The sequence below is a fragment of the Larus michahellis genome, chromosome 10, assembly GCF_964199755.1.
Source record: "Larus michahellis chromosome 10, bLarMic1.1, whole genome shotgun sequence".
NCBI lineage: Eukaryota > Metazoa > Chordata > Aves > Charadriiformes > Laridae > Larus > Larus michahellis.
In genome coordinates, this window is record NC_133905.1 from 16765943 (window position 1) to 16817686 (window position 51744).

General features: G+C 59.0%; 2 protein-coding genes and 2 long non-coding RNA genes across 6 annotated transcripts; 3 read left to right on the top strand and 1 right to left on the bottom strand.

Moving 5' to 3' along the window:
• The first annotated feature begins 15796 nt into the window (after nucleotides 1-15796).
• Nucleotides 15797-18641, top strand: LOC141749369 (uncharacterized). The gene is made up of 3 exons (XR_012589342.1): nucleotides 15797-15969; nucleotides 16638-16696; nucleotides 17549-18641. It is a non-coding gene; the product is annotated as an uncharacterized LOC141749369 (long non-coding RNA).
• Nucleotides 18642-19655: 1014 nt separating this feature from the next.
• On the top strand, nucleotides 19656-24087 carry LOC141749348 (uncharacterized). 2 transcript variants are annotated; one of them, XR_012589335.1, is made up of 4 exons: nucleotides 19667-19827; nucleotides 20535-20593; nucleotides 21668-21884; nucleotides 22946-24087. It is a non-coding gene; the product is annotated as an uncharacterized LOC141749348 (long non-coding RNA). The 2 variants fall into 2 exon arrangements; XR_012589336.1 differs by lacking the exon at nucleotides 22946-24087 and having other exon boundaries at nucleotides 19656-19827; nucleotides 21668-22115.
• A 3712-nt stretch (nucleotides 24088-27799) lies between these two features.
• LOC141749402 (2'-5'-oligoadenylate synthase 1-like) lies at nucleotides 27800-30914 on the top strand. Its single transcript, XM_074602820.1, has 6 exons — nucleotides 27800-28111; nucleotides 28286-28580; nucleotides 28660-28847; nucleotides 28933-29174; nucleotides 29262-29394; nucleotides 29486-30914. Exons 1-6 carry the CDS (start codon nucleotides 27926-27928, stop codon nucleotides 29978-29980), a joined length of 1539 nt encoding a protein of 512 aa, XP_074458921.1. The 5' UTR covers nucleotides 27800-27925; the 3' UTR covers nucleotides 29981-30914.
• SEMA3B (semaphorin 3B) lies at nucleotides 30816-43133 on the bottom strand. Of its 2 annotated transcripts, none has more exons than XM_074602818.1 (18): nucleotides 38061-38155; nucleotides 36101-36237; nucleotides 35112-35269; nucleotides 34966-35028; nucleotides 34755-34874; nucleotides 34581-34674; nucleotides 34364-34483; nucleotides 33916-34061; nucleotides 33706-33820; nucleotides 33542-33611; nucleotides 33311-33455; nucleotides 32980-33199; nucleotides 32799-32890; nucleotides 32591-32632; nucleotides 32316-32473; nucleotides 32146-32201; nucleotides 31922-32061; nucleotides 30816-31840 (listed from the first exon to the last, which is right to left on the bottom strand). In XM_074602818.1, the coding sequence occupies exons 2-18, from the start codon at nucleotides 36207-36209 to the stop codon at nucleotides 31400-31402; spliced, it is 2289 nt and encodes a 762-aa protein (XP_074458919.1). In that variant the 5' UTR covers nucleotides 36210-36237; nucleotides 38061-38155; the 3' UTR covers nucleotides 30816-31399. The 2 variants fall into 2 exon arrangements, with proteins under 2 accessions (XP_074458919.1, XP_074458918.1); XM_074602817.1 differs by lacking the exon at nucleotides 38061-38155 and adding an exon at nucleotides 43013-43133 and having other exon boundaries at nucleotides 31270-31840.
• Nucleotides 43134-51744: the final 8611 nt, after the last annotated feature.

The following is a 51744-nucleotide window of genomic DNA, read 5'->3' on the forward strand; positions in this document are numbered from 1 at the left end:
ATTAGGTTCCATTATGGGAATGTGTTCCTGACTCCCAAATTGTCAGTATCTCTGTTACGGAGAGGCGGTGAAGGGTATCTTCATCGCAGCTGCTGTGTCCATTTCCTCAGTGTAGCAGCCCGTGATGGGCCTGAGAAACCCCTTGTTTGGGTCCGTGTGATGCAGGATACTATTAGCAGCTTCTACAGAGGCAGGGGTGGCTCTTCTCAAGAGGAGAGCTGATTCTACAGAACACCACTGTTATTGCAAAAACTGCTTTTAGTTCAGTTCTTGTGCTTGGAAGCAAGTCCAGTCCCAGCTGTATTGTCCTGCAGCTAGAGAAGAATGAAGATGGCAAGCCAAAAGACGGCGGATTATGAGGCAATGGCCTGTTTACTGAGCGCTTTCCCGTGCCCTCCAGTGCCTTAGAGGACACCTTGCCCTCCATAACTGGGCCAGCAGTGGCGGGTTGTTGGGGCAGCTGAGAGGCACAAAATGTCTGTAGCCTCTGTCTGGCCAGATGTCCCCATGGTGAAGGACCATGCTGGTTATTGTTGCCTGTGGCCTTGAAGGACAGCACTGCTTGGTGTATGCCAGTCTTCTGCAGTCTCTCAGGACTTTCATCCACTGCCTAAGGAGGTAAGTGTGACCATGCAGGTCAGACCAAAAGCCTAGTCAGCCCAGCATCCTGTGTCCCAAAGTAGCAAATACTTAAGAGTGTAGGTAGATAATGATCATCCCCCAGGCTACTTTCCTATTCTCCAGAGATCTGTGGCTACAGGATTTCCTAGAGTCAGAGGAGTTTTCTTTCTATTCAGATTTCTATTCCCATTTGAGATCTGCTTAAAGTATTGGCATCCACCTGCCCTGTGACAAGGAGTTCCACGTGAGCTGCAGAGAACCACCTCCTTTTGGCTGCTTGGACTTTGCAAAGAGAACTGGTGTATTTAACTCGAAGGACACTAAATCTTTGACAAATATTTGTGCTATTGTGTTCACGTCTGAGGCAGAGTCCTTTTCTTCCACCATCGCAGAACTGCGCTCTGTCACAGGAATCGTATCTATTTGCTCCTTCACACGTGATGTCTGGATTCAGGCCTATTAACGTTACAGTCAGTGCTTTAATAAGGTTAGATCTTAGGGCGGTATAACAGAAATCCAACATTTTGCATGCAATGAGGGGAGACAGGGAGATGCCTTTCTGTGGCCCACCACAACTGCAGTGCCTGGCTCCCACGGGGAGGGAGATGTTCTTAGCAAATGAAAATGGATTGTCCTCTCCTGATCTTAGAAGTCCATGAAGATTTTTTACTGTTTTCTTCCTCTCTCCCCCCCCGCCCTGCAGATTTATATTGTTGAGTAAAATCATGCAGCATCACTTAGATAATGAGAATGAGTCTGCATGGGGAATAGATAGACATCCACACCAATAAAATGTTGTTTTAATGATGGCAATTTTCTGGCCCATATTAATTTATCACACTCTCCAGAGAGCACTTTGTTATGAAGATACCCTGTCAAACGCTTTGCCAGCTTTATTGAAAGGTAAAGAGCAAAAAAGCTCCCAGATCTGGCAAAAAAATGTTATAATTGTTCTCAAATGTGGGTGATTTGCTGTCTTTATAGAACATGTATATTATACATAATATAATTTCCTTTTATATAGTGCGTTCTCTCTGAGAATCTCTGTGTCCCCAGAACTTTTGGTATTTAATACAATAAATATTCTATATGAACAATCATTAAAGATCACCCTTAGAAGCATCAAGAGGATGAAGTTAGCCCATGGAAAAAGGCTTGAAAAATCATTTATTCTGCGACCTTTAACTTCACAAAAGGGCTCAGGAGCTAAGCAGGCTGATGAAGAGAACTTTGCTCATTGTCATTCTCTCCGTTTGTAAACTTGGACCTCACTGATGTCATTCTTCTCCCTGAAAGCATGTCCCTGTTCCTGTCCCTGCCATGTCTACCTCCCCTGCTGTGGCTGCAGGAGCTTCATGATGTGTTTCTCGGTGCGTGTTGGAACCAAGGTCCGACGTGCACCAGACTGAGAGAAATGGGAATGAAACCCTTGTGGAAATAAGAGTGATGAAGGTCCACAGCCCTTGAGTATCTTCCTGTGCAGGTAACACAGCCTTGTAATGATGGTGCGAGAGGCCCAGTGCAGAAGCTAATCCTTGCCAGCATCCTTACCACCCATAAAGTGAAAGACTGGCACCGCTACTCACCTTGGTCTGCTGGTCTCCTTTCCAACGGACGCAAGCTCTAAGTGTGATGAACTGCATAACTATGGCCCAAAGCCATTTAAGGCACACTGCTATGGACAAAAAATGTGTATTTTTTTAAGATCTAGTTAAAGTCGATTAAGATAGGCACTTACAATGCATATACACGCAGTGTTTCCCTGGACAACCACCTTCTCCTTGAGCAATGTGGTTGTCAGTCCCCTGGCAGAGCTGCTTGCCCGCAGCCTGCTCTCCAGTTCTTGCTACAGTGCGAGGCATTCTCAGGTAAAGGGGAGGCACATTTAATTAGTCGCAAGTGACTCCAAAACCTATACATGTCTTAGCTGGAGCAGGCAAGTGTCCCATGCAGAGATGAGAAAAGGTAAGACAAACTGACCACAGCACGTCCTGACCTACAACAAACCATGAGCCTTGCCTACTGACTGCCTTTGCTTGTGGCCAGCAAATTCTTTACAAGTTCCTCTGCCATCCTCTACATGGCTCACAAGACCGTGCAGTGCAACAGTGACACTGCTCTGGAAGATTTCTCTTTGTCATGTCTGGGAGACTGTCTGAGGAGCTGTGGAAAAAACCACCAGCTGCTTGCACTGCTGCAATCACTCAGGCCTGAGGTGACAACCCAACCATGAAAGGGAGGGAAAAGGACATGGAGGAGGAAGTCATCACACTAGCATCACCACTGAGCACAAGTCAGGTTTTGAGACTGCACTTTGACCTGGGTGATGCCTTAACCAATGTTTTATTTATTTCCTCTAGCTGTGAAATGGGGTTAATAATTTTTCTCGACTGCGCTAGAGTACTGCAAAATAATATGTACTAAAAAATAAGTTTTTGAAATCAGGCAGGCCTGACAGCCCTGCTACTCATCATGCAGTGCTGATGACAAATCATCATTTAAAAGGTCAGCACTTTAAATCCACAATTTCTAGCACTACAGTTTGTGCTCCACTGCGCTGTTTCAATGAACATGTTTCTGATGGCAGGTTTTTATTGGTGTGTCCTTCATTCTATCAGAATTCCTGCTTTACTCCTTGAGGATTAAGATTCCTGTTTTACTCCTTGAGGACCAAAAAGAAATAAAAAAGGTAGAGGTAGGAAAAAAAATAATAAAGGGATACAAGTCACACCCTATTTTAGACAATTGTTTACTACATTGCACTCCCTTGACCATCTGCGTTGTCAGTCCCCACAGGCTATATGTAGCAGCTGGATAATAATTGAGAATTATGGCTTGAAAGGCAACTTATAATCTGATGGATAGTTTATGGCACCGATTTTCTTCTCTGCCGATACTAACAGAACATGACAGGGAAAATAATCAGATGAAGCCAAGAAAAGAATCAGCACAACAAGCTGCCAGCAGGAGCCTCTCGTCAGGCCTGTGCCCTCCTTCAGTTACTAAAACATAGAGGTGTTCCCTATAAACACTAGGACATGGCTCATGCTGAGAACTGCTGAGCATTTCCAAGGAAGTACGGAGCATTCAAAGTCTCCCTTGGGCTACTGCAGGCGCTCAGCACCTTTTTGGAGGACCTGAGTATCCCCAAGCATGGGACTCTTGCACATTTGCCATTTACTCTCTGCACAACATACATAAAATGCACTTACACCCGCTCCCAGTCATTCACTGTCAGTGCAGAAATAACAACATGATGGGGTGTACTACGGGACAAATTCCAAACCTATGGATTGAACTGAAAATCTGGGCAGAGTTTAAAACAAATCCTGTAAACAGAGCAAAAAGAAAAACGGAACAAAACCAAACCCCAAAAAACTTGGTACCTTTCCTTCCTTTTCCTTCCCTTTCGACTTCATGTCATTTGGAACCGGAAACAAAAGAGATCACTTTAATTTCCCATTTACAGTTAGTTTCAGTGTCCTGTATCCCAAATGTCCTAAGACAATGTTGCTTTCCCTTGACTGACAGCATCATTAGGGAATGAAACAGGATCCTTGTGGCAGCAGTTCGGCAGTGAAGGCTTGGAGGGGGAAAGTCTATCAGCTTGTGCTGACACCCTCACTGTCCCCCAGTATATATGGGCTCCCATGAAGCTCTGTTTAGGAGTTTCCACTTGTATTCCTTTTAAAACACTCTTTCTACAGCTTCACTCTCTAAAACAGTCCTGAGACCAGCCACTGATACAGAACTGAATCTGCTGTTATACTCTCTGGTACGGAATTATCCACACAGGCTGTTATCCTCACTTTTCCTTTGCTTCTTTCACCTTTTTTGAAAGCCTGTTCTAAGGTCCAGCCTCACTCAGACCCTGCACACTTCACAGCTGTATTCTTTCCTTCAAGGATGCCCAAGAACAGCAGTGCCCACTGGCAAAACACTCCAGGTGAATCTTTGCTTGTTTGTTTCCTCTCATTCTTCTCTGCAGCTTGTATTCTTTAGGACTCACCACCCAGTAAAAAAACAAACAAACAAACAAACAAAAGAAATCAAATGATGCAACTCATATTTGCTAATCACCTTATGTTCAGATTTGGAAAGTGCAAAAGCAACAAAATTTATCAAACTGAACACTGAAAAGCACATGCTGGCAGAATTGAGGGATGTGCATGCCTGCCTTGCAAGCATGCACGGCAAATGCTTTGCAGTTCAGCTAAGTCACTTCTCAGGCATCTTTTTCAGTGCTCTAAGAGATACTCGGTTTCTTTTCTTCTGCTTTTACATCAGTAACAGGTTCTTTACAGACATTGGGTTCTAATAGGGAAAACTCAGGTAATAAAGGTGGCTGTGTCACTGTTTTTGTGGGATGAACAAATTGTTGCAAATGTGCCTTAATCAGAGTCAAAATATTTCTTGTATGAAAATCAGGTCTGGTAGTGTCATGGCTTAACCCCAGCTGGCAACTAGGACAACACAGCTCTGGCTGGAAAATGAAAGTTCAGGAGCACAACCTGAGATATCCACCCAAAGGAAGACCTGGAGAGAGAGAAGCGTATCCATTTAAACATCAATAATACTAATTTATGCTAATTACCCTTTGGAGGTAATTACCCTTTGAGGGGTAATTACCTTCGCTTTGGAAGGATGAAGCAATTTTCCCACAAAGCAAAGCAAAGAAGTTACACTGGAGGCATACCTAGTTTTAGTGGGCTAACTTCTGTCATGTCAGTAAATATTCTGCAAATTTATGCCAATTTAAGGTCTCCACTCTCTCACTTTAGGCTCTGGGGGACAAGTTCTTCCCTCAGGCATTCTAATACTTGTTCTAGCTGGGAGATTCATGTGTTCAAGCCAAGATGGAATTGGCTCACAGAAATTTAAAGTTGGGATATTTCTATTGTCAGTTTAAACTGTGTTTTTCTTGTTGCCTTGTCCCAACCCTTCAGATCTTACAGAGTTTTTGTGTATGGAATGGAGTTCTGTGCAGTGATTCCAGCTTTTCAAACCATGCCCCTGTCCCTCTGCACTCCTGATATCCAGCAAGAAGATTCAGCTCTTCTGGAAAGTTTACCTGCACAGCACTTACTCTCCTGTCAGAAATTTGATCAATGGTCTGTTTCCCTTCCTCGTTACACAGACTTTGAAAAAAAAAATACTATCTAATTATGGTGTTCTTTATTAGAAAGTAGCAAAATTAAAAGTATCACTTCAGGGTTTTCCAAACAATGACATTTTTCTTCCTTTAGAAATCCCTGAAGCTAAATTCCCATGGGAACAGGTGTCTGATCTGCTTACTGGCAGCTACATTTTAAAACTGCCATCCACGCCATCAAGATCCAGTTGGCACTGATCCTGCAGGGCTGAAGCACCTGCCAGCTGATCTACCAAGATAAAGGCCTCCTCTGCTCACTCTGTAGATCAACCAGGCAGTGTCCCCTAAACACACCATAATCTTGCAGCACAGAGAGATCCACATTCCTGCCTGCCAGTCCCCTACACAGCTTTGCCAGGGCTTCATATCCCTGACCTGTCTCATCTCCTGTAAAGTTTCCTGCTGAGAGGATGTTATTCGTGCTGGAGCAGACAAGGGATGGACACATGGGGAAATGATGACAAAAAAAAAGCAAAGATAAACCAACCCCCAAAGCTTCAGCTCTTGCATCAATTTCAAATGCAGTTGTAACAGCCAGTGAAGGAGCAGGTCTCTCAGGCATGCTATGGATTTTGCACCTATCCAAACTACTGGGGATAACTCCACAGCAGCCTCTTCCATCTCTCACTAGGTCACAAGGAGCCTCCTGTGTCACCTGCAGCAGTTCTTTGCCAGCAGAGGCAACCATGGTTTACAGTCTCTGACCTCAAACTCCCTTAGCTCCAGTTTAGCAGCGGTTAGGCTAGCTCTTCTCTTCATCCCTTCCAGTTCCTCCTTCCTGACCACTATGCACACACCACTGCAGATCAGGTTTCCCCAGCACAACGTACAGTGGCTGCTTTTCTGTCTCTGCTGAAAGTACCTCTCCTGCTATGTTCTAATAACTCAGGCACTGTTGTGACAGACTCAGCATAGCGGTGACTTGGACATCCTACAGTTGTTGCAATATTAAGGTTTGACTAATTCATCAGGAGCAGCTGGCCTCTTTTCTATGGGATTTCTGTGTGCATCAATCCTCTCGGTGTTTCTTACAGAAGACAGGACTACTCAGAGTCACATTTTCCTCTAACTCACCTACGGACTGGAAGAATAATTTTATTTTAATCCAAAGAGACAGCAGTGAGTTCTGTTGCTCCTCTCTAAAACAAACTGGATAAGAAGTAGGTTATAACCTGGCATAACAAAGATTTAGAAAAAAAATCACATTTCTAAGAGAAACTGCAAAGTAACATTCTCCTAAGGCTTGTCCATTGTTAAAGCCCCAAGATCTAGTTTGAGAAAGACCTTTTTTTCTTTTCTTTTTTTAACCGATGGCAGCTAATGGGCTCATTCTATGGTAGCAAAGGGGCAGACTTCCCACGGCAAACGCTCAGACCTGTGTCTTTTTTTATTCCTTTGTCAAAGGATCTTCCCTAGATTTCTTCTGTGTCTCTTGGAAAGGGTCTTCCATAGGGAGAGAACTGAGGAAGCAGACAGAAAAGCATTCACTGGTGCTTCATGAGTAGAAGTTCCAGAAAGCAAAGAGACAGAGTTTTTACTATGACAATATTCTCTGGCCCCTGAGGAACACGAAGCGGCAGCCCTTCTTACCTGTCTTAGAACACCAAGCCCGCAAGTGAGCTCCAAGCACAGCACGTGAGCACATGGTCACTGGTTTGATGCACAAGGCCCCAGGTCCTTGTTCTAAGTTTTGCCATCAGTTCTTAAGCATCTGATCACCGTTTCCTGGTCTGTTTAGATGCAGAAGGACCTATGGCTTGACCCCACAATGTGGTGCTGATCTCACGTGAGCTCCTGTCACCCTGTACTGCAGCTACTAATGATTCAGAGCCAATGTCACTGGGCAGCAACTCTTTATAACAGTTTTGAGTCTTGTACACAGCTTCTTGCAACAAGCAAGCAAGCATCTATCTCTGCACTCCAAGAAGTGACATCAAGTGTCACTATAAAGAAAAAAGAGAAAAGCTTTTGCTGAGTAGAAACCATAAGCCAAAAAACCCCAAAACCCTAAATCCCCAAAACAAAAAAACCCCAACTTTTCTTGAAGTCTTATCTTGTTCCCACTGAAAGCCCATATTTGCTTTGAAATTGAATGGCACTTGCCGTGCAAGTCTATAGTTATGTCACATTTCTGAGCAACAGCTATGCTCTCTGAAGAGGACACTTGCATAATTTAAAACAAAGCCAGGCCTTTGTTGCCTCGACCTCTAGGCAGGAACTGCAATCTGTTCCTCTTCCCAGATGAGGCAATATCCTGCCAGGAGTTCTCAGGAGCCTGCGATGATGGAGGCAGAGTTCAGCGATGAGAACACAGCACGGATGCTATTCACGCTGTGCCAATGACTCATGACAGTATCTTAAGTGATCCCTTCTCCTTGTAAAATGGATAAAATGGTGTTTATCTATTCGTGTAATGCCCCGTGAGATCTACATTGATAAACAATTAAAAGGAACTCGTAGTTTATTATTGTTGGACAACTAAACAATGGCTAGGACTTCAGTGAGACAGGCTACTGGTCATGGTGCATGGCTTTAGGGCTCTGTCTGAGCGGTGCTTATGGAGAAGAAAACAAGATGTGGAGGACAACACACAAGAACTAATGAGAACAATGCAGGGGATGAGAGGGGAGAGAGAACCAACACAAACTGGGGTTTGCCGGGCATAGTAATTTCCTTTTTCAGATGTACTCTTCATGAATACATTTACACCCTTACTTGCCTCAAGACACAGTTATACAATCAGCCTCATTTCCAAGGGTTCTCTAAAGGGAGAAGTTAGGAGTAAAACTTCATAAAACTAATACAGGCTGATAGCTTTGCGTAATTAAGTGATAAACAGAGTCCGATACAGAGGTACTACTGGTACTACTTTGCTGGTAGACAAGGAACACATAGCTGTAAATTTTCTAGCAGTGGATGCGTTTTTTTCTTCTTCTCTCGAGCCTTTCTCAACTTTCACTCCTTGCTAAAATCTTGTTATTTTCACATTTCCAGCAGACACCCACTGTACTAATGTTAAGACATTCTTGAAAGAGGCCACCAGGATCAACTATGGGCCTGGCCTGATTTCTTTAAGTGTTTGCTGATTACAACTGCCTTTGTTTTTAGCGCATAGTGAAGCCTCTGCTAACTAGATGCCTTCTGGGCTATATTGCATCTTGACCCAGTAAGTGGAACATTATCAACTGGGCCCTGTGGCATTAGTGGATATGACACCTTTTTCTCGCATTGCTTTGTAGGACAGTTTGTGGAGGTTCAAGGCTTGCTTAGAGATATCTGCTAAGAGATATCTGCTAAGGCAGAAAGGCCTTAGGTTTTATCTGTCATTGTTTTGTTTTACTTGTGATTGTCCTGATAAAACAAAATGAAATTTCTCTTGCAACGAGCCAGAAAGGGAATTGTAGCTTTAGCAATAGAGATTTCTGCTATCAGGGGAGATCTGGACATCCAACTGGTGATGCAGTGCAACGAAGCTGCTGCTTTTTCCATCTGAGAGCTAATGGCTTCAATTTCCCGCAATCCAGCTGTCCCTGTGGATACTGATTATATCTTGGCTGTAATGTAATGAGATGCTTAGCTATAGCAATTCTTGTCACCACAACTAAACTCATCCTTAGGTTAGCAGCTGGAAATGAAATTTCAAAGCTACACTCAGGATCTGTGAGGGTTTTGCCGTCTTCCTGTAAAGCATGGGTATACATTGGGCATATTGCCATCACAAGGGAAAAGTTTAATTTCCCAGGAGCAGTATAAGCAACTGGTGGTTGTATTATTGTTTGACAGAAATTTTATTGACGCTAAGAGCAGGTGTTTCTTGCTAACAGCAAAATGTAAGCAATCACTCTCTGAATTGGGGTGACTCAACAGGATTGTACTGATAATCAAAAAGCAGCCAATTTATCAGTCATGTGCATTATACATCAGAAAGTTAGTTATATCACTGCTCTTTAAGTACAGGATAGGAACTACCAAACAGAGTCAGAGAGATGCATTTTAGACACTTTTTCCCACAGGAACAAGGAATGATCTTTGCCCACTTTATTTTTCTATGGGATTCAAGTGATGGCCATCGTATTAGATATTGGAGGTTGGAAAGGACAAAGACAGGGGATCTTCGTTCTCAGTGTTACCACTAACTTGCCATCTGGCCTTGGGAAAATCAGTAGATTTGACTGGATGGAAAAATATAACCTCGAGAAAAAGGGAAACACAAAACTGAAATATTGCTGCTGAATCCAAACCAGCGTTTGGGGATGCCATCGCTGTACATTCTGGGAGTTGTGATTTTTGATCGCATCCTTGTCAAGAGGGCAGGCTCATGCTGCAGTGCAGTTCTCATATCGAACTGCAACCTGCTCTCGACTAACGCCGGGCAGAGCTTCGTAGAGGGGCCATGGAAGATGAAATCCCTGCTTGATGCCTAGAGGAGACGGGGACCATCTACTTTTGCAACATGTTGTTTTTCAGCCAAATGTCTTCCAGATTTTCTTTTAAGGAAAAGTTTCCCATAAAGAACCACATTTTCTGTCAAAATCTGCTTTAGTAGAAAAATGTTCACCAGTCCTATGTAATAACCTTCCTATGCCTCCATTTTCCCTGTAAAGAGGATGACTGCTCTGACGATTGCCCCGAAGAGCAAAGTAATTGGCACAGACAGGCTCCTCCTCCCTCCATTACTTGCTTTAATTCAAAAGCATTTTAACTATTAGCAAAGTTCCAGCCTCTGTCACTACGCTCAATTATTCACAGCAATGGACGGAGACATTGACAGACTGCACAGCCATGAATGCAGTTTCGGGCTGGGGCTCCTGGCACTCCGGTAATTTATTAGAGCCGATTATGCAGACTAGCAGAAACTCGGGGACTTTACTTACAACAAATGTGCAATGCATAATCTATCACTACCTGAAACATAAACTGGATAACCCAGTTCCTTAGTCCCAGCGGAACTGAAGGGAGGTTGTTCGTTGCATGAGACACGTAGGGTAATGCCATTTTCTTTAGTTTCTTCAGTGGTAATGCATTCATTGCAGAAATACTGTTGCAGCACATGTACAGTGAAACCAACAAATGAGATCACGAGTGCTCATCCAGAACTAGGATACAGCCTGAACCTAAGGCTCTCAGAAAAAAATCCCTACATGCTGCACTGCTGTATGTTGAATCTTCCCTCAACAAGAATACTGAACTTACCGATCACTGGGAAAGATCTGATATGAACAAATAGGACAAGTAATTTAATGCATCAAAAGTTTTTGGCCACATTCAACTTTTCCTGAAAATTCAGTACTGACTTTTATCTCACTTCTGTGTAAGTGTAGCGCTTTGGTTTAAACATCTTCCAAGAACCTGAAATACTTGAGGAAAAAGTATTTCACCAGATCTAATTTTTGCATGTGTTTGATTTCCCCTGTTTTTCCACTCACACTGTTTATTAACTGAAGAAGCTGGTTATGACTTCATCAACGCAGCCCCTTGCCTTATCCTGGTCACATCCATCTCCGCCCACCCCGATTCCTCTCAGTTAGCCCAGAACCTTTTGCAGACAGTCCTCGAAGTGACATGGGCTTCCCTCCCCCATCTTTCCTCCTTTACCTGACTTCGAAACCGTCCCTCGGGAAGTGACCCATCGCACAGCCCAGGCAAGTCCTGCCAGCGTGCCTCAGCGGGGCCTTCTCACTGCACTCGCACCCGCTGATAACACGGCCCCTGCGGACCAGCCTCCTCTCCAGCGAACTCCTGCTGGTAAACAGCCAGGAAGAAGAAAGAGAGGGGAAAAAACCCAACCCAACCCCCCCAGCCACCTTCCTTTGCCATAGAGAAAAATACACAGGCAAAGGCTTGGACTAAACGTCTTCCCTTTCCTGCTTTGCTCGGGGCTCTTAGATCTGTTTTCTCTCGGTATCTGGTGCTCTGGTCCCCGCTGTCCCCCCGCAGCGCGGGACCGCCCCGGCCGAGGCTGGAGACGAGGCGCGGGGCCGAGCGAGTCCGACAGCGCCCGCGCGTCCGCCTTCCCGTAGCTACGGATCCCTCCCGCGCCCCCGCCTCCCCCGGCAGCCAGCCCCTGCGCCGGCCCGGCCCGCGCCCCTGCTCGCCGCCGCCTCCGGCGCTCACACACGGCCTCCGGCCAGCCGGCCCCGCTCGCCGCTCCCCGCCGCTGCCGCCCGTGAGCGCCGGGGAGACACCGCGGGGCGGCGGCCACGTCTCCCTTCGCTGGCGGCAGCGAGGCCGGGAACGCCCGGCGCCGGGGGCCCGGCAAGACGAGAGCCACCCCTCCGCTGGCTGCGGACCCCAAGGCGACCCCGCCACCCGGGCGCGGAGGGCTGGGGAAGGCGGAGCGGGCGCGGCGCCGGGGCGGGCAGGGGCTGAGACCCCGCCCCGGCCCCGACTGGCCACTCTCCGGCCGCCGTCTGCGCTCGCCCCGGGGTCGCGGGGCACCGCGGGGTCTTGGGGCGGCGCGGCGGGAGGAGACCCTGCCCCGCGGGGCTGCGGCGGGAGAGCGGCGAGCGCTGCGCGGGGCCGGCGGCCGCCGCCGAACCGCAGGGTTTGGGGCGGCGTGGTCTGGGCGCTCCGCCGGGTGCGGCCTCTCCCGAGGGGAAGGGAGGCAGCGGCTGCGAGGGTCCGTCGCCCGGTGGTCCGGTAGAGCATCGCGAGCGGTGCGCTTCGTGCTGCCTTAACTGCAGGGGGGGTGTGGAGGCGAGCTCCGGGCTGCCCTGAGGCGCTCCGTGCCACCTCGTTTTCTGTCCTGAGCTGAATTCCGTGAGCAAACTGATAAAACTAAGCTCCCATCTCTTGCGTCAGAGAAGCTGGAGACCTTGGTAAATACTGCAAATGGATTGTATAAATTGCTTTAAAGAAAGTCGGTCTCTGCATATCACCACACAGATCTTTTGGGGATGGGTTGAAGACTCCCCGGTGAAAGAAACAGAGCAGCTGTAAGTGTAAAAAAAAATAATATTTGTCTAAGGAAATTACCTGTTGTTATGGATCACTGGCTAGCATAAGATAGAACAGGAGATAGAAAAGGAGGAGATTTGGTAAGTGAAGTAATTCAAGACAGGGAATTAAAGGCTGCATATATCCTGCCACCCACAGTACTCTGGAATGGTAGAAAGAAAGAAGCAGACTATTAAACTCAATAAAATTATATAGCAATATCCAAAGCAATGGATTGAAAAATTACTGGTGATACTAGCAGCTTTAAGAAATAGCAACAGCTCATGCACCAGCTTACATTCATGTTCTGTTTGAACAGCCCGTGCCCCACACATGAGACCCTAAGCATCCTGAAGGTGATCAGTGGGAACAGGAAAAGCATTACAAGAGAATAAAGAAGAAATTTAGGCTCTGGTGGAAGAAGCAGTAAAAGAAGCAAGAAAAAAAATGGGGAAAATGAGATAAAATTCATATATATATATATATATATAGTGATACTGAGGCCAAATAATGGTTTTGAGCTGGGGTAAAAAGAAACATGCCTTAGAACCAAAATGGAAGAGGCCCTAATTTGTTATCATATGAGTCCAGTAACACATGAACGGGATGAGGGCAATGGTACATATGAATGGCTTTGTGTTTCTCAATTTTCTGCCTATAGGGATGGGTAAGTATGGACTCAGTTGTGCATTGTCCAAGAAGGTGGACAGTTCCTGCAACGTCAGTTTGAGAAGGTGGATATTTAGGGTGATTCCCCTCCAGCTCGCAACAAGCCCAATAGAAATCCCATCTCTGAAAATCAAAGGAGGAAGCTATGGCTTGACCTGGTCCAGGTGTCACAAACGGGAGCGAGCAGGGCTGTGAGTTGTTTTTCACTTATATTCTATTCTGTATAGTAACATTTTTGGCAGCTGTATTGTTCTATAATTGTTGTATTATAAAATTATAGACATCTAGTATTAATAATAGCAGCTGAATTAATAATGAGCATAGGCAGACGGACTATGTCTTTGAATGAACAATTGTTATGTGCCTCCCCTGACTCTAGCCCTGAGCAGGCAAAAGCGAATTTGCAGATGGGTGAGTGCAGAAAGGCTGAACGCTGCTCAGTAGGAGGCCGCAGTTGCCAGCTTTATCCTTTCACTCCAGCACCTGCCTCTGGAGGATGAACGTCATGATCAACAGAACATCTTCATCCTGTCCAGGCACTGGGGAAGGGGCTAGGGGAAGAGGGTTGGGGAACCCGAGCGGTTCAGAAGACCCTCCAGTGGTCTATCTGGACGTGTGTGACTGAGATGCATCTATACGGGTAATCCTTCCCACGTGGGTCATTCATTCGTAACTGCTGAGTCGAGCACTGCGTGGGAGGCTGTACCCAACTGTTGGTTGGTGTAGCTGACACTACAGTTGGCATTCAAAAAGCTTCCAACTTCTGAATGAAACAAAGAGCTTGGGAAACGGAAAACACAGGGCTTCTAATTTCATCTTGGTTTTATACAGTTCTGAGGCTTATGTTTACAGCTTCGTGCCTGTTTAACAGGTGCCATTTATTATTAGACCCTCCAAAATACAAGTGATCACAGAACTACACGTATTTGGAAATGTGCATTTCAAAAGCTGGTTGGGGGGGCAGGAAATTCACCACCACTGTAAGATGGATCTCAGGTTTGCTTAATTTAATTTTCATGGAATCACAGAATGGTTTGCGTTGGAAGGGACCTTCAAAGACCACCCAGTCCAACTCCCTGCCGTGATCAGGGACATCTTCAACTAGACCAGGCTGCTCCAAGCCCCGTCCAGCCTGGCCTTGAACACCTCCTCCATGTAGCTTGCTTTGAAGTAAAGGCAATTTTGTGGAGTCACTAAAACCTTTCTAAAAGTCAGCATCTGCCCTCTATAAAAGGCTAGGTGCTTTCAGTAATTGTAACTGTAGTAATCAGGCAAAGTAAACGATTGAGAGCGAGCGAGAGAGGGGAGGGAGGGAGGGAGGGATGGGAGGATGATGAAGCCGTTCCTCATTAACAGCCTTCAGGCACTGGTCACACCTAGAGAAGTCGCGGGATGTCACAGCCTGAACGAGCCTCTTTAGCCCGTTTCTGGTGGAGCGGGCGACCCCGGCCCTGCTCCCGCAGCCCGCTCCCGCCCATGCGCGGTGGCGCGCGCGCCGCGTCGCTGCGGACGCACGGCACCCGCCAGGCGGCGCTGCGGTTCGGCGCCGCGCATGCGCCCAGGCGCCGCCGTGTCGCGCGCCGCCGCCGGCCGGTAGCGGGGGTGCGGAGCCGACGCGCGCGCGGCTGCCGCCCGGTGAGGAAACGCGCAGAGCTGCAGCGCCGACCCCTCGGGGCAGAGCCAGGACCACCGGGGAGGCGAGAGAGCCTTTTCGGCCGGGGCGGGGGTGTCTCCTGCCCGCTGGCCGCCCGGGGCTGGCGGGGCGGGAAGCTTCAAACGGCAGGCCATCCCCGCGGAGTTACCCGAGAGCGGACGGGCGGCAAGGGGGGAAGAAGGCGGACACCCCCCGGGCGCAGATGCCGGGCGCCTCCCCAAACTCGCCAGAGCTCCCCCGGAGTCTCCCCGTCACCGTCACCGCCGTGTCCTCCCCGCAGGTGCTGGCCCACACGCAGCGGCAGCGGCCAGTGCCGCCCCCGAGCTGCTGGAGCTCCGCCCGCCCTCAAAGTGTCGGACCCCAAGGAGCGCTGCGGCGGGTTCGGGCCGCGCAACGGGTTTATTTTGTGCTGTCGCACACAACTCTATAAAGTTTTTAAGGAGAAAAAGCCGGATTTGGGTGAATTTATCGCCGGCGGGGCGGCCGCACGGTCCCGTTGCCACGGCGACGGCGCCCCGCCCCCGCCGAGGCGTCTTCACCATAGCAATCGCTCCCGGGCGGATGGGCGGGAGGGTGGGCCAATCAGAGCGCGGGTTCCGCGCTCCCATTGGTCGGATCGCCTCGCCGCGCTCCCATTGGTCGGATCTCTCGCCGGGGGTGGGGTGCGGCAGGGACTGATGGCGGTGGCGAGCCAATGGAGCGGCGTTGCTCAAGGAGGGGGGCGGGCGGTGGCCAATGGGCGCGCGTCGTGGGCGGGCCGGGCCGGGCCGGGGCGTTCCGGAAGCGGACGGAGCCGGGGGAAAATGGCGGCCGGCTCAAAATCGGAGCGGGGCGATCCGGGCGGAAAGCTGGGCCCGGCGGGCGGGTGCGTGGTCGGGCCGGGCCCGGCCCGCGGGGCCGCCGCGAGCACGTCGTGAGGCAGCTGGACCGCGTCAAGGTGAGCGTTCTGTGGGGGCCCCGAGGGGTGATGGGGGGGCGGCCGGGAGGGCCCCGAATGGGGCTGGGGGAACGGGGGGCCCGGAGCGGGGCATTGTCGGGTCGGAGGGGGTTGCCTGGGTCCGGCTCCGCGCGGGGTCCCTTCGTCCTGGGGGGTTTGAGGTGCGGTGCCGGCGATGCTGGAGCAATAAAGCCTGGCACGGCGGTAAGAAAGCGGTGCCCGGGCCGAGCTGGTGCCGCCCCGCAGGGACGCGGGGCCGGGCCCTCCGCAGTTTCCCAGCGCTCCCCCAAAGTGCCCGTGGGGCCCTGGGGGTGCGGGCTGTGGGGTGGCTCCGCTCCCTCAGCGTCACCCAGAGGGGCTGCAGAAGGGGTCAGGAAGCAGATGGAGGGGACCAGTTTGGGGCCCGACACGGAGACCGGGTCTCTTGCTCCCGGGGCTGGCAACCAGGCTCGTGTGGCTGGTTTTGGGGCTCAGAAAGAGGGGGAGTTGTGTGGCTTTGGGCTCAGGAACAGGGTTAGAGATGAAATCCGTGGCAGCCCCTCTCTCTCTGCACGGAGGGTCTGTCCCGGCTCCGCTCCCGAGGGCAGAGGTAGAGTGGGGGTCCCCCGGCTCATCCCCGTTGGCTGGGTGCGACAAACAGGCTGATTTCTCACCTCCTCTTTTCCCAGGGTCACCTTCTGCGTCACAGCAAGAGAACCTTGCACGGCTGATTGTGCTCGCTGCTCAGGTAATGGCACGCGTGTGGCTGGGGGAGCGGGGAGACACATCGGTGAGTTCAGGGATGCTACAGATACTCCACATCGAAGCCATGGAAAAGGCAACTTTGCTGCCAGTGCAGAAAAGCTGACGAGGAGTTGCAGTGAACAGAGCGTGCCTCCTGCCTGAGCAGGTCCCTCTAAAAAGAATATAAGGTCTGTTCTGGAGCACGTTACACAGCCAAAAGCATTCGCCAATCTGCTGGTGCTTTTTGATTGCAGCACCAGGGATTTGATTTTCCACCTGACCCTCGAGAATAAAACCATTTGGGCGATCTCTTATATTGCTGATTTTTCTATGCAAAATTAAACTTAAAAAAAAAGGTAACATTGTATAATTTACCCACTGACTTGCATTGTTTAAAGTGCAACTGCCAAATAGCTGTAGCATACAATGTATGAGGCATATTTAGGCAGTTAAGTGTTTGTTCTGAAGGTTTAAAAAGAGAGGCGACTGAATGTTACCAGGTTTTCCCCAATATTTCGACAGAGTGCTCTGAGGTACTTTATTTCTGTCTGGCTTTCAGTGGCGCGTTTCCCCAGCAGCCCAGTAGCATCTCTCTCGGGCAGTGCCCCTGGCCAGATGTCCCTCCTCCTTGTGTAACACCCAGGAAAACCTGCAGTCAAATTATTACTGTGTATTTTGAAGATGAGTAGTTTGCTGCTATCAATTCACAGCTGTGCAAGTGAAATTAGTGCCAGAGGCAAGTCAAATACTTCTAGAGTATGAGTATTTTTACTGGATGTATATAAACATAGGCTCACCCTTTCACCATGAAGTGAATGACTGAGCTTTGTTCTTTATTGTTCCTTTTGCTCTTCAGGGTTTGATCCGTGCCTCTCAGCTGCATCGACCCAGCGAGCGAGGTGAGCGGCAGCAGCAGCATGAGGGCTGTAGGTGCAGTGGTGGGTCCAGCAGTGTCAGTTCTGGTTACGGCCCAGTCTGGTCCTGCCGCCCTGCGGGGTGGTTTCCCTGCGGCCGCGCTGGGAGGAAGGGGCCAGGCGTTTGGCAGCACCAGACAGGGGGTGTGTGTGTATGAATAAAAAGGGATGCGTGTGTCTGTGGGGGCGACAACATCATTTGGGGCACCCCAGTGTCACTGAGGGGGAGGTGATGTGGCAGAGGAGCAGGTGAGCAGGTGGTGTGGGTCATGCAGGGGTCGTCCCCTGTCCTTGTGTCGTGTGTCGTCCCCCCCCGCAAAGAGGTGGGTCACAACCCCAAAATGTCTGAAAATTCACGGGGGTGGATTTAAAGAATGTTAAAACCTCTAAACATGGGCGTGAGACATTGAAATAAAGTCTCTCGTTTTTATATGCATTGATAAATAATTTCTTTATATAGAAGGAGTTAAAAATAAAACCCTATATCTCTAAGCATTCTGTGGTTCTATGTTGTATAAAGGGATTTAGAATATAAAAAGATATTAAAATGTCAAAATATATGTCTAAATCAAGTCCTATATAATGTTAACATAGAAGTCTAAATGCATCTGAGTCTAAACAGATATTCTATATCAGTGCAAATAGATAATATATATTCCCTTAAATTGATCTATCTGCATGTGAATAGATACGTTAATGTAAACGTCTATGCTCTGTAAGGTTTTAAAAATGCAAAGAAAGCCTATTTATGGAAAGGATTTAAAAACTCTCCCTGCCCTTTAATCTCTCTTGAAGACATAAAAATACTTTCCAAAGCTGCCCCTTTTCCCCTCCCAATTTGGGGCCAGTTCCCCCGAATGGGGACTTTTCCCTGCGGGGCTGCGCACACCCAGCGGGAGCTGCTGCCACGGCACAAAAATACCCCCAAGCCCCCGATTCTGGGTCTGCACTGGGGGGCAAAACAACAATTTGGGAGAAAAAAATCCTAATTTGGGACTCCCAGGAAAGCCAAATCCAGTTGGATTTGTGCAGCTGGAAAGGAGGAAAAAAAAAATGCCAAAAAAATTTTCATGCCGAAAAGCAAAGATCGCTGACTTTCGCGTTGTGGCTAAGGCACCAGCCTTCCTGCCGGGTCCCTGGCGGCCTCGCTGCTGCTGCCCCCCTGTGGCCGAAGCGTGGTACTGCAGACCGGGCCCCGCACCGGCGGCTGCCGGGCGCCATCCCCGGCGGCGGGGCCGGGCCGGGACCACCGGGGAGGCGAGCGAGCCCCTTCGGCCGGGGCGGGAGTGTCTCCTGCCCGCTTGCCGCCCGGGGCTGGCGGGGCGGGAAGCTTCAAACGGCCCGCTGCGGCAGGCTGCCGGGGCGCCGGAGGCGAGCCCCGGGGAGTTAGCCGAGAGCGGGCGGGCGGCAAGCGGGGAAGAAGGCGGACACCCCGCAGGCGCAGATGCCGGCCGCCTCCCCAACTCGCCAGAGCTCCCCCGGAGCCTCCCCGATCACGCCCCGGGCCGTGCCGCCCGCCACCGCCGTGTCCCCCCCGTAGGCGCTGGCCCACACGCAGCCTCAGCGGACGCTGCGCCCGAGCTGTGGGAGCCCCGTCTGCCCTCGAAGCTCCGGATCCCAGGGGAGCGCTGCTGGGGGACCGGGCAGCGCGCCAGGCTTATTTTGTGCTTTCGCAAACAAATCTCTACAGTTTTTAAGAAGAAAAAGCCGTGTTTTGGTGAATCTCCCTCCTCGCCCCCGCCCGTCCTCCCCCGCCCCGCAGGGCCCTGTCGCCATGGCAACGGCCTCGGCCCCCGCCAGAGCGTCCTCACCATGGCAACCGCTCTGGGACGCATGCGCGGAAGAATGGGCCAATCACAGCGCAGGTGCCGCGCTCCCATTGATCGGGTCACCTCGCCGTGCTTCGATTGGTCGGATCGCCTCGCCAGGGCGGGGCGCAGTGATGATTGACTGCGGCGAAAGGCCAATGGAACTGAGCTGCCTGTGAGCGGAGTGACCCATGGCCAATGGGCGCGCGCCGTGGGCGGGCCGTCGGCGGCGGGCCGGGCCGCTCCGGAAGCGGACGGGGCCGGGGGAAAATGGCGGACGGGTGGAAGCGGGCGCGGGGCGGCCTGGCGGGAAAACGGGACCAGGCGGGCGGGTCCTCGGCCGGGCCGGATCCGCGGGACTGGGTCCCCGGGGCTGCCGCGAGCACGTCGTGAGGTATCTGGACCGCGTCAAGGTGAGCGGGGGGCGGCGGGGAACATGGCGGGGTGCCGGCGGAGTCCCGAGGCGAGACGGGGGGGCCTGAGGGGGGCACGGGGGGCCTGAGAGATCCCTGAGGGGGCCCGGGCGTACGGAGGGGTGTCTCACTGGGGCATTGTAGCGTCGGAGGGGGCTGGCTGGGCCGGACTTCCCGCAGGGTCCCTTCGGCCTGGAGGGGTTGGGGTGCGCTGCTGGTGGTGCTGGAGCAATTAAACCTGGGACGGCAGTAATTGAGCGTCGGCCGGGCCGAGCTGCGGCCGCCCCGCAGAGACGCGGGGCCAGATTCTCGGCACAAAACTGCCGGCGGGGGACACTGGGGATGCCGGGCCGTGGGGCGGCTGCGCTCCCCCCGCCCCTCGACGTCGCCCAGCGGGGCTGCAGAGGGGGTCGGGAAGCAGAGAGGGGGCGCCAGTTTGGGGCGCGACACGGAGACCAGGTCTTCTGCACCCGGGGCTGGCAACCAGGCTCGTGTGGCTGGTTTTGGGGCTCAGAAAGAGGGGGAGTTGTGTGGCTTTGGGCTCAGGAACAGGGTTAGAGATAAAATCCATGCCAGGTGCCTCTCTCTGCGTGGTGGGTCCATCGCGGCCCCACTCCCAAGGGCAGAGGTAGGGTGGGAATCCCCCAGCTCGGCTGCGTTGGCTGGGTGTGACAAACAGGCTCATTTCTTGCCTCCTCTTTTCCCAGGGTCACCTTCTGTGTTACGGCAAGAGAATCCTGCACAGCTGATTCCACTTGCGGCTCAGGTAATGGCACGCGTGTGGCTGGGGGAGCGGGGAGACACATTGGTGAGTTCAGGGATGCTGCAGATAGTCCGTGTCAAACCTGCAGAAAAGGCAACTTTGCTTTTCTGGACAGCTGATGAGGAACTGCAGTTCACAGAGAGTGCCTCCTGCCTGGGTTGGTGCCTTGGTATATAGGAATGGTTTCCTTTGGGGTTAAAGAGCGAACTTTCACCTCAGATAAATTAAGAGCTGCCTGTTACCTTCTTTAGGGTCTCGTCTCTTCTCTTCCTCTTCCTCTTCAAAAGTAAAACCATTTGGGGGATCTCTTATATCGCTGATTTTTCTATGCAAAACTAAACTTAAAAAAAAAGGGAACATTGTATAATTACCCACTGACTTGCATTGTTTAAAGTGCAACTGCCAAACAGCTGTAGCATACAATGTATGAGGCATATTTAGGCAGTTAAGTGTTTGTTCTGAAGGTTTAAAAAGAGAGGCGACTGAATGTTACCAGGTTTTCCCTGATATTTCGACAGAGTGCTCTGAGGTACTTTATTTCTGTCTGGCTTTCAGTGGCGCGTTTCCCCAGCAGCCCAGTAGCATCTCTTGGGCAGTGCCCCTGGCCAGATGTCCCTCCTCCTTGGGTAACACCCAAGAAAACCTGCAGTCAAGTTATAACTGTGTATTTTGGAGAGTGATAGTGTCATGGTATTAATTCGCAGCTGTGCAAGTGAAATTAGTGCCAGAGGAAAGTCAAATACTTTTATAGTGTAAGTATTTTTATTGGGTATATATAAACCGAACACACGCAAAAGGAAGAGGGAAGGGACAAGGCATTTTGCAACACCAGTGAGACAGTTTACTGTTAGGCTAAGAGCACGTTCAAAATTGTAGCAATTAGACTTAATCCTGACTTTGAGAGTTCGAATGGCTCTGGCTTTTGAAGGCTGTGCTGTATTTTGAGCTGAGCTGTTTCCTCAGAATGCTCCTGTAGCTCAGCTGCTGTCCCATCCCTCAGTCTGATGGGATTCCTCTGCTCTCTTCTGGGCTATTTTTTAAGATGCTGAGCTATAATTGGGGATTTTTGTTTTCCAGGTGCCTCGTTGTAGGTGTCTCGTGCTGCTTGAGAGATCCCCAGCCCAGGTTTGCAGCTGGTGGTGGAGCCCCCTGAGGGGAAGGGGCCAGCCCTGGGTCTGGGCATTTTGGTCCTTTTTTTGGGATGAATAAAAAGGGACGTGTGTCTGGGGAGCTGATGATGTCATTTGGGGCACCCCAACATCACCGGGGGAGCAATGAGGCAGTGGAGGAGCAGGTGAGTGGGGGATGTGGGGTTATGTGGGTGTCCCCAAAAGAGGTGGGTCACAGCCCCAGAACGTCTGAAAATTCTTGGGATGCATTAAAAAATGTGAAAACCTATAACTATGGGCATGAGATATTGAAATAGACATCGCTCTCTCATTTATATATGAGAAATATTTATATACTGAGAAATAATATTAATTTATGTATGTAAAATAAGTGCAAAATAAAAACCTCTCCCTAAGGATTCTATGATTCTGTGCTTCTGTGTTATATAAAAGATCCTAGAATATAAAAATACTTTAAAAAATGTATTTATAAAACGATATTAGTGTCAAAATAAATGTGTAAGCAGACAGTCTAAATAGATATTCTGTATCATAAGTGTTAATGTCTAAGTCTGAGCAGATTTTCTATGTAAGTGTAAACAGATAATATAAATTCCCTAAATGTCATCGCCGCCGTTGTTTGCATCATCATCGTCAGCGTCGTTGCCGCCATCGTCGGCATTCATCCTTCATGTCGTGGTCGTCGTCGTTGTTCACGTCACTGTCGTGGTTGTCGTCGTCCGACGTCCCATCCTGCCCCTCTGCCGCCCGACGCTGCTCCCAGGACAGGCCCCCCCGGCCCCCCTCACCCGTGGGGCTGGGTGGGACACAGAGACTGTCAGCCCCCCCCAGAGGGTGCCGGGGTGCTGGGAAACAAGGAATGACCCCCCCGGAGGGTGCCAGGAGGGACACACAAGGTGTGACACACACCCCTCCCCCGGGGGTGGGGGTGGCACAATTGGGCCCCCCAGTGCTGTCCTGGAAGGGTGGGGGGGGGTGTTGGCTTTGTCCTGGGGTTGTGGGGGGGTCCTGGGTGTCCCCACCCTGTGCTGTGTCTTTATTCCGGGCTGGAAGGTTGGTGTGGGGGGCTCTGCTGGAGGACGCAGCAATGGAGTGGGGTGAGACGGGGGGGAGGTATGGCTCCCCCCACCCCAGGCTGTGCTGGGGGGCTCTGCCCTTCCTGAGGAGGGGTGCTGGGGGGGAGGGAATTGTGTTCTCTCATCCCTTTCTCTTCCATGCCCCCCAGGCCCTGGAGCAGCTGCTGTGACAGAGCTGAGTCCTGGAGCGTGGGGAGAGGTGGGTCAGGATACCCAGAACCCATTTTGGGGGGGGTGTGTGTGGTCTTTTCCCCCCCCTCCCCTCCTGGGGGGGGCTGGGTGCTGCTCCCTGGGTCCCCCCTGGACCCTCCCCCAATCCTGGCTGGGTGAAGCCCCCCCGGCTTTGAACCCAGGGCTGTGGGGAATACCCTTGGTGTGAGCCCCTGTGGAGTAATTGCTAAAATGATCAAAAACACACAATTGTTCGCACATTAAGGTAAGGTACAAAATCAAAAAGCTTCTAGGGTAGAACACAGCCGCAGCTGGGATGCGAAGAGTCTGCGATTCCCTGTACGATATTGCTTGCAAAGCAACACGGGGGGCGAAGTGGAATGGAGAGTCCACGGTCTCGCCCTGTGAAAATCCAGCAGATGTGGGAACAGGATGGAGCTTATGGAACCGATATCAGTCCTATGGAACTGATAAGCTGCATACTTACTACCCTGAGCCAACAGTCTGTCGAATTTTGATGAAATGCTGTCCTTCGTGCAAACTTTGCTCATTATGATGTCATTACAATACCAAAACGCACCTCCATCCTGAAGGCTACCCGCCTCCAAGGTGCGACCGCTCCTCCTGGAGTCTGTGCCCTGAATTTTTTGTAAACTCTACCTTTAAATGTGAGGCGAGAGAATTTTACACCAGTCATAATAAAGGTATTTATGACTGGAGTCACTCAAACTCCACCTTGAAGGTTAAAAATAGTACAAAAATAGCCCAAGAAAGGGGGGATATGAGAGAAGACACCATCGTGAACAAATCAAGGAGGACTCCATCACCGACTGCCGTTGACTTCCAGGACCAGTCGACGGGATGAGCCTTTCTTGCCCCCCATAGGGACACCTTTGGGTAAGACTCGGACTATACCGATGCTTCCTCGGGAAACTTAGAAATCTCTCTAGGGAGTCTTTTCCCTATATTTGTAGCCAGGCTGTATTGTTTAGAAGTTTGTCACACGTTTTGTGTAATTAACAAGACTTTTATTTGCACGTGCTTTGCAGACAGTGTATTTATCACGGGCAACCCATAAGAACCTATATATCTGTTGCTTAAATAAACCCCACTGTTTAAGTAGCCGGTCGTTTCGGTTTCCCATTGAACACGGCCAAAGAGAGTGGCCGTTGCTAGTTCACGAGCACGACTAGACTGAAGGTGCCGCCCCCTGTTAGCGTATCCGACTCGTTACAGTTGAATGTATTAAACGCGACTGGAGTGATCGTGGGGCATTGGGCATCCCTCGGAATTCAAACCCAGCCGCGCCTGGCCTCCCGCCTGGGTGGGGAGTGTTAGAACGCAAGGGGCTTTATTTTCTGCCAAAACCGTTTTGACCCTTAACGCGACAGCCCCCTGTGCCCGGGGTGGGGGGGTCCCCAGGGTGTTCCCCCGATGCCGCGCTGGGTGCAGGGAGACTCCAGGCACCCAGTGAAGGGGGCGGGGGGGACACTTTTTATTTTCCAGGTGTTTGTGCCGGAGCAGCAGCAGTGGCGGCGGCGGATGCGCCATTGTCCCTGCAGGTGGGTGGGGCGCAGTCCTGGGCCCCCCATCCCCCTCCCGTCGCTGTCCTGCCTCTCTTTCCACCCCTGGCCCATCACTATCCCTGCCCACATGCCTGCCCATATCCTTTCTGCTCCTGCCCCTGCCTGATCCCTGTCCCTGGCCGTATCCCTGCCCCTGCCTGTGTGTCTGTTTCTGTCTCTGACCCTGCTCCTGCCTTGTCCCTGCACCTTCCTTTGTCCCTGTCCTGTCCCTATTTCCACCCTCGGCACATCACTATCCCTGCCCCTGCCTGCGTCTGGTGAGGAAAATCTCATTTCCTAACTATTGTACCAATTAGTCTTTATATAGTATTGAAACCGTATGGACTTTCTTAAGATATATATATTTACATTGTATGCTGCATAGTTACGGTTCAGCAGGCACGGCTGCAGGATGGCAGCTCCCTGCGAGGAGGAGGAGGAAGAGGAGGAGGACAGCCCCATCCTGAAGGGTGAAGGCCACCCCTGGACTCCCAAGATAAGGAGCACCCCGGCTCCTCCAACACCCCCCTAAGATCCTCCTGTGACCTGTCCTCACAGATAAATAGAATCATGGAACCACAGAATGGTTTGGGTTGGAAGGGACCTTAAAGATCATCCAGTTCCAACCACCCGCCCTGGGCAGGGACACCTCCCACCAGACCAGGTTGCTCCAAGCCCCGTCCAACCTGGCCTTGAACCCCTCCAGGGATGGGGCAGCCACAGCTTCTCTGGGGAACCTTTCACCACCCTCACAGTGAAAAATATCTTGCCTTACATCTAGTCTAAATCTCCCCTCTTCCAGTGTGAAGCCATTACCCCTTGTCCTATCACCACATACCCTTGTAAATAGTCCATCTCCAGCTTTCATACACCTGTAGCGAGATGGACTCCAGAGACAGCTGGACGAGGAAAGGGTGGCACCACCATAGAATCCCAGTGGCTTTGCAAAGTAGGGGCGTGTGTGTGTGTGGCGGGGGGAGGGGAGTAAGTAGGGATTGTCCAAACCATGCTGTACCCCAGCGCTCAGGAGGTGTGAGAGCCATGTGTGACACCATGTTTGGGGTGCCCCCATTCGGCTGGGACATCCCATGGGTGCAAATAAAGAGTGACTCTTGTTCTCACCTTGGCACCCTGGCCTCGCTCCTTGGGCGTCCGGGGACAGGTGTGAAATGTTTGTGGCACCAGTCCCTGCCCACAGCCCCGGCCCTGCCTGTACCCTGTCCCTGCTGCCGGTCCTGTCCTTTCCCGTATCCCTGTCCCTCCACCTGTCCCTGCCCCGTCTGCACACCTCCACATATCCCTGTACTTTTCCCTGCTCCTGGCCCTGCCTGTATCTCTGCCTCTGTCCTTGTCCCCACCCCTGCCTGTATCCCCATCCCTGCCCCAATACCTGCTCCTGTCCCTATTTCTACCCCTGTCCCTTCCCATAATTGCCCATATCCCTGCCTGTATCCCTGCTCCTGCCCCTGCCCACATCCTTGCCCCTGCCTGTATTCCTGCCCCGCTGCCTGCCCTGTTGTCACCCAACACTAAGGGGACTGCCATCCCTGCTCCTGCCCATGTCCCTGCCCCAGCCATATGGCTGCCCCTGCCCGTATCCCTGCCCCGTCTCTATCCCTGTCCCTGCCCATCTCTCCCCCTGCCCGTACCCTCATGTTGGGAATTAAATTAGGCTACTTATAGGATATTAGAATTAATTGTGGGATCGCTTAAAATTAGGTTGAATTCAAACTTGAGTGATTTTGCTTGGCATGAGTGACCGGAGTGTGGAAGCTTTGGGCTGCAAACCGCAACTGGACTTTAGTTCAACCTTTACTTAGTCGAAAAGGGGAAATACTCGGAGTCTTGCACAAAGAGATAAACTGGACCAAGCCTGTAACTGAGGGAAAGAACCTTCAAAGAAAGAGAGAAACCATTCTATCTGAAGTCAACAGAAGACGGATGAGACCCAAGTGCAGGTAAGACAGGAGGAAGATGAAACTGCGTGAGTAGACAAAATTCGAAATGCTATTCCAGACGTCACAGAGAAAAAGCGGCTATTAAACAAATCGATGGGGCAAACAGTCCATGCACATCGCCTGGACAGACACGTCAACACGTTGTGAGGCCTTAAAAGGCACAGGAAAACAGCCGGGGGGGCGGGGTGTCTCTCCTCGGAGACACCCAGCTCGATCTGAAATCGTCTCTGTGCCAGAGCCTGGGGTCCCAACCCTTCCTTACAGCCGCGGGCTCATCCCGGACCCAGACGCCGCTCCGAGGAGGCGTTTGCGGGGGAAGTGGGGCTGGCGGGGAGCGGGAGGGCGGAGCCGCTGCCGACTCGACTTTGCACTTTCGTTTCCAGCCGGCGGAGTCAGAAACCGAAACGGCAAAAATAAACAGAAACTCCCGTTTCCCGGCCCTGCCGCAGCCGGCGCTTAAGGTGGCGCGGGCAGCAGCGTCCTGCCCCTACGGCCGGGGGGGCGCCGGGACCCCCGGGGATGCTGGCACCAGCCACGTACCGCTGCCAGGGGTGACACCAGGACCCCCGGGGATGCTGGCACCAGCCACGTACCGGTGCCAGGGGTGACACCAGGACCCCCAGTGGCACTAGCACCAGCTGCATCTCATTGCCTATAGTGATACCAGGGCGTCTGGTGACACCAGCGCTGGCCGTGTCCCATTGCCTGGGGTGACACCAGGGCCTCCAGTCGCGCCAGCCACATCCCATAGTCAGTGGTGATACCAGGGCCTCTGATGGCACTGGCACCGGCCACATCCCATTGCCTGTGGTGACACTGTGCCACCAGCACCAGCCAGGTCCCAGTGCTGGCTGTGTCCCCCAGGCCAGACCCTTGAGCCCCTGGTGTGTGCACAGGCAGGCGCAGGGGCAGGCAGGGCACTCCCGGCCCCGGGCAGGGCCTGGTGCGGGGTCCCGGTGGTGGGACACTGCCTGCGGCCAGCTGGGCACCCAGGGCAGACCCTGTGCCACTGCAGACACCCCGAGCTACGAGGTCCTGCAGCACCCCAGACCCAGCCTGCAGGCAGCTGCCTGTGCTGCCACTGTTGCTGCTGCCCCTCAGCCAGCTGCCGGCGTGATGGCGGTGCCGTGCAGCCCCTCCTGTCCCCTCCCAGCCCCTGCGGATGTGGCACCGGGGCACTTGGGGGACCCCCGAGGAGACGGGAGCAGGGGACGGGGAAAAGCGAAACCGGGAGGCAGTGGCCACCTTAACTTCCCGGTGGTGACGCCATCGTTGTTGTGGTGACACCATCGCCATCGCAGTCCCTGGAAGGTTTAAAAGCCGCTGCAGGCGGGAGCGGGCAGAGAGAGCGCTGCAGGCAGGGAGGAGTGGGCAGAGGAGAGGCAGCAAGCCAGGAGAGAGCCGAGGGAGCGGCCACGCTCCCACACCTAGCAGGATGGAAGACACGAACGGGCTGCTGACGGTGACCGCCGAGAGGCTGGACGCCTGGATCATGGATGTCCTGCAGCCCAGCACGGAATTCAGCGACCAGGTGAAGTGGACAACGAATCAAATCTGTGAATTCCTGAAGAAGGACTGCTTCCTGAAGGAGACCAACATCCATGTCAACAAGACCGTCAAGGTGAGCACTGGCCGGCTCAGGGACCAGCCAGCACCCCTGCTGCCACCCTTCCCTCTGTCCTGCTGCTCCAGCTCATGCCCTGCCTCGGTTTCCCCTGGCAGCCCCAGGAATGGTGGCAGGCGGTTCCCGCGCTGAGGGGCAGCCGTGCTGAGTGGGCAGGGCATCTCTCCACAGGGCGGCTCATCAGGCAAGGGCACAGCCCTGCGGAACAACTCCGATGCCGATGTGGTGCTCTTCCTCAGCTGCTTCTCCAGCTACCAGCAGCAGAAGCAGAATAGAACGGGTATCCTGGATTTGATCAAGAGGAGGCTGGATGACTGCAGGCAGAGCCTGATGTTCACCGTGAACATCACTGAGCCCCGGTACAAGGGTCCCGGCAATATGCCGCGCTCCATCAGCCTCACCCTCTGCTCCAAGGTGAACTCGGAGTCCACCGACGTGGACATCCTGCCTGCCTACGACGCCTTGGGTAAGGGCTGTGGGCTGGCATGGGGCTGGGCTGTGGCCTCAGTGCTGGGATGGCTCTCACCCTCCTTCTCGCCCCACAGGACAGGTAAGACGGGACGACTGGCTGAACCCGAGCTTGTACGAGGCAGCCTACGTGGAGCTTCTGAGAGCCAAAGGCAGCGCCGGGGAGTTCTCCCCCTGCTTCACTGAGCTGCAGAAGAAGTTTGTGAAGCGTTATCCTGCCAAGCTGAAAAGCCTCCTGCGCCTGGTCAAGCACTGGTACAAGGAGGTGAGGGGCTGCCACCTGCCTTCCCTGGCACCCACCGGGCACCCCCCCCAGCCAGCTCTCACCCCCATCCTCATCTTCTCCCCAGAGGGTGAAGCCACGGTACCACACCAAGGACCTGCCTCCCAAGTATGCTCTGGAGCTGCTGACCATCTACGCCTGGGAGCAGGGCACAGGCTCCAATGAATTCTTCAAAATGGCTGAGGGCTTCCGTACGGTGCTGGAGCTGCTCTGCCGACCCCAGGAGATCTGCATCTACTGGGAGGCGTACTACTTGCTCCAGCACAGAGAGATCGGCGCCCATGTGAAGAGCCTGCTGCGCCAACCCTGGTGAGGACCGTGCCCGGTGGGACCCATGCCACCCGCCCCGTGGCACTGCCCGGGGCTGATGGCAGCGCCCACCCTCTGTGTTCACAGCCCCATCATCCTGGACCCCGCCGACCCCACAGGGATCCTGGGACAAGGCAATAGATGGGACCTGGTGGCACAGGAAGCTGCCCGTGACCGTTTGCTGCCCTGTGTCAGCACTGCCAAGCCTTGGGCCGTGCAGGTAAGGCTGCCGGCGCCTGCAGGCATCGCGGACCCCTCCCTAGAGCCCTCACCCCTGCCCACTTTGCCCACCCATTCTCCTGTCCCCACAGCCGGCCAAGCCCGTGACGATTGAGGTGAAGCAGCTGTCGGGCACCAGCCTGACAAAGACCGTCAGCCCGGGCACCACCATCAATGAGCTGAAGGAGATGATTGATCAGAAGTGGGGCATCCCCTGGTACAGGCAGCGCCTGGCGCAGCAGGAGTCGGGAATGAGCAGCCTCATCCTGCAGGATGGCAATACCTTGGCCACCTACGGCATCTTCTACAGCACCACGCTGTTGCTGCTGCAGACCGAGCCCCAGACGATGGACGTCTTCGTGAAGGACGACAAGAACCGGAGCACCACCTACACGGTGTGTCCCACCGACACTGTCCGGCAGCTAAAGGAGCAGATCCACAGGCGGAATGGGCCTCACCCCGACCAGCTGTACCTGACATATGAGTCCAGGCCTCTGGAGGACCAGCACACGCTGGCAGACTACAACATCCAGCCCATGAGCACCATCTTCATGCTCCTGCGGCTCCGGGGGGGCGCAGGTCCCTGACACCCCCAGTCCCTGCCTGCTTGCCCTCCTGAGCATCACCCCCCTGGCACCAGCAGATGCTACTGTACCCCGAAGCCATGTGTGCTGGAAATAAAAGCTTTAGTAGATCCTTGTGCTGTTCGATGGGTTGTGGATGGTGCAAAGTGGCACAGGGGGGTGGGTAGTGGTAAGGGGGAACCCTATTGAGATGAGGTGGGGGACATCAATGCCACCGGCTGCTGGGACAGCACAGGGATACATGGGTGCTGCCCAAGCCTGAGGTGCCTGGTGGGGTCAGGGGTGCCAGCCCGATGCCAGCTAGACCTCAGGAAAAAAACATTTCCATTCTCTGCCTGCTCCTGCCTGCAGCAGCTTTTAAACCTTCCCGGGCCACCGCCCTGATGGCATCATCACCATGAAATTAAAGTGGCCCCAACCTCGGGGTTTTGTCGCCCCCTGCTCCCTGGGGGGCTCCTGCCCTGGGTGCCCAGCTGGCTGCAGGCAGCATCCCACCACCGGGACCCTGCTCCAGGCCCTGCCCAGGGCAGGGGGTGCCTGTGCCCACGCCCCGAGGTCACCTCCTGTCACTGCCTTATGTGCGGGGCTGTTGACACTGGGGACACGCCAAGTCAATTTTCGGTTTTCCTCTTCCAGAAACGAAAGCAAAGTGTGGGGAGCTGTAACCCTGGGGAGACCCCATCAGCCTTGGTGATGTCCCTGTGGGACTTGGGCCCCCCATCCAAGCACCCCGACCCCCTTGGCTTGGGATGCCAGAGGGGGTCCCTGCTGTAGCTCACCCACCCGCCCCCCCTAGCCCCCCCGAGTGCTCCCCGGGGCAGATGCACGACCCTGGGCTGAATCTTCTGCTTTATTGTGCACAATTAGTACAAGCCCCCCCCGTGCCACTGCTCTGCACCCGGGGTGCTGGGCACCACCTCTGTGCCTGCCCCCATCTCCTCCCCGGGCACCCATTCTCCCACTGGATCCCCCCCCGTCCCACCAGCGCCCATCCTGCCTCTCCGGGGTCCTGCTCCCACCCACAGCCCCGCCGGGACCCGAGGGTGGCCCTGCTGCCCCGTACCCCCACGGCACCATGCCTCGGGGCGGGGGAGTCACAGCCTGGCCCTGCCACCCCCACGGGGGCAGGTTTACATTCATCCGTAACAGTCGTTAATAAATATTTCGGTGACTCTGCGGTGCCGGCAGCCGGCTGGGTCCCCCCCACCGGTGCTGGAGCCGGTGGTGAGGGTGGCCGGCAGCCCCTCGGGGGGGGCAGTCAGCCCAGCTGCCCTCCTGGCCCCAGAGCCACAGCCCCCCCCGCCACTGACCGTGCCAAGCTCCGGTGCTGCCGGAGGGGCGGCCGAGGCCGGGGGGGGGGCTTTGCCCCTGCCCGCGGCCCCGCTCCTAGGCAGAGCCCGGTGCCCGGGGCCGGCCTCGGGGTCACCAGGGGGATGCGCTGCGGGGACCCCGCTCTGCCCGCGGCCCCTCGTGGGTACGCCGGCGGCGGGCTTTGCGCGGCTCCTCGCTCTGCCCGCGTCCGGGGGGTCCGGCGTGGGTGCGGGGGGGTGGTGGGGGTCTCCCCCGGCTCCAGAGCCGCTGGCAGACCCTATCGGCGGATCCCAGCGGTGGGCGTTCCACCAGCTGGAGGAAGTCCCGGTACCAGACTTTGCGGCCGGGGGGGCCGGCGGCAAGCTGGGTGTCTGTGGCAGGGGCCGTGCCCGCTGCCTGCCGGGCGCTGATGACCTCCAGGGAGAGCCGCAGCAGGGGCTGGGTGAAGCCGTGCTCGGTGGCGTGGCAGAGGTAGAGGCCGGCGTCGGCACGCTGCACGCTGCGCAGCAGGACACCCCGCTCCGTCCGCACCACCCGCTCGTCCACCTGCACCTGTGGCACCCCCACCGGGGACAGGGGGTCAGCTCAGCACGGCACAGTCCCGCCGGTGGCACCCAGCCCGGGAAAGCCTACCTCTCGCTGCGGGTCATCCGGGGTGCGCTGGTAGGTCCAGAGGACCTGGGCTTGCAGGGATCTGGGGATGCACTCCAGGAAGGCGGTGCTGCCCTCCACCCCGTAGAGCTGCTTCTGGGGCACACTGCCCTGCCGCGGGTCTGGCGGGGGGATGACATTGCCTGGCTGTCACCCTCTTGCCTCGGCAGGGCTGACCCCCAACCGCCGGCCATGTCCCAGCTCACCTTCGGAGCAAAGCACGTTGGGGTCACCGTTGCGGACGTCCTGCCGGCGGAAACGCCTGCGGGAAGGTGGTGGAGGAGGAGCAGGGGCTGCGGCAGCCAGGCCCGTGCCCCTCACCCTGGCCTCGAGGCTGGCTGGCCGCCCCAGCACCAAGCCTTGGCACCTCACCTACCTCTTTGTGTTGGGCACGTAGCGGGTGCAGGCGGTGCCATCCCAGGCGCAGTAGGGGTCCCGGGCCAGGCAGCACTCGGCGCAGGCTTTGCCGTAGGCGCCACATCGGTGCAGGGGCAGCTGGGCCAGCGCTGTGGCCGAGCCGGCGTAGAGCTGTTGCTGGGGGGGGTGTGGAAAAACGTGGGGCTGAACACCCCTGCACCACGGCACGGGGCGGGACAGAGCCACAGCAGAGCCACAGTGGGACACAGGGACCCAGGCAGGGTCCCCCCTTACCCGCTTGGAGGAGAGCTGCAGGCTGGTGATGGGGGAGGCGTCCTGCGGGCAGAGCGTGGGCAGGAGTCAGGGTGTGCGGGAGGACGCAGGGGTCTGGGCTGCCAGCTCCCACATCCCAGCAGTTGGAATGCCCTGGCATGACCCAGAGCATGGGCGGCACAAGGAGGGGGGGTCTGAGTGGAGGGGCGCAGGCCCCCCTCCCCCTCACCTGGAAGACCTGCAGCTCCTCCAGCAGCAGTGGCTCCATGCGGTGCCAGCTCTCTGTGGGCACTGAGACCACCTTCAGCACCGTGCCCACATCTGCGGGTAGGGAGGGGTGAGGCCGGGGGTCCCAGCCCCGGCAACCCCCAAATCTCACCCCCTGCCCCAACCCCAGGGTCACCACGTGCCTGTGCCGATGAAGAGGACGTCGTAGTGGCCATCGGCGGCGGTGACACGGTCCACGGCAATGCGGGTGAAGGTGTAGGGCACGGCCGCTTGCAGGAAGAGGGGGCGGTGGCCGTGGGGCAGCACGGGGTTGTACATCAGCGGGTGATGCCGAGCAAACTGGATCACCTCGTCCGGGAAGTCCTTGGTGGAGCCGAAGGTGCCGAAGGTTTTGCTGGGGCACTGCGGGGAAGCGATGCTGACTCAGCTGGCGGGGGGGGGACTTGCTCCCCACTACCCTGGGTACCAGCATCCCACCAGCGGCACCAGGCGGGACATCCCCACGCCACGTACCATGCCCGGACGAGGGTACGGCACGCGGCCCTGGTAGGACACCCACTGGTAGTTGGGACCCTCCTTGTGCGCGAAGGGGCCCAGGAAAGCCCGGCGGATGTCAGCCATGGTGTAGACGCAGATGGCCGAGCCCTGGAAAACAGAGCTGGCGGGAGAGAGAGAGGACAATGTGAGGGGCGACAGGGGCACCAGCGGGGCATGGGGGGGGTGGTGGTGGGGAGGGTGCTCGACCTGGAGGTGGAGAAGATGGCGTAGACCAGGGGGTTGCGCTTGTCCCTTGTCTGCAGCAGGAAAACGTCCCCTGCAAGCAGGGGGGGCATTAGCACTGCCCTGACATGCCAGGGACGCCCACGGCCACCCTGTGTTTGTGGGTGTCCCCCCGCCCTGGCACTCACGGAGCTCATCGAAATGTGTGTCTGCCCCGTCAGGTCCCGGCACGGCGCAGACGAGCCGAGCCTTCAGGAAGGTGGTCCACTTGTTCACCAGGCTGCGCTGCCCACCCACGTCATTCTGCCGGGAGAGGGAGGGCTCCACTGTCAGCAGCAACAGGGGGACACCCATGGGCACCCCTGGCCCCCAGCCCGCCCACCCGCAGACGCGCTCACCCGGCAGATCTGGCCGATGCGGGCGAAGCTGGTCTTGCCCAGCCCCTGCTGCCGCTCCACCGCCGTCTCGCGGAAGAAGAAGTAGATCTTGTCATCGTCGGGGTCCTCGCTCTCCGGCACCCAGAAAACAGCCACGAACTTGGGTTCTGGGGGCAGAGGGGTGCCGCCTCCAGTGCTCCCGCTAGCTCTGCTCCCTGGGGACCCTGGGGCACCCGCCGGGGTCCCAGGTGGGCACAGACACCCCCCGCCCGGCTGCAGTGAGGCAGGGTGAGGGTGGGACCCCACCGGGCACTGAGAGCCTGAGGGGGGCACAGAGACCCCCCAAATCACCCTGCACAGGCAGCAGAGGACGGGGTACGGACTTGTTGCCCCAATGCCTCCAGGGAGCAGCGTGGCCACGCCGGTGTGTGCTGGTGGCCCCGCTGCCCTCCCGCTCCCCGGCACTGACCGTTGAGCCAGCGAGAGTCGTGCTGCTCGGTACGGATGGAGGGACGCCGGCCCAGGCTGCGGAAGATGGTAAAGTCCCGTCCCATCAGATCGGTGGCCACCCCAGAGTAGAGCTCCTCGCCTGGCAGGCACCGAGGGAAGCGTTACGGGCAACCCCCCAGGCAACCCCCCCGACCATGGCTGCCCCCCATGGGGGGCCGGGCTCGGCTCTCCCTTACCCACGAGGACGGAGGCGGCTGCGTGCCGGGGGTCGTAGGGGCTCTTCCCCTTGCCGTCCTCGGTGTGCCGGGGGTCCAGCTTGAAGAGGGGCTCCTGGAGGGGCGTAAGGGTGGGAGATGGGGGGGTGGCAGCAGGGGGAGCTCGCGGAGGTGCTGGGTGGGGGGGGGTCTCACCTCCGCGTGCTGGCCGGCCTCCACAAAGGCACAGACGGGGTGGAAGGCGCCGGTGCCGCAGGCGTACAGGTGGGTCCGGTTGTAGGGGTGCAGGATCTTCACAAAGTTCATGCACTCGGCCTGGGGGGGGAGGGCACGGGGAGGTGGCGATGGGGCAGCCCCTCGGCACCCCCGGCACCCCCCAAACACGCTGCGGTCCCCTGGCACTCACGGTGATGTCCTTGCCAGCCCAGTTGCACTCCTCCCTCCACTCCACCGGCGCCGGCCAGTAGATCTGCGGGGGGAGAGGGGGATGCTCGCAGTCCCACGGTGCGCCCAGGGTCACCCAGCTGGCGTGTCCCTGTCCCCGCTCGTTACCTTCCTGTCCCGCTGGCTGATGTCATCCAGGGCCAGGGAGAGGAGGTGGTTCTGGGCGCCGGCGAAGAGGCGGCCGCGCTCCTCGTCCAGCAGCAGGGCCTCGTAGCAGCAGGAGCGCTCCAGCGTGAAGAGGCGCAGCCCGTGGCGAGCCCGCAGCTCTGCCGGGACCCGCCGGCACCGCTCAGCCCGGCCCCATCGCTGCACCCGCCGCTGCCCGGCACGCTCCCCTGCCCCGGCTACACACCCTGGGGGAACCCAGGTCTGGCCATGGCCCCCCCGACCTGCCACCCCCTCCCCCAAACCTGTCCCACTGGCTTGACCGGGTTCACCAGCCCTGTGCCGGCACAGCACCCATCCCCACGCCAGCCTGACACCCATCCCCGTGCCCCCCAGCACCCATCCCTGTGCTCCCCAGCCCGGCGGGAGGTGGCGGGAGAGAAGGGGCCGTTCCCTGCCCCACGGAGCTAATCCCACCGTGGCGGGAACAAACAGCCCTTTGTCCGGCTGGGAGGAGTGCGCTCTCTGGGACCCGCCGCCGGACAAAGCCCCCCGTGCCGTGCTGGAGCCCACAGGGTGGCCAGCTGGGACAAGGCACCGGCTCCCTGGCCAGCATGGTGTCCCTGCCGGACGTGGCATAGCCGGGACTGGAGAGTGCTGCTGCGGTGCTCTGCAGGGGGACAGGCACCTGAGCCGGTACATGCCGGGGGCCGAGAGCGCAGGCATGGCCCCAAGGGCAGGCAGGTGGCCCTGGGGGGCCTGCCATCAGGCGAGCTACCTGGCAGCCCATGCCAAAGCCCGGCAGCCCGTGGCGGGGGCAGCACTGGTGCCGGTGAGGCGGCAGCACCGGGGTTTCACCCCCCTCCCGCCATGTTGCCCGTCTCCCCCCAGGATGCTCCCATCCCCCGGGGACAATGCTGGGTGCTGACATGGCACCGGTGCACCCACGCCCGGCCCCGCGTCCCCCTCACGCTGCCCATGTCCCAACTCACCGGGGAAGGCCAGCTTGAGGCGGGGGGTGGCAGCGGGCGGGGGGCGGCCGGCGGCGGCGGGGCCGCGCAGCAGGAGCAGGAGCAGGAGCAGGAGCAGCGTGCGGCTCATGGCCGGGGTCTGGCTGGCGGCCCCGCGGCTGGGGCAGAGAAGCGAGACCTCAGCTCGGGTTACAGCCCCCTCCCCGCAGCCCCAGACCACGATCCCTCCCCGGCGCTGCCGATGGGATCCGGAGAGCCCCAAGCATCGGCATAGGACAACCCCGCATGGCACGAGGGGACCCCCTGCGCTGGGCTTAAGCTGGTGATTGCTGGGGGGACGCAGGCCAGCTGCATCCCTCCCCGGTTTTCAAGCCCCCGTTAATTTGATCCCAAACCAAAGAGGCTCTGGGAGCCGCCCTACCACTCCTGCCCGTGGGGAAACTGAGGCAGCTCGGACGCGCAGCACCCAGGCTGGACCCTCCCCATCCCTGCCTAAGCCCTGCTGGCAAGAGGGTGCTGGGCTCTGTCTGGTCCTGCCTGCAAGCACAGAGCTGCCCTGCGGGGACGGGGTGAGCACCGGGGTGGTTCCAGCCGGACAGGGCACCCTGGGCAGGCAGTAGGCTCCCAAGCACCAGGCAAGCTGGGCATCGTGGGAGTCATGGGGTCTCGTGCCACAGTTTCCCCTGCAGCCCCCACCGTTTGGCCCCTGGTCCTCGTTATACCACCCTGAGAATGGGAGCTGGGTTTGGGAGGGCTCTGGCCGAGCAGGTGCCCACATCGCCCCCGAGGGGCCCACACTGGTGTGCCCACCACGGGGTAGGGGAAGAGCTCCTCTGGCTCCGGCACCGGCACGCTGCCCCCCGAGGAGCAGGAGGTGATAGTTATCGTGAGCATCACGCCAACACGCGGCTCCCCGCCTCGCCCGCCGGCCACGCCGTGGCAGCCCCGGGCAGCCGCAGGCAGCCAGGACGTGCCAGCCGGCACCGCCCTGCGCCGCGTGCGAAGCACAAGCCCAGCCACGCCAGCCATCGGCCCCCGGCGCAGTCGATGGGTTTCACCCGTGCCGCAGCCACCGGGGCTTCACTGAGACACTGGCGGCAACTGAAGCCCCACTGCGGCACCGGGGCTCAGCGCAACCGCCCCCAAGTTCTGCCGCCCCGCTCAGGCCAGGCCGTGGTGGGTGCCGGGCCAGGGAAGCACGCATGGGTGGCAGTGCCTGACACACATCTGGGCACGTCTGCCTGCTGCCCGGCACGGCCGGACGGGGCTTGCCCTGGGCTCCTGAGGGCAGGGGCTGCCCCGTCCCGGGCTGGCAGTGGGGGGGTCAGGTCCCAGGCAGGCAGCGGGCAGTGGCAAGTGGCCCCGACCGGGCACGGAGCCACAGGGGTGGAATGCCTGGTGGCCTGGCGTGAGGGCGGCAGGCGCTAATGGCATTTCCAGAGGCACTGGGACGAGGCGGGAGACCCGCCGGGCTCTGCCAGCTCCCCCCGGCTGCCAGCCAGAGAGGGCCGTGGCGGGGGCACCGGGGGTCCTCCCGCCTGCCCGGCACCTGCCAGCCCCCACCGAGGGGCCAGGGCAGACCCCCGGGTATGGATCTCCCCCCGCGGCTGTCCCAGCCCGATGCTGGCACGGGGGGCAGGCTGGGGGGTCGAGGGGGATGGACGGGCAGCGGCGGCATCACAGGAGACCCCCTGTGCCAGCACCGGCAGATCCAGCCCCCGGTGACCCCCGGTGCCAACCGCCCCCCCCCCAGCCCCGGTACGGACACAACCCCCCGGTGCCGGCCCGGGCAGACACAGCCCTCCCGGTGCCAGCCGGGACAAGGACCCCGACACCAGTGCCCCCCCCCCGGTGCCACCCGGGCAGACCCCCGACGGCAGCGCAGAGATCCCGTCCCGGGACACCCCCCCGCCCCGTCCCGGCCCCGGGAGCCCCCCCTGCCCCGGCACACCCCGCACCCTGCCCGGCCCCCGGCACCCACCTGGGTCCCGGGTCCCGGCTCGGCTCGTCCCGGCCCGGCCCCGCCCTCCGCGTCCGCCGGGAGGGACCGGGGCGGCCCCGGCGGGGGGTGGGGGGGCGGGGCGGGGCGGGGCGGGGCCCCGGGGGCACGCGCACACGCACACTCGCGTGCAAACACATGCACGCGTGCGAGCGGGGGCGGGCACGAGCACCCGGCCCACCCCCCCACCCCCCCCCACGGGCACACACAGACGTGTGCGAGCACACGCGGTGACACACGTGTGCGCACACACACACGCGTGGAAACACACGTGCGTGCAAACACGCGCACACACGTGTGACTACACCCGCACACACGTGTAAACAGACGTGTGCTCAGACACACACCTGCCAAACCACCCAGGCACCCACCCACCCGCTCCCCCCCCCCCCCACAGCCACGCTGCCACCCCACACAGCCCACAGTGACACCCTCCGTGACACACACTGCCCCCACCCGGGGCAGAGCCGAGGACGCCACGCTCATCACACCAGTGGCTCAGCACACCAGTGGCTGGGCCACCTCCTCCCTTCGCCAGCCACCGGCCTGCCCGGGTGTGGGGTGCCGGCGGCTGTGCCGAGGGGTGCTGAGGGGCCACACCAGGGGGCAGCGGGGGCCATTCCGGGGGCGGCGGGGGGCTGGTCCCGCGCCCCGCTCAGCTGCAGCCCAGATGTCTGGCCCGGGCCCAGCCTGGAGCAAACAAAATTCCTCCGCTGCCTCCCATTTTCCAGCCACCGCTGCCAAGAATAGCAAGTGCCGAGCGGTGCCGGCAGCGGGGCCACGCGCGCCTCGGCGGGCAGGACTCGGGGCAGGAGGAGGACACAACACATGGGCTGCCTTGGGGGCCACCCCTTCCCTTGTCACCCTCCCTCCCTCCTCCCTCCCTAGCTGTCCCTACCTGTGGATGCAGCAGTTGAGGAAGGCAGGTCTGGCATGAGCAGGGAGGCAGGGGTGCGGGCAGGCAGGCAGGCAGCGGGTGCAGGCAGGTGCAGGGTGAGCAGGGAGGCGGGGGCGGGGGGGGGGGTGCCAGCAGGCAGCGGGTGCAGGCAGGTGCAGGTGCAGGTAGAGAGCTGGCGTGGGCAGGCAGCGGGTTCGGCAGGCAGCTGTGCAGGCAGGCGCAGGCAGGGTGCCCGGGCAATGCCCTTCCGTCTCGCTGCTGGTAACCCTCCTGCTGACGGCACGGGTGGCACCCTCTGCCCTCCCGGTTGTGCCATAGCGCCGGCCCAGCATCAAGGGGGACAGGGACAGTGAGGGGACGGGGAGCTGCTGGCACTGGTATGGCAGGGGTTACTTCGCCATAAGACTTTGCCCAGGTGACACAGCGGGACTTTGGGCTGGGTGGCCCCCAACAGGGTTGGGCCTGCCTGGCTGGGACAGTGGGGACAGGGACACTGTGCCCAGCCCTTCCCAGTGGACACCTTCCCTTGCTGTGCCACCACCGTGCCTCAGTTTCCCTCCACCCAGCTGGGACCTTTCCACCCGGCACCGCTCCCGGCACACGTGGCGAGGTGGCCGAGTGACGTCACTGTCACCCCGGGAGCCCTGCAGGGACCTCGCTGGCGGCAGCAGCTCCGCCTGGAGAAACCATCAGGCGTCAGAAGGGCCGGGCTTCCATTCCGGAAAAAAGAAACTGCGCGGGAGGGATGCATGCGCCACGTCGCCCGCCGGACACCCCTTCTCACCCTGATGGGGATGTTCCTGACAAGGGATGAAGCCGGCAGGGGGGCTGGCAGGGTGACGGTCCCCAGCTGGAATGGGGCATCGCCACCGGCATGCTGCCTGCATCCCTGCGCTCGCTGCCAGCACCGGGGAGGCCGGCATGGCCGGGTGCCAGCAGCCTGGCTCCCTGCCAGCGCGGGGGTGTCACCGCCACCGGCGCGAGCAGGTGCCGGCACCTTTGCTCTTTGATCCCTTTTTCCTGCCGCCGGGTGGATCCGCACCCCTGGGGATCTGCTGCCTGGGCCAAATCTCTCCCAGCACTTCCGTCTCCGGCGAGCATTGGTAGCTCCAACTGGCAGCGCCCAAGCCCCCAGCGGTGTTTGCGGTAGGAAACGGCTCCTCTCTGCCTCTGCAGGGCTCCTGGGGGTGGCACAGCGGCAAGCAGCGGCCAACAGCTCCTGCACCTCCTGTGCCAGTGGGCGAGCCAGCACGGCACAGGATGTATCCATGCTGTCGGATGGGGGACCTGGACCTGCGGCTGCTGGAAAGCCTTCACGGAAGAAGATGGGCTGGGATGGGCATCTACTAGCCACCAGGATGGGGATAAATCCTGCACCCCAAGAGCAAGTGGTACCTTGCTGGGAGAGCCCTGGTGATGCTGTGGGGACCTGTGGGGTGTCCCAAAGCGAGTGAGGTGGCCGCAGGGTGTCCCCCATGTCCCTGGAGGCTGAGGAGCAGCCCTTCGCCCCTGTGGAACCACCATGGCCGGGGCCAGACAAAACCCAGGGGGACGAGGTGAGCTGCGTCGTGCCAGCTGGTGCTGTAGGTGTCCCTGTGCCAGCTGGGCTCAGCCAAGAGATGTGCTTGTGCGGCGAGGTGGCCTTTGCCAGCACTCCTGGTGACACTGCCGGCTTGCCAGGGGGATAGGAGGGCGCAGAGGGAGGGGAGGCATCCTCACCCCAGCCTGCACCAATGGCCCGGGCATGGGGACACCCTCCTCGAGCTGGTGCCTCCTGGGCCTGGCCACCCCAAAAAACCCTCAGTGGTTTGCGACTGCACAAAAGACGTGGCTTTAGGATTCCTTTGGGAATCCCCCCGGCACGGGGCCCCTCACCGGCTGCCTGTGTGGCTCCTCCATCCCTGGCCAGGCTGGCTCCCTGTGCCAAGCCACAGCCTGTGGCTTATCCGGGGGGGGCGAGGTGAGCCCTGCGGTGCCATGAACACCATGGGGGTCTCTGCCATCACTGCTTTGATGGGCATGCCGGTGTCTCCTCGCCGGCACGCCTGCCTCAGCTGTGCACCAAGGCAGGGAAGGGCTGCGTGTCCCTGTGGCACGTGGTGTCGGGCCACAGGTTGGCATCAGGTGGCCACCACATCCCTAGTGCAAGGGCAGGATGTGTCAGACAGAGCCTGTGGGGTGTCACGCGTGCCAGTGCAAGGGCCTAGCCCAGTGATGTACCCGAGCCAGCTGCATCCTCATAGTGCAGTGTGGTGGCGATGTCCCACAGGGGACACCAGCTCAGGGCTCACACCCTGTCTACGGATACACCCCCCCGAACCTACATCCACCTCCCCGCCCCACAACATGCTGGTGTGAGACCCCCGCAGCAGGGACCCGTGTGGCCCCAGCACATTCCTGCCAGGATTAGGTACCGGCTCCCGGCAGCGCCATGCCGGTGTAGCCCGGCTAATCCCTTTTTAATTGTCCCCACCCGCACCGGGCTGAGCTGGGCCGCCCAGGGGACATGGGGTGCACCCAGCACCCAGTGCCTGGGCACGTTTGGGGAGCCACCATCGGGTCTCCCTGCTGTGGGACCGAGCCGTGGGGTGCACAGTGAACCTTTGGGGTGGTGATGAAGAAGGAGGCATCCATCCTCCTGGTGCTGCGCAACGGCTTTTTGGGAAAAGGAGGGATCCAGGGCTTCTAGGATCCTACTGGGCTGGCTCCGGGGCAGGTAGGGCGACTGCATCCCGTGCGCTGAAAACCGCTTGAAGCTCCTCAAAACCATCCCAGTGGGGCAGAAGCCTCAGCAGCGCCACAACACGTGGGACACGGCATGCAGACTCTCTGTCACTGGCCTGTCCCTGTCCCTGTCCCGGCGGGAGGGCAGGAGAGATGCTGGCTGAGCCCCCCCCGGCCCGCTGCCCTGCCCCAGCCCCTCCGGCCCTGCTCTGTGCCACACCAACCAGCGGCATCCATCTCCTCCGGGCTTTAAAAATAGGCTGGTGTCCCTGCCATGGGGTTGGTAATTTTAGCCGGGGTGTGTGTCGCCGGGAAGCACACGGGACTGTTCATCTGCTCCCAGTGGCCTGGTGGCATCCAGCAGCCCCTCACTGCCCGCATGCTTGTTCCTGCCCCGGGGTAGCACCCGGTGGCACAGCCTGGCTGTGGCCACCTTAAGCATGGTGGACACATGCCCAGGTGGGACAGCGAGGGCAGGAGAGGGGACACGGGTGCCCGGGTGCCCCCTGAGCCTGCCCACTCCCTATCCAGGCCATCTTGTCCCCAAAGCCGGTGGCATGGGGGAGCGCAGCACCCTGCTGCCATGGCACCCAGCAGCACCCAGCCTGGCTGTGGCGTGGGGGGGTGTCTTGGCACCCTGGCCTGCCCACCCTCCTCCTCTCACCCCAGCCCCGCAAGACAACAGCCACTTCACATCGCCTCCCACGGTGCTCCCGCAGAGCCGCGGCGGCTGGGAAGGCTTGGGGGGGCCACCACCGAACATAATGCGGCTATTGACGGGCGAGCCGGCGGCCCCGGCGCGGCACAATAGGGCCTTGTCTGCCGGCCCAGCTCCTGCTCCTGCCCAGCCCGGTGCCCGCCGTCGGGCTCCCCTCATCCCCGGACGGCTCAGAGCTCCACCAGGTGCCAGACACAGCAAGCCCTGCCTGGGGCTGGGCCGGCAAGCGCGATGGAGGAGCCAGGGGTGGGAGGGCACCAGGTAAACCCCCCCTTTCCCATAAACCAGTGCCCTGGGGAAGGGGCATCGCTTGGGAAGCCCCCTGACACGGCTGAGCTGGCACTAGCTGCCCCAGCTGGAACAGGGCTCTGGGGTCCCCGCTCTGCCGTGGGGTGACGGGGACAAGGAGGTGGCATGTGCCTGGCGTTGCCCCCGCTTCCCTCTCAGGCCCGAGTCCGAGCTCGCCGGCAGCCAGCACCTACCGAGGGGACACAGGGACCTGCCTTCCCCCCTGGGGAGCTCCACCGCCACATCCCCCCAGCCCCCTGGCCCCCCTCGGCGGGGCAGCCCGGTGTCCCGCGGCCGCCATCTCACCTGCTGCGGTGCGTGGGCTCTGCTGGAGCTCGCCTGCCTCCTCGCCTGGCGGGTGAGCCGGGGCTGCGGCTGCCGCCTGCTCTTTAAACCCCAAATCCCCGGTGTCGGGCGCCAGTCCTGCCGGCGGCGGGGGCGGAGGGAGGGGACATGAAGCCCCGGTCCCTGCTCCCGGGGCCACCAACAACAAAAGGCGACTGTGTCCCGTGTCCTCCCCATGCACCCAGCGACCCGGGCGGCCACTCGGGGACAGCCCCTTGGCACCCCAGGACTCTCTGGGGTGCCACCACCCCCTCCACTGGTGCAGGGAAGGCAGGAGAGGTGCAGGTGAGCTCTGATGGCAGCCGCAGAGCATCCCAATGTCCCTAAGGAGCCATCCCTGTCCCTGCCTGGAGGGGTGCCAGGGCAAAGGCGCTCATCGCTGTCTCCCCGCCTCATCTGCCCCTGCAAAGCACATCCCCAGCGGGGCTGGAGGAGGCGGACGGAGACATTGCTGCCACCGTGGTGCCTGGGGGACTCACCCCAGAGGACTCCCGGAGCCCTGCCCTGCCCTGCCATGGCCGTGGGGCCGGCTGGCTGCCTGCGAAACATCCCTGTGGTCCGAAGGCCGGCAGCAGCCCGTGCCGCCTCATTAACGCGCAGTAAATGTGTAACGAGCCCTCAGCCAGGCCGGGGCGGTTAGACCTGCATGGCTCCTCTCGCCCACCCGGCATGCCGCGAGCCGGGGATGCGGTGGATTTATCCCGGTGGGAGCAGCGCAGCCAGGACAGGAGGGAGAAGAAAGGTCTGTCTTGTGGCTGGGGTGACTTCAGCTGGAAGGAGCGGAGCGGGCGGCGTGCCGGGCTGGGACGGGAACAAGCCTGTGCCTGGAGGAGGGTGGCTGACCTGCCACCCACGCCTGCCCCTGCCTCCACAGGGGGTTCTGGCTCAGCCCAGCTGCCCCTGGTGGGGCTGGGGGCGAGGGAGGCAGGCTCTGCTCTGCCGTGCCCGCCGGCTTGGGAGGCAACGGGCACCAATTTAATAAAAAAACAACACAGGAAATTCCATCTGAAGGAAGGCAAGAAAATGTTGGGTTTTTGTGCTGTGACCACGGCCAGGCACTGGCATGGCTGCCCCGGAGGCTGTGGAGCCTCCAGGTGTGGCGACAGGCAAACCCAGCTGGGCCCGTGCCACATCGGTGCCACGGCAGAGCCAGGCTCTTGCCTGCGTGGCTCCAAGCCGGGCTGTCCTGGAGCTGAGGGGGGTACGGATGCGTGGCACACTGCCCCATGCCGTGTGGTGCCATGCAATGGCACCCTGCAATGTTGAGCTCCATGGGGAGGTTTCCGGCAGACGGGGGCCCCGGGGTGTGTGTAGCCCCTACCAGGGAAATGTCAGACAGCAATGGCCACCCCGCTCCGAGGAGAGGCTGAGAGGGGCCAGGGCAGCCCCATGGCAGGCAGAGTGCTGGGGTGCGACTGGGGAGAGAGGGCTTTCGGGGAGACACGGGCCTGGGCGGGACATGGGCCAGGTGTCACATGGGCATGATGGGGCAGCATCTGCCGGGGAACTCCCCCAACACTGGGGCCAGGTGCAGGCAGGGTGCAGGCAGGCCCAAGCCAGAGTGCAGGCAGGCCCAGGCTCAGGCAGGGCAAAGGCAGGGCTGGGTGCAGGCAGGGTGCAGGCAGGGCACAGGCAGGGTGCAGGCAGAGCACAGGCAGAGCACAGGCAGGGCATAGGCAGGGCGCAAGCAGGGTGCAGGCAGGGCACAGGCAGGGCGCAGGCAGGACGCAGACAGGGCACAGGCAGAGCACAGGCAGGGTGCAGGCAGGGTGCAGTCAGGGCAGCGCACAGGCAGAGCACAGGCAGAATGCAGGCAGAGCACAGGCAGGGCGCAGGCAGGGCACAGGCAGGGCACAGGCAGAGCACAGGCAGGGTGCAGTCAGGGCAGCGCACAGGCAGAGCACAGGCAGGGTGCAGGCAGGCTGCAGGCAGGGCCGTGCAGTGCCCCCGGCTGCCGCCAGAGGGCGGCCGGGGCCCGCGCGGCCGGGGCGGGGCGGGGCTGATCCGGGGTGGGCGGGGCCTGACGGGGCGTAGGCGGGGACTGACCGGGAGTGGGCGTGGCTTACAGCGGCGGGGCGGGGCCTGAGCCCGGCGTGGGGCGGGCTGGCCCCGGCGTGGGTCAGGCCGGGCATGGCGTGGGGCAGCCCGGTACTGCTGTGGGGCTGGTGCAGGCACTCCGGTGCCAGGGCTCCTGCTCCCGGCTGTGACCGAGGTGGTGGGGCACGGCCATCACTGGCCACGGCATAGGTGGCCCGGCCCTGCTCTCATCTGGCAGCGGGGCCAGGGTGGGTGCGGGGCGCCGGCAGGCTCCCCCTGCCCACACGGTCACGGGATGGTGGCATCCCTGCGTGGGCGGTGTGCCGGCGTCACCAGCGCAGTGACCTGCGCTTCAGCTGGTGGGAACCGGGAGCGTCCGGCTGGTCACAGCCACAGCACCGCGCTCACCTTGCCGGCGGCAGGGCAGGGAGTGGGCAGCGCTCTCGCCAGAGCCAGAGAAGCCACCTGCGCCCTGCAGCCCATGCCCTGTCTTCCCCAAGGAGCAGCTGGAGCTGCAGTGCTGGGGGGGCAGCTAGAAGCCCATGTCCCCATCTCCACTCCGGCCGCAGTGCCACCATGGACACCACTGCTGGTGGCGGTGTCCCCCATGCCCATCCTGGCCATCTCGGCCATGCTTCCTGCAGCCGGCTGAGCCTGGTGTTGGTGACGAGTGGGACCTGCTGCCTGCAGGCAGGGTGGGGGTCCCAGTGGGGGCTTTGGGTGGTGTGGAATGTGCTGGGGGTATACAGGACCAGAAACAGCCTCCGGTGTCTTCCTGGCCTCCATCAGGACCACGGTGCCCTTCCAATGGGGGATCTCCAGGAAGGGGGCTGGAGGGGGAATTTCCATGAAGCACCGTGCTCTGCTGATGGGAAAGGGTTTCAGGGAATCAGGCTGGGGGGTGGAACGTGTTGGGTGGCTGGGCAGGGCCAGGGCACGTGCCCCTGGCGCATGCTGGCTGCCCGCTGCCAACCGGCTGGTCCCAACTGGCCCACAGCCCCTGGGGACTGGCCCAGCCCCACGGCAAACAGCACTGAACTGGACAAGCCGACCCCTGGACTGGGCAAGGAGGGACTGGCCCATACCCGGGGACAGAAGTCACGGGGCTGCCCTGGCTGTGGCTCGGCCCTTTCCTTGCTGTGCTGGCCACCCCGGCACAGCCCCTCTGCTAGCATGGTGGCTATGGCTGCTGGGTCCCGCTCCCTCCTCCCAGCTCAGTCCCCAGGCTCCTTCCCGGCTGGTGGGTCGGTACCGTTAACCGCCCCCAGCATCGAGAGGCGGGGGTGGGGGGTGCCGGCAGCTCTCCTTGGCGGTGGGGGTCCCAGGGTGCTGGGGGGTGCTGGGTGCCTGGCCGCGTGACGGCAGTGGCGGGGGCCGCGCTGGGGCTGTTTTCCTCTCTGTTTGCTCAGCCGTGGGGACAGCCAGCCATGCGGATCAAGGCCGGCGTCCCCCGGGGCAGCCAATTGTTGACCAGTTTGGAGGGGAGGGAGAGGGGCAGCTGCCCCAGGGCTTTCCCAACCGTGGAGGGGGCCACCATGCCAGCACTGCCTGGCCTGACTCAGTGCCAGGCTCAGCCCACCCGAGCGCAAGGCTGGGTGACGCTGGTGGGGACGCCCCTGCTCCCCGGCTGCCCCCTGGTTGGGGCAGCCGCCCCCTGTGTCCCACCACTGCAGGAGCTCGGGGACCCCGGTGCTGGTCGACATGGCAGCCTCGGTCCTGAGCGCCGGCATGTCCTTTTGTGCTTCTCCTGATGAATCGTTTTCCCCGGCGGGCCATGAAAGGGCCTTTATCCCCTCTCCTCCTCGTGGCTGGATCACACCCGGCAGGACCCTGTGCCGCCGTCTGGCCCCGGGACCGCCAGTCACCCTGGTGAGGGGACCCAGCACGGCCCTGCCGGTGCCTCCCGCGGGGAGCCGGAGCAGACCGCAGCTTCACCAGCGCCGCACAATCCGTATCTACTCCTGGGCCATCTCCGGACCGACCGCCGCCACCCGGGGAGAGGAGGGACACAGCTGTGGCCACATCGCTTTTTCTGGCCCGGTTATTTATATCTTTTAAACAAGGATGCTACAGTCATCTGGGCTTGAAAGTCGTCCCCGGTCCGCCCCTGCTCCCCGGTCCCCAGCTCCCCAGCCATCTGCCACCCCGCAGACCAGGCCCCCCCCGGCGCTCCCCCAGCCGTCTCCACGCTCGTGACAGCTTGCTGGGGAGCTTGGGTTTGAACCAGAGACCCCCCTCCTTGGTCGCTGCAGACCCTCCAGCGCTGCCCCACATCTCCTTCCACTGCCCCATGCCGAGGTCCTGCTCCTCCTCTGCTAAACATTAACTGCCCGCCCTGGCCCTGGACCTGCTGTCCCAGGGGGGTTGCCTGGGGGTCTGGCCCTACGTCCAGCCCTGCAGGGTTTGGGGTGCAGGGCAGCCCAACCCGGCCATTCCGCCCTGCTGGCATCACCTTGTGCCTCCTCGGAGGCCCTGGGAGCTGCCTGGGCTCCCTCCCTGTCCCTGGGGAGCCTGGGTGGCTGCAGCGCAGGATGCCGAGCTCCCCGTGGGATGGAGGACTCCAGGACTCAGGGAGTTGATGGAGGGCAGCTCACGGCCCGGAGAGCCTTGGGCCCTGTGGAAGTGGCAGTGTCCCCCACTGGCTGGCAGGTCCCCCGTGTCCTCCTGCAAGCAGGGGTCCCCCAGCAGAGTGGGGCCCTGGCTCCCTCCGGAGGGATAGCTGCGTGAGCATCCCTCAAGCAGGTGGTACCCAGCATCTCTTTGTCTGCTTGAGGGAAAACACCACCAGCCCCATGCCAGCTTTTCCAGTGGGATGTGGGGAGCAATGGAGCCCAGCAACTGGGAACACGGGGGAAACTGGCCAAAACCCAGAGAAGCTGCCCCAGAGTGGGGCACTGACCACCAGGCACAGGACATTTTGGGAGCATCATGGCTGCTTGGGCTCGTTTGGCTTTATAGGTGTTTAAGTTGCATTTAAAGGCATTAAAGTCCTTGCTAAGTCCTTGCTTAATTGCCTTAAAGGCATTTAAGCCCTTGCTGCAGGATGGCAAGCCCATGGGAGCAAAGCCCCTGGCCCTGGTGGGGCTGTGGATGCTGCCAGGGGGGCCAGTGGGGACAGCAGGGACACGGCTGCACTGACTGGGTGGCAGAGATGAGCACAAAGCTGCTGGCACCTCCAAAGGTGACAAAGAGGATGGTCCCCCTACGCCAAGAGGAACAGCTTGTCTCCATCTCTTACGGCTCAGGGCATCCTCCAGCTCCCGAGCGCTTCCAAGTTGACTTGGGGCTTGATGACTGGAAGTTGGAGGAGCCTGCGTGGGACCGGTGTCCTGGTGGGGGCTGAGGGGGTCCCGGAACCCCTCTCCAAACCCTGCAGTGCTGTAGGGAGAAGCGTCGGGGTTACCCTGGGGCTCGTCCTTGGGTCCTTGGTTCCCAGTGCCGCGCTTGGCAGGGAAGCGATTGAAGGCAGAGATAACCCAACCCTCCAGGTCTGCTGAGCAGTGCTTTTTGCTTCTGGCTTCTGTAAAGTTAATTGGTTTCGAGGTTCCAGGAACAAACGAAGGAGAAAAACGCACTCTCCCGATGTGCAGGATCATTGAATGCTCTCTGACGAGTTATAATTGCAAATCATGTTTTGAAATCGCATTAACCAATTAGTCCTTGTTGTTGTTGTTGTGCCCTGCCACATGACAGCGTGTGCCGTGAGGGAGCCAGCGGTCAAGGGCGAGGGAGGGGGCCACGAGCTGCCCCCCCACCTCCTGCCGCCGGCGCTGGGCCCAGGAGCCATGCTGCCGGCACTGGGGGGCTTTTCCAGAGGGGGCGGCTGGGGGGAGGCGGCTAGGTGACACCTCGGGCAGGTGTCACCCTGAGGTCCCCCCATCCTGCACTGCCAGCCGCGGGCATCCTTCTCCTCCTGCCACCGGTGTTCCCGGCCCCTTTCATGCTTCACCCGCTCCCTGGTGTTGGGGTTGGGGGGCAGCGGGGGTCTCAGAGCCCCCCTGTGCCTGTGGGGTGACTGGCACCAGGGACCAGAGGCACCCGCCGGCGTGTTCCCGGCAAGGACAAGTGCCGGGAGGCTTCTTGCTCAAGTGGCAGTGTGTGGCGGCGACACTGCTTTGGATGCAGGTCTACCTGTTATCTCCACCACATCTTCCACATCTTCCTGCCATCTCCTGTCTCGGCCCAGGGAAGAGCGGGCAGTGGCCGGCAGCAGGCGCAGAGGCCGGGCAAAGAAACCAAGGGTGACAAGGAGACCATGCCCCGGCCGTGCACAGCACCCGCTCCTTCCTGCCCGGGTCCCGGCCAGCCTCGTCCCATGCCAGGATGCTCTTGAGGTTCCCTTCATCCCCTCGATCTCCAAGCACAGCCAAAGGATGAAAAACAGGGAAGATTTTGGCTGGGGGGCTTGGTGAGAGGGCAAATCGACTGTGGGTGAGGGCTGCCGGCATGGCAGAGGCAGCATGGCACAGCTGGCACGGCACAGGTGGCACGGTGCTCAGCTCCCCACCATTGGTGAGGCAGGATGCTGCCGGCGGGATGCGCTGTGCTGTGCCGTGCCGTCCTGCACTCCCCCGAAGGCTCCTCACATCCGGGAATCTGGCGTCAAACTTTCCAGCTGGCCGGAGAAAACCACAAGGCTGCGGTTTCGCAATCGGCTGGAGCCCGGGCACAGGCCTGACACCCCCAGAGCCAGCAGCAGAGCGGCCCTGGGCTGTGCCAGGGAAGCACCATCAGCTGGGGGGGTCGGGGGGCTGACAGGAGGGTCTTAGCCCATCCCTCTCCCGGGCAGCTCCCAGTGAGGGGACCCGTCCCCACGTCGGCTCCTGGCTGCGTGACCAGCCCAGCTGCATGGGGCTGGAGCCACCGTGTGCCAGCTGTGGGGACCCCCTGGGCCAGGCTCTGGGGGGGTTTGGGGATATCTTCACTCCTTTTCCCTCCTCTCCTTCCCACCGCTTTAGTTTTCCGCAAAGCTTCAGCTGGGCATGGTGGGGATGGCTTGGGCATCTCTGCCCAGACGAGAAGGGGGAAATGACGAAGGGCGTCACTCGCAGAGGACAAGAGAGGGGATGATAAAAAGGGGGCATTCATTTGTGCCAACAGGAGAAGGGGAAGGGCAGCATTTGAAGGCTGGGAAGGAGCAGGCTGCCCGCACGCCGGTCCCGCAGCATGCCCACCCCGCCGGCAGGTACTGCACCCTGTGCCATGGGGCCATGCTGCCCGTCCCCGTCCCCGTCCGCCTGTGCCGTGTTTGCTTACAGGGTGGCAGCCCTCGGCCTCCTTTTACAACCCTGGCGAAGTGTGTGTCCGCCCGTTCCTGGGACGTCTCCGCACCGGTGCCACGTGGCCGGGGCAGGGGAAGGGTTAAGCGGATGGTTTGAGCACAGCCATGCCCATGGCTCTGGGTGCCTGCGACTCCCCCCTCACCACCCTGCCAAACCTGGCTGCCTCCGGTCCCCCCCGGCGTGCCAGCCAGTGTTACGCATGCTGCTGTTATTAGAAATTAGTTAATGGATGTCTCTGGCCAAAGGAGAGTGGCGGTAACAGGAGCCGCGGGATTGCCGGGAGCTGAGCTGCCGCTGAATATTTAACGTCCCGCAACGGCCGGGTGAGAGGCTGCTGCTGCTGCCGACGGGGCGCAGGGGGGTTTTTCCTCCTGCCAGCCCCCATGGCGACGCTTGCTGCCAGCCAGCGGAGCCGTTTCCATCCCAGGCTGCCCGAGGCTTCCCGAGGATTTATGAAAGATATGCGTAACACAAATAAAGCCTCCCAGCAACGCGCGGGGCCGTCCTGCCAACGTGCGTGGGGCTCGGTCCCACGTGCTGCGTGGGGCTCCCTGGTCTGCACGGGGAGGTGGGTGCATCCAGCCCCCGCCTCGCCGCGGTGGGCACCCCGAAGATTTTCCTCAGAAGAAAAGCCAGGCAGGGCAGAGGAGCTGGGTGCCCTGCTGAGTAGGGCAGGAGGTGGTTTGGGGGTGACAGACCCCAAAGAAGAGACAGGGAAGCTGTGGGGACATGGCTGGTGGCTGGCCAGGAGTTCCTGGCTCTCCCTGCAGCTCCTGAGATGCTCTTGGGAGAAGAAATTGCCTCTTTGGGACACTTTCGTGGGGATAGACCCCAAAATTTTGTCTCATGAGAAAAGAGGTGTTTCAGCTCAAGCAGGGAAGTTTGATGGAGACGGGAGCAGGGGACTGGAGTGTCCCCCTCAGTTTGGGTCACTTTGGGATGGTCCCACCCGAATTGTTTGCTCCCAGTGTTGGGAGCAGTGGGCACCCCCAAGCAGGGCAGCCATCTTAACATGGGGGCGGCTTGAATTTCCCAGGCAGGGGAGGGAAGCTGGCTGCGGGGGGAACTTGGGAAGGACCTTCGCCAGCTGTCAAGTAACTCTGCCCCTCGCAAAGAGGGGAGAAAACCCAGTGCCCGCACTTGACGCCTGCTGGATTTAGACCTTCAGGTGAGATTAGAGCACGTGTGACAGCACTGTTGCTTTGGGTGCCGGCCGCTGGCACCCAGCAGCCCCCCCCCGGTGTTCCGGGTAGTGATGCCTGCTGGGGTGCTGGTACCCGGTGGGGTGTTGGATGCCTGGTGGGGCAGCGGTGCCTGGTGGGGTGGTGATGCCTGGTGGGGTACTGATGCCCCAGTGGGTGGGTGATGCCCGGT

Coding starts and splice junctions, on each gene's coding strand:
- LOC141749402 (XM_074602820.1), top strand. CDS start 27,926: ATGGAAGACACGAACGGGCTGCTGACGGTGACCGCCGAGAGGCTGGAC. Junction 28,581..28,659: donor GCCTGCCTACGACGCCTTGG/GTAAGGGCTGTG, acceptor CTCGCCCCACAG/GACAGGTAAGACGGGACGAC. Junction 29,395..29,485: donor CCAAGCCTTGGGCCGTGCAG/GTAAGGCTGCCG, acceptor CTGTCCCCACAG/CCGGCCAAGCCCGTGACGAT.
- SEMA3B (XM_074602818.1), bottom strand. CDS start 36,209: ATGAGCCGCACGCTGCTCCTGCTCCTGCTCCTGCTCCTGCTGCGCGGC. Junction 33,612..33,705: donor CACACATTTCGATGAGCTCC/GTGAGTGCCAGG, acceptor CCCTGCTTGCAG/GGGACGTTTTCCTGCTGCAG. Junction 32,891..32,979: donor CGTCCTCTTCATCGGCACAG/GCACGTGGTGAC, acceptor CCCTACCCGCAG/ATGTGGGCACGGTGCTGAAG.